At 46.4% G+C, this 72,089-nt stretch overlaps 3 protein-coding genes across 3 annotated transcripts in view; 2 read left to right on the top strand and 1 right to left on the bottom strand.

Annotated features, from left to right (window-relative positions):
• Positions 1-4,650: 4,650 nt before the first annotated feature.
• Positions 4,651-30,048, top strand: LOC122920894 (transmembrane protein 178B-like). The gene is made up of 4 exons (XM_044270700.1): positions 4,651-5,166; positions 23,043-23,156; positions 25,448-25,585; positions 28,921-30,048. Exons 1-4 carry the CDS (start codon positions 4,734-4,736, stop codon positions 29,163-29,165), a joined length of 930 nt encoding a protein of 309 aa, XP_044126635.1. The 5' UTR covers positions 4,651-4,733; the 3' UTR covers positions 29,166-30,048.
• Positions 30,049-46,080: 16,032 nt separating this feature from the next.
• On the bottom strand, positions 46,081-58,838 carry LOC122920887 (26S proteasome regulatory subunit 6A). The gene is made up of 12 exons (XM_044270689.1): positions 58,693-58,838; positions 57,926-58,009; positions 53,958-54,083; positions 53,766-53,870; positions 52,514-52,576; positions 50,308-50,445; positions 50,084-50,227; positions 49,856-50,004; positions 47,681-47,777; positions 47,424-47,569; positions 47,159-47,240; positions 46,081-46,291 (listed from the first exon to the last, which is right to left on the bottom strand). Exons 1-12 carry the CDS (start codon positions 58,717-58,719, stop codon positions 46,181-46,183), a joined length of 1,272 nt encoding a protein of 423 aa, XP_044126624.1. The 5' UTR covers positions 58,720-58,838; the 3' UTR covers positions 46,081-46,180.
• Positions 58,839-71,171: 12,333 nt separating this feature from the next.
• Positions 71,172-72,089, top strand: part of LOC122920052 (astacin-like metalloendopeptidase) — a gene marked incomplete at its 5' end in the record, with an annotated part of 35,112 nt that continues 34,194 nt past the window's right edge. The window contains 4 exon segments of the mRNA XM_044269263.1: positions 71,172-71,226; positions 71,305-71,358; positions 71,456-71,596; positions 71,846-71,963. Of these exon segments, the coding sequence (XP_044125198.1) occupies positions 71,172-71,226; positions 71,305-71,358; positions 71,456-71,596; positions 71,846-71,963 (368 nt within the window).

The following is a 72,089-nucleotide window of genomic DNA, read 5'->3' on the forward strand; positions in this document are numbered from 1 at the left end:
CGGGGTGTACAGTATTATATACAGATATAGTGTATGCCTGTATCAGGGTGTACACACAGTACAGTATTATATAGGGATATAGTGTATGCCTGTATCGGGGTGTACACACAGTACAGTATTGCATATGGATATAGTGTATGCCTGTATCAGGGTGTACACACAGTACAGTATTATATATATATATATATATATATATATATATATATATATGGTTTATGCCTGTATCGGGGTGTACACACAGTATTATATAGGGGTATAGTGTATGCCTGTATCGGGGTGTACACACAGTACAGTATTACATATGGATATAGTGTATGCCTGTATCAGGGTGTACACACAGTACAGTATTATATAGGGATATAGTGTATGCCTGTATCGGGGTGTACACACAGTACAGTATTACATATGGATATAGTGTATGCCTGTATCGGGGTGTACACACAGTACAGTATTATATATATATATATATATATGGTTTATGCCTGTATCGGGGTGTACACACAGTATTATATAGGGATATAGTATATGCCTGTATCGGGGTGTACACACAGTACAGTATTATATACAGATATAGTGTATGACTGTATCGGGGTGTACAGTATTATATACAGATATAGTGTATGCCTGTATCAGGGTGTACACACAGTACAGTATTATATAGGGATATAGTGTATGCCTGTATCGGGGTGTACACACAGTACAGTATTATATACGGATATAGTGTATGCCTGTATCGGGGTGTACACACAGTACTATATATGGATATAGTGTATGCCTGTATCGGGGTGTACACACAGTACAGTATTGCATATGGATATAGTGTATGCCTGTATCAGGGTGTACACACAGTACAGTATTATATACGGATATAGTGTATGCCTGTATCAGGGTGTACACACAGTACAGTATTATATAGGGATATAGTGTATGCCTGTATCGGGGTGTACACACAGTACAGTATTATATACGGATATAGTGTATGCCTGTATCAGGGTGTACACACAGTACAGTATTATATAGGGTTATAGTGTATGCCTGTATCGGGGTGTACAGTATTATATACGGATATAGTGTATGCCTGTATCGGGGTGTACACACAGTACAGTATTACATAGTGGTATAGTGTATGCCTGTATCGGGGTGTACACACAGTACAGTATTATATAGGGGTATAGTGTATGCCTGTATCGGGGTGTACAGTATTATATACAGATATAGTGCATGCCTGTATCGGGGTGTACACACAGTACAGTATTATATACGGATATAGGGTATGCCTGTATCGGTGTGTACACACAGTACAGTATTATATAGGGATATAGTGCATGCCTGTATCGAGGTGTACACACAGTACAGTATTATATACGGATATAGTGTATGCCTGTATCGGGGAGTACAAACAGTACAGTATTATATAGGGGTATAGTGTATGCCTGTATCGGGGTGTACACACAGTACAGTATTATATATGGATATAGTGTATGCCTGTATCGGGGAGTACACACAGTACAGTATTACATAGTGGTATAGTGCATGCCTGTATCGGGGTGTACAGTATTATATACAGATATAGTGCATGCCTGTATCGGGGTGTACACACAGTACAGTATTATATACGGATATAGGGTATGCCTGTATCGGGGAGTACACACAGTACAGTATTACATAGTGGTATAGTGCATGCCTGTATCGGGGTGTACAGTATTATATACGGATATAGTGTATGCCTGTATCGGGGTGTACACACAGTACAGTATTATATAGGGATATAGTGTATGCCTGTATCGGGGTGTACAGTGTTATATACGGATATAGTGTATGCCTGTATCAGGGTGTACACACAGTACAGTATTATATAGGGATATAGTGCATGCCTGTATCAGGGTGTACACACAGTACAGTATTATATACAGATATAGTGTATGACTGTATCGGGGTGTACACACAGTGCAGTATTATATATATATAGTATATGCCTGTATCGGGGTGTACACACAGTACAGTATTATATACGGATATAGTGTATGCCTGTATCGGGGTGTACACACAGTACAGTATTATATAGGGATATAGTGCATGCCTGTATCAGGGTGTACACACAGTACAGTATTATATACAGATATAGTGTATGACTGTATCGGGGTGTACACACAGTGCAGTATTATATATATATAGTATATGCCTGTATCGGGGTGTACACACAGTACAGTATTATATACGGATATAGTGTATGCCTGTATCGGGGTGTACACACAGTACAGTATTATATAGGGATATAGTGTATGCCTGTATCGGGGTCTACACACAATACAGTATTATATACGGATATAGTGTATGCCTGTATCGGGGTGTACACACAGTACAGTATTATATACGGATATAGTGCATGCCTGTATCGGGGTGTACACACAGTACAGTATTATATAGGGATATAGTATATGCCTGTATCGGGGTGTACACACGGTACAGTATTATATAGGGATATAGTGTATGCCTGTATCGGGGTGTGCACACGGTACAGCATTATATAGGGATATAGTGTATGCCTGTATCGGGGTGTACACACAGTACAGCATTATATACGGATATAGTGTATTCCTGTATCGGGGTGTACACACAGTACAGTATTATATAGGGATATAGTGTATGCCTGTATCAGGGTGTACACACAGTACAGTATTATATAGGGATATAGTGTATGCCTGTATCGGGGTGTACACACAGTACAGTATTATATAGGGATATAGTGTATGCCTGTATCGGGGTGTACACACAGTACAGTATTATATACGGATATAGTGTATGCCTGTATCGGGGTGTACACACAGTACAGTATTATATAGGGATATAGTGTATGCCTGTATCGGGGTGTACACACAGTACAGTATTATATACATAGTGTATGCCTGTATCGGAGTGTACACACAGTACAGTATTATATACGGATATAGTGTATGCCTGTATCGGGGTGTACACACAGTACAGTATTATATACGGATATAGTGTATGCCTGTATCGGAGTGTACACACAGTACAGTATTATATACGGATATAGTGTATGCCTGTATCGGGGTGTACACACAGTACAGTATTATATACAGATATAGTGTTTGCCTGTATCGGGGTGTACACACAGTACAGTATTATATAGGGATATAGTGTATGCCTGTATCGGGGTGTACAAACAGTACAGTATTATATAGGGATATAGTGTATGCCTGTATCGGGGTGTACACACAGTACAGTATTATATACGGATATAGGGTATGCCTGTATCGGGGTGTACACACAGTACAGTATTATATACGGATATAGGGTATGCCTGTATCGGAGTGTACACACAGTACAGCATTATATACGGATATAGTGTATGCCTGTATCGGGGTGTACACACAGTACAGTATTATATACGGATATAGTGTATGCCTGTATCGGGGTGTACACACAGTACAGTATTATATAGGGATATTGTGTATGCCTGTATCGGGGTGTACACACAGTACAGTATTATATACAGATATAGTGTATGCCTGTATCGGGGTGTACACACAGTACAGTATTATATACGGATATAGTGTATGCCTGTATCGGGGTGTACACACAGTACAGTATTATATAGGGATATTGTGTATGCCTGTATCGGGGTGTACACACAGTACAGTATTATATACGGATATAGTGCATGCCTGTATCGGGGTGTACACACAGTACAGTATTATATAGGGATATAGTGTATGCCTGTATCGGGGTGTACACACAGTACAGTATTACATATGGATATAGTGTATGCCTGTATCGGGGTGTACACACAGTACAGTATTATATACGGATATAGGGTATGCCTGTATCGGGGTGTACACACAGTACAGTATTATATACGGATATAGTGTATGCCTGTATCGGGGTGTACACACAGTACAGTATTATATACGGATATAGTGTATGCCTGTATCGGGGTGTACACACAGTACAGTATTACATAGTGGTATAGTGTATGCCTGTATCAGGGTGTACACACAGTGCAGTAATATATACGGATATAGGGTATGCCTGTATCGGGGTGTACAGTATTACATGTGGATATAGTGTATGCCTGTATCGGGGTGTACACACAGTACAGTATTATATACGGATATAGGGTATGCCTGTATCGGGGTGTACACACAGTACAGTATTATATACGGATATAGTGTATGCCTGTATCGGGGTGTACACACAGTACAGTAATATATACGGATATAGTGTATGCCTGTATCGGGGTGTACACACAGTACAGTATTACATGTGGATATAGTGTATGCCTGTATCGGGGTGTACACACAGTACAGTATTATATAGGGGTATAGTGTATGCCTGTATCGGGGTGTACACACAGTACAGTAATATATATGGATATAGTGTATGCCTGTATCGGGGTGTACACACAGTACAGTATTACATGTGGATATAGGGTATGCCTGTATCGGGGTGTACACACAGTACAGTATTATATACGGATATAGTGCATGCCTGTATCGGGGTGTACAGTATTATATAGGGATATAGTGCATGCCTGTATCGGGGTGTACAGTATTACATGTGGATATAGCTCATGCCTGTGTCGGGGCGGTGGTGTCAGGCTCCTCCCCCCGGCCTCCTCTCATCACTTCTCTCCCTCCATAGACTGAGCGGCCGCGGCGGAGGATCTGATGCTGGGGCCGGTGCCCGGGGTGTGATCCACCCCCGGTGACGCTATGAGGCTGCTGGCCGGTGCCGGTCTGTGCCTGGCCCTGTGCGCCCTGGCCCTGCTGGCGGTGGCTCTGTGCACCGATCACTGGTACGAGACTGACGCCCGCAGACACCGGGACCGCTGCAGGAAACCGGGCGGCAAACGGAACGACCCTGGCTACATGTACACCCCCGGGCAGCACCTGCCTCTCCGCGGAGGGGGGGCCTCCAAGAGCCGGGCGGCGCGCGCTGGAGGGGAGCTGCTGCTGCAGAGGGGGGTCCGGCTGATCTCCAGAGCCGGGGAGCTGGGTGCGCCCCTTCTGCCCCCCGACGCCCCCCGCCCTTACCTGGCCCTGGACTCCCACTGTACCCGCCGCTTCAACTCCACCGTCTCCGGTCTATGGAGGAAATGCCACCGGGAGGGGTTCGACAAGGACACGGAGGAGCTCATCCTGAAAGGTAGGTGCCCAGCCATCTCCGGGGCCCCTTTATTATTGGGGTGCATACTGGGCACGTGAAAATTGGGTGGGGGAAGGGCGGCTGGCTTCAGGTAGAACAACAGCACAACCATGGGGGCCCGGTGATTGCCCCAATTATTGATCCTGGTCACATGACCTTAAAGGGGTTCATTAGTTTAGGCATTTACCTGTGTCAGGTGACCGTATGGATGGGGGTCCGGCTCCTCTACAGTGCCCCCCATCCCATTCCCTCCCGAATATAGGGGTCCCCTGCACTCCAGGTAGAGTTGGAGCTTCACCTTTATACATAGGTGTAAGGAGCTCAAATACACAGTGACTTCAATGGAGCAAGGAGCGTCCCCCGATGACATGAAGTAAGGGGGTCCCCCGATGTGGTGAATGAGGGGGCCATGGCCACACGGTAGGACCCCCTAATTCCTAATGACGTACCCCATGGCTCACTGAAGTTAGTGGCAGTAATGTACCAGTCTGGGCGGAAGGGGCCCAGCATCTACCAAGTGCTAAGACCTATTTGGTAACAGGGGTGGGGGGCACACCTATGTGACTAAATAGCTTGACGCCTCCCTTTATCCAAAAGTGTGACCCCCGCCATTGATGAAATTGTGTGACCCCTCTCCTGATTTAGCATTGGGACCTCTTTATTGACCACATGGGGGGACCCCTCCGTTGACCTCATGGTGGGACCCCTTTTGATTAACTGATGGCTCCCCTTCATTGACTGCACGGTTAGGACCACTCTGCTGACCCAATAAGATTAACCCTTCACTGACTAAATAGCAGGACCCTTCTGCTGACTGAATGGCAGGACTCCACTGTTGATCACATGGTGGGTTTCCTTTATTGACCCTTTGGTGGGACCACCCAGTTGGCCATGGTGGGACCTCTTCATTGATTAATGGCAGGACTCCTCTTTGATTAAATGGTGGGACACCTTTATTGACCCATTTGCAGGACCACTCTGTTGACTGAATAGTAGGATTTTACGGCAGGACCCCTCTGTTAGCCAATTGGCGGGACCCCTCTTTGATTAATTGCGGGACCCCTCTCTTGATCACATGGTAAGACTTCTGTTCATATGGTGGGACCCCACTTGATTAAATGATGGATCCCCTTTATTGACCCATTGGCGGGAGCCCTCTGTTGACCACATGGCAAGACCCCTCAGTTAAACATATGGTGAGACCCCTTTATTGACCCTTTGGCAGGACCCCTCTGTTGACTGAATAGTAGAACCCCTCTTTGATTAAATATTGGGACCCCTCTGTTGACCGAATAGTGGGACCTGTGTATTTGCTGTACCAGGGACCCCTCTTTTTACCCAGTGCTGGAGCCACTTATTTGCCAGGGACTCCCTTCATGCCTTCCTTTAGTGGCGGGTTCCTTCTTTTACCAACGTGCCATAGTACCAGACCCCCACTAGCGTAATCTTCTGCCACATCCCCCTCCCCCCCCCCCCAGGTATCCCCACCTGAGGTCCCTATCAGTCCCATCTCTAGTGATGTCGGTGACTGTCGGTGAGATGCGCGGTCCTTTATCTGGTAACGTCCAGGTCTATGAGGGTGGTCTATTATGTCTGGGGGCCCCACAATATGCGTGGGGTCCATTAATCAGGTGGACGGATGACTTCATGTCCTACAAACTGATAATAAGCGGCCGGTGATGATAACGTGGATGTTGGGGGTGATCATAGGATAGGTTCTTCAGTGTATTCATTCCCGGTCTGCAACCTGTGGCTCTCTGGTGATTGTGGAACTACAAATACCAGCGTGCCCTGCCAGTGTTTGGCTGTCAGGGCATGCTGGGGATTGTAGTTCCTCAAGAGCATTGCTCTAGTAACACAGGTATAGACTATATAGGTCAGCAGCTGTTTCCCACTATATGATATGGACCCCCCCTTCGCTCCTCGCCCTCCGCGCTCTCACGCCAAGGAGGCGACATCCATTTCTCAGCCACTCAACGAGCAGATATTTTAGGAGACGGAACGATTCAGAGAAAGGAAACGAAACCTTCGAAAAACGGCAGCGACTACTACTCCCAGGTTATCCTTAAGGAGGTGACCGCTGTTCACACACCAGCGCCTCGCCGCCACACGCGAGATCAGTAAACAGCAGCCGCACCATAAATCCTGCCAGAAAAGGTAGGGGCAGGATCCCGGGGTCATACCTGCGCTATACCAGGTGGTGTTAAAGGGGTCCCTAGGATATAGATCAATAGGGCTTATACATGGAGTGCGTCTCCTCCTATAGAACCTGCAGGGGTGACATGCCGCCTCTGTAGGGCTGCTCAATGGGTAGGGTAAACTGTCAAACACAGGTGTAGCAGAGTTAAGTTTGTCCCGTGGTACAAATGCTCGTGATGTTACAAAGGGCTGTGGCCTCATGGATGGGGTAAAATATCAAACACAGGTGTAGCAGAGTTACGTTTGTCACGTGGAACAACTGCTTGTAATGTTCCATAGAGCTGCGGCTTCATGGATATAGGGTAAGCTATTGAATACAGGTGTAGTAGAGTTAAGTTTGTCACGTGGCACCAATGCTTGTGCTGTTACATAGGGCTGTGGCTTCATGGATGGGGTAAACTATGGAGCACACATGTAGCAGAGTTAGGTTTGTCACATGGCACCAATGCTTGTGCTGTTACATAGGGCTTTGGCTTCATGGATAAAATAAACTATCGAACATGGATAAGGTAAAACAGATGTAGCAGAGTTAAGTTTGTCACTTGGCAACAATGCTTGTGATGTGACATTGTGTCTCTTTTGGTGTTACTCTACACAAGGCTGTGGCTTCATGGATGGGGTAAACTATGGAGCACACATGTAGCAGAGTTAGGTTTGTCACATGGCACAAATCCTTGTGATGTGACACTGTGCCAGCGTGACCCAGGGCCGCAGCTTCGGGATAGTACACTTTTGATTAAAATCTGCTCTATAGGCGGCTCATGGTGCCATCGTGGGGCAACCGTTAACTTAACCCTTTGCTGCAGATCTGTGTGTTGTATCAGTGGTCGCCAAACTGTCTCCCGATCGGTGGAAAACTACAACTCCCAGCATGCTCTGACAGCATTACAGTGCTGCTCATAGCGATAGACTGTGGTGCTGTCCCTGGTGCTGAACGTGGAGTGCAGCCTGGCGGTATGAGCACAGCGCCCCTAGAGACCCGTCAGGGGTTATGTGCCTGACCGTAAATGAGCCGCACTTGTTAACCCCTCGCACCCCTCCTGTGATTCACACGTGCGTGCTATATTTATTCCTAGGGAAAATTGTACTCGGTGCTGTACAGTCACGCTCCCGCTCCTTACCGTTGTGCGAAAATGTATTGATTCGCACTTCAGTAATTGTGTAAAACGCAGTCTTAACTCTTTCACTGCCGGGGGGGGGGGGGAGAGAAGAAGCTATGGGAATCGTATCGGTTGTCGAATTTGTAAAGGGGGACTGCTGGGAGCTCCAAATCTGTAGTTGGACTCTATGGCAGGTCTTTTTTATTTCCCCGCAGCGCCTCCGCAGGTAAAAATGAAGCATTACGCGCTTTTCATTCAAACCAATGGGCTGTCCATGTAACGCATGGATCTGTCGGGTCCCCCAATGCAGAGTCGCGACGAGCGTCTACATCGTCGTTGCTTTTGTCTCATCGTTCCTCCCCCATGCTTTACACTGCAGCTCACCTAGTTTGGACTAGCTGCTGTATATTAGTTGACGGCTAAGTCGTTGCACAGCAGGGACATAATGATTATAAACCCCAAGCTGCAAGATACATATACCGAAGCAAATGAGCCTTAGCAAGAGGGGTGGGGGGGTTTGGTTGAGAGATCTGCATTCTGGTCTATAGAGGTGGGGGAGGGGGAGCAGATGCTGCATGCTCCTCTGCTGCACTTATCCTGTGGGAGAATAATACAGGCCGGCCGGGGGGGGGGGGGAATGCAGCAAATTGTCCGTGCTGGATGGAGCCCAGTGAAATAAAGAATACCGTCTGTATATGAGAGCCTACGGGGGACGGCAGCCATTGTATGAGGGGGATTTAAGTATTGATGACCTACCCTCCGATCAGTGGGGGTTCGACACCTGACGCCCCCCGCTGACCAGCTGTGTGAGGCTCTGCAGCCTTTTCATACTATACCAAGCACAGCGCCGCACTTTGTATAGTGGTCAGGCTTGGTATTGCAGCCCAGCCTAATTCACATAAATGGGGCTGATCTGCCCCAAAAGTCATGCGACTCATGAAGAGGCGCTGCGGTGGCGCCGACAGTCGGAACATAGGTCATTAATACTTTATATCGTGGAAACCCCTTTTCAGTAGCGTTTCGTGACGTATCCATTAAAACATAGCATAGGGGTGACGGATGCCACCGTTAGGATTCTGGTACAGCCTCTGTTTAATCTATATGTTTGGAGCTCTTCCCGGCGTATACAGTAAAAGGAGGCCAAAACCGCAATTTGAACATAGCCTTAGGCCCCTTTTCCGCACGGGCGCAATGCGTGACGTGAACACATAGCACCCGAACTGAATCCTGACCCATTCATTTCAATGGGTCTGTGTACAGGAGCGTTTTTTTTTTTCACGCACCAATTCTGAGTTGCGTGAAAATCGCAGCCTGTTCTGTATTCTGCGTTTATCACGCAGCCCTGGCCCCATAGAAGTGAATGGGGCTTCAGTGAAAAACGCATTGTATCCAGAAGCAACTGCGGGTGCAATGCATTTTTTAATGATGGTTGCTAAGAGATGTTGTTTGTGAACCTTCCGTTTTTTATCACTCGCGTGAAAAACGCATCAAAACGGACTGCACCCGCGCAGAAAAAAAACGGAACGCAATCGCAGACAAAGGGTCTATTCACACATCCATGTGTGTTTTGCGGATCCGCAAAACACGGACACCAGCAATGTGCGTTTTTGCGGACCGCACATTGCCAGTACGTAATAGAAAATGCCTAATCTTGTACGCAATTGCAGACAAAAATAGGACATGTTCTATTTTTTTTCGGGATCGGAATTGCCGATCCGGAAGTGCGGGTTCGCATTTCCGGATCTGGACAGCACATTGTGCGGCCCCATAGAAATGAATGGGTCCGCAATTCCGTTCTGCAAAATGCGGAACAGAATTGCGGACGCGTGAATGGACCCAAAACTGACTGAACTTGCTTGAGAAATGGTGCGAGTTTCACTGAACGCACCCTGAGCTAATCCATATCATTCGTGTGAAAGGGACTTTAAAATGCCACCAGGACCCGGACCCCCCGCGGTTCTACTGAATCAACCTAGATTACCATACACTCCTTCCTGTCATTTAAGTTGAGTAGAACCCAAGTGGGTCTTAGGCTTGCTGCCATAACACAGATGTGGGGGAAAGATAAGTGGCGTCCAGACACATCCGGCACCGATTATCCCCAAGGGGGTCTGAAAATGACTTGGAAGTTGTCCCAGGTAGGACTTTTACATGAAAGGGGCATTCCTCTCCCAGACATTGATGAAGTACACCTATCTCCAGAACTGGCCCCCAAAGTGACGGACAGCGCGCTGTGCATGCGCAGCACGCTCTAAATTCATAGCGGGAGTTCCAAAAACAGCCGAGCAAGTGTGCTCAGCCTTTTCAGAAGTCCCATAGCGGTGATTGGCGTGTGGGCGCGCTCCTTTTCACTTTGGGGGACCCCATTCTGGAGATAGGAGCGGATCCCAGAGGTCTCCTAGCGATATGTCATCAATGTTTGAGATAGGATAGCCCCTTTAAATTCCTGTTAAATCCATAAAAATAAAAAGAATCTATGAGCTGTAATACTGCGCTCAGCCTGCACACAGATGTGGCGCTGTTTTGAGAGAAAAAAGCCCCCCGTCGTCTTGTTTCTCCCTAAAAGCAGCTATGCTCGGACGGTGGCCTAATGTCCACTGTGTCTCTGACCATGAGCTCACATAACCCCATCACTCACACCGTCGAGGTTTCCCTTAATTTTACTGACTTGATATTCGCGTTCAGATGGACGCCGGATATTGAGGGCAGACACTATTCTTAGTGCAGCGCTGATCTGATGCAGCATTACATGTCCCCCGGGATTATCCACCATACATGTTTTATCCCATCTCAAAACCCAAATATTCAGGTGTGACTGCAGTTAAAGGGGTCCTCCACTGCCTAAGGCCTCATGCACACGACCGTTGTTTGGGTCCGCAGCCGAGCTGCCGTTTTGGCGGCTCGGATGCGGACCCATTCACTTAAATAGGGCCGCAAAAGATGCCCGTTCCGTAAATTGCGGAAGGCAACACGGGCGGCTTCCGTTTTTTGCGGATCCGCGGCTTGCGGACCGCAAAAAACGGCATGGCCGTGTGCATGAGGCCTAAAGGAACCACAAACCCTGAAATGAAGGCTAGAAGTAACAAGAAATATGGTCGCCCTCACCATTTGTCAGTCTTCAGCACTTTCTGAATGATCAGTCACTGAATATGTGTCCTGGTAAAACTTAAAGGGGTTGTCCAGGTCCTGAAAAAAAAAATTAGACATGGCCGACTCCGATTGTCTCGGTTCCTGTGGTGCATCTCCGTCAAAGTGTGACATTCCGATTCTCAGAACGTCGCTGCTACTAGCTAATCAGTGGCTTCAGCAGTGACGTGCGCAGGTACGGGATGTAAACACTGAAGCGAATGATTGGCCTACAGCGCGGAGTCGGAACCTCACACACAGGATCAAGGGATCCAGCAACCCACCTTAAAGGGGTTGTATCATCTTAGACACTGGTGGCGTATCGCAAGGATATGCCACCAATGTCAGATAGGTGTGGGACCCACGCCTATTTCCAGAACAGGAGCGGAAAGCAGCTGTGCATGTGCGGTCGCCCTCCATTCATGTCTATGGGACTATCGGAAATAGCCATGCACTAGCTCGGCTATCTTCGGGAGTCCTGTAAAAGTGAATGGAGCGGTGGTCGTGTTTGCGCAGTACAGTCTACATTCATTTCTATGAGACTTTCGAAAATAGCCAAGCGTGCTCGCTCGCTAGGCTGTTTTCAGAAGTCCCATAGAAATGAATGGTGTACACGCTCCTTCACTTTCGGGAGCCCTTTCTGGAAAAGGGTGCTGGGTCCCAGAGGTAGGACCTGCACCTATCCGACATTGGTGGGCTATCCTAGCGATATCCTTTCTCCACAACGTGCTCCCGAAAGTAAAGGAGAGTGCACTGCGCATGGGCAGCGTGCTCTCCATACATTTCTATTGGAGTTCCGAAAATAGCTGAGTGCGCGCGCTTGGATATTTTGAAAAGTCTCATGCAAATTAATGTAGAGTGTACTGCGCAAGCACGACCACCGCGCCATTCGCTTCCACAGGACTGCCGAAGATAGCCGAGCTAGTGCATGGCTATTTTTGACAGTCCCATAGAATTGAATGGAGGGCGGCCACGCATGTGCAGCTGCTTTCGGCTCATGTCGCAGGTCCTGTTCTGGAGATACGTGCGGGACCCACATCTATCTGCCATCCTAGCGATATGCCACCAGTGTCTCAGATGAGACAACCCTTTAATTGATGCAAACTTGCCTGCTGAAGAAAGTTTCCAATATTCGATGCGTGGATCGGTCACTCTTGAACCTGGTCACGTGACGCGCCTCTCTTCGGAAAATCCTGCGTCCATCAGGCCAAATACTTGGATTCCGGTCAGGGGCGTAGCTAAAGGCTCATGGGCCCTGGTGCAAGAGTTAGGCTTGGGCCCCCCTTCCCTCAGTGCTTTGTGTGTCTTCTTATGCAGCACAAGGGTCTTTGGGCCCCCTCAGGCTCCTGGGCCCGGTAGCGACTGCTACCTCTGCACCCCCTATAGCTACGCCCCTGATTCCGGTCTAGTCTATGGATGGGCACATTACTTCTGCAGCCTAGGACAGCGAAGGTGCTGTGGACATGACCAGAACTACTCATCTCCATAGCACATGTGCAAATTCCATCGTTTGTGCATGCGCCAGGGAGATGAACAGTTCTGCACATCCCCAGCACCTCCCCCATCCTGGGCTGTGGAAGTGACTATCCACGCAACTTCGACTTTGGCCCAGGGGTAGACATCAGATGTGGGATCCCTCACTAGGATGAAGGTACCAGGTCACCACCACTCCTTCAGCCACCCTATGTAGCTGTAGGGTGATCTGCCCCGTTGGGCACCACTTATTTTGTTGGACCCTTTTGCTATTTGCCCAGTGATGGCACTGGTGACTTTACCAGTAGAAAAGCTTTGGCTCTAAACTTTGATTTATGGGATACAGGTTACGGGGTAGACCCTGTCGGGGCCGACTGCTGTGTGAGGGATCGGGCAGGGTTGCATTAGGGTCCATAGAACCTGGATGGATGGTCAACCAGAGAACCTGGATGACTGCACCTTCATCACCATGCTGACAAGATGATGAGAGATCCCACGTCTTATGTCTACCCCGTGTGGATACCTACCCAGGACAGGTCCGCCTGCCAATACACATGGTCTGGTCCTACGTTTGTGACACCACAGTACAGTTGTAGGGAGTGGGACCATCAATTTGCCACCCCATATTGCCGTGATGGTGAAACTTTTAGAGACCAAGTGCCCAAACTGCAACCCAAAACCCACTTATTTATCGGAAAGTGTCAACACGACAATTTAACCTGAATACTACAGTCCAATATAGTATGTCTTCCATGTACTTTATCATTTAGCTATAATATCCCGCCTACACTCAGTGCGCCACCCGCGCCGTTCATAGCGCGCGCTGCGCTGATGAATGGCAGGAGAAGTCTAAGGCATATTGGTGCACCATAGACTTTTTCCAGGGAGCGGGTACCAACAGAGAGGGCTCTGAGTGCCACCTCTGGCACCCATGCCATAGGTTCGCCACCACTGCCATATTGGGTTATACCTGTGTTTATAGCATGTGCTTACTACTTAGCAGCCAGAGGCAATATTTTAGCTTTGAATCCTTCTACTTAGGCCTCACGCACACGGCCGCTGGGCTGCCGTATTGCGGCCCACAATCGGCGGGTCGGCAATCCACGGCCGCCGGCTGTGTGCACCCCGCATCAGGGATGCAGACCCATTCACTTGAATGGGTCCGCAATTCCGGAAATACAGAACTGAGTCACGGAACGGAACACCGGAAGCACTCCGTGGTGTTTCTTTCCGTTGTTCTGCACCGCAAAAAAATATGACGTCATATTTTTTGCGGTGCGGACTGACCACGGACCCATTCAAGTTGAATGGGTCCGGCCCGCTGCACGGATTTTGCCCGTGCATTGGGGACCCCAATTGCGGTCTCCAATGCACGGAACGGCATTTATAGTCATTAAAAGTTCAAGGGAGTTTGTCAGCGGTTTTGATCATGCTTAACTGCTGACAGCTCTAGATATGGGCTGAGGAGAGCAGTACATACGTTTTGTGCAACTTTTTTTATCAGGATTAGTGTGAATATGAAGTTGTTTCCTCCTAGGTTCTGCTCCTACATGTGCCCAGTATGGGTTGTCTCATCTTGCTGGTATATGCCACCAATGTCAGATTTTATCCCCAGAAAGTACCCCCAAAGTGAGCAGAGAGCGGCCGGACACACGCAGCTGCCCTTTATTCATTTCTATGGGACTGCCGAAAAAAAAATCCTCTCCAGCAGTCCCATAGAAGTGAATAGAGCGGTGACCAGTGCGCGATCCATTCGTTTCTATGGGACTTCTGAAAATATTTTCAAGACTCCCATAGAAATAAATAGAGAGCACTGCTGCGCATGGACAGTGCACTCTGCTTTACTTTCAGGGGCCCTGTTCTGGGGAAACATGACTGATCTCCTGGGATTTCTCAGTAATAGGACAAAATATAGGACCAAGGGAAAGGAGGAGATGAAGGGAGAATATATTTATTTATTTCTATTTAAGGGGAGGGACTGCCAGAGGAAGCAGGAGGAGCAAGGGTGCACAGAGTGGCTTGGGCCCGCCCTCAGTGCACCTAACTGCTCATTTGCATATGGATTAAAAGTACTGTTCTCCAGAATAAGGCAACAGATCACTAAGTGAAAGGTATCATTACCTGAGCTGAGTTAGCCCTACATGGCATTGTCTGGTTTAGCAGTGAATTTCCTGCGATAGACTCCCCTTTAAGAGCACCAGCTCTCTTGACATGCATGTTCTAGTAAATACATGCGTTTTCCGTGAAATAACAATTCTGTAACATCTGGAGAACTCTGCAGTTTTTTTTTTTGTTCCTCTGTTACTCCTTCTGGAAATGTATGAATAGATTGACAACTGGGTGTTACCGTTTCCCTTGTCAGTGGATGTGTCCCTAAACAGTCAGGCACTGTGAGCAGTGATTGGGTAAAGACATGACCCATTGGCAAGGGGTATGTCAGTTAAAGTCATACCTTTAACCCCCTTCCTGACATCCGCAGTACATGTACAGCAGATGTCGGCTTTTTAAAGGCAGCTTTGGGGCAATTTTTTATGATCGCATTTTACTCATTTTGGGCTAGAATTCGTTTTTTTCAATTGGTCTTTATTAAAAAATGTTCAGTTGTTTCTGAGAAACAGAAGTTAAACATCAGTCAGTTTGCAAGCAGTCACTGTGTAGCTCTTATCTCTGATCTCCTGACCTTATAAACACTTATTTACTCCACATTCTTATCAATTTGATAAGAAGTAAGCTATTTTGAGTATTTAGGAGGTCAGGGGATCAGAGATAAGAGCAACACATGAGCCGTCAGATGACAGGATTTAAAGAAAACAGACTGTGACAGCTTTGTCTGATTTTTCACCCTTGTATCTCAGAAACGGCTGAACATTTTTAATAAAGACCAATTGCAATGATTTTCAGCCCAAAATAAGTAAAAAGCAATCTTAAACAAAAATGCCTCCGAAGGTGTACATAGCCTTTAAACATGGCGCCTGTTCAGGACGCCACAGCCGGTGGGCACCTTGCTGTTTTGCTAAGTAGTCGGCGTGCAGGCGGGTGGCCTGGTGTAAACACTCAAGAGGGTGTAGCACTTTTACAGGTGCTGCGACCCCTTCCAATAGCTGAACAGAAGGTCCGATTCAGATACCCTGCAGTCTGATAATTCATGGCCTGTCCGGCACATAGGACATCAGTGTCCTGAACCCAGAATACCCCTTTAACCCTTGTTAGACTTTACTAATCAAGACATAGTCATTGTTTAAGAGGAAATTCCTCATTGTGTTCAGCGAAGCAATCAAATATATCCCGGCAGAAATCTCCCGCTCATAAGCGGAGCCTTTAATCCTTCCTAATCCACTACGGTAAGCGCTATCCTTTTACCCGGGATGCAGGATGACGATAGTTTGTAAGGACGCCAAATTCTCTGTCTCGCCCCCTGGCATCTCTTTCTACCGACTATTAGAGAAGGGCTTATAATTAAGGATATAAACCAATATCTTCTTACACACGGAGAACAGGTAATAGCTACTTATAGCAACACCTGGCGTGCAGGTCAGTGACATCTGTTGTCCCCAATTATCAGCCATTCCATTCGGGTGAGAAGCTTGTAGTGTTTTTTAGTGGATTCACTGACAGTTTGGGTGGAATCAGAGTCCTGGAGTTTTAGACAGTATTAGGTGGAATCAGAGTCATGGAGTCAGAGAAGGTTTGGATGGAATCAGAGTCATGGAGATGGAGACAGTTTGGGTGGAATTAGAGTTGTGGAGTTTTGGATGGAATCAGAGTCATGGAATCAGAGTCACGGAGTCAGAGACATTTTGGGTGGGAATCAGAGTCATGGAGTCAGAGAAAATTTGGATGGAATCAGCGTCATGGAGTCGGAGACAGTTTGGGTGGAATCAGCGTCATGGAGTCGGAGACAGTTTGTGGGGAATCAGCGTCATGGAGTCGGAGACAGTTTGGGTGGAATCAGCGTTGTGGAGTCAGAGACAGTTTGGGTGGAATCAGAAGCATGGAGTAATGGAGTCGGAGACAGTTTTGGGTGGAATCAGAGTAATGGAGTCGGAGACAGTTTTGGGTGGAATCAGAGTAATGGAGTCGGAGACAGTTTTGGGTGGAATCAGAGTGATGGAGTCGGAGACCGTTTGGTTGAAAGCATTGGGTTGGCGACAGTATTGGGTGGGATGAGAGTTATGAAGTCACTTTTGGGTAGAGTAGGTAGAAATATACTGACTTCAACCCCGTCTTTAAAATATAAATTGTAAATGTTAATACTATACTATATATGTTATGTGCCTTCAAGCTGAGACCCCTATTTATCACAAAACAGTTATGACCAGCCGGCCTGTGGAGTCAGAGTCAGTTTTGGGTATTTGAGCTTGGAGCATAGAAAAATAGAGGCATCAGAATTTGGACATTTGGCTTACCAACTCTGTGTGTGAACTTCACCTTAGGGGTGAATGTGTAGTGGAAAGTCAGATGACCTTCTTAAACATGGGATCCTCCATCTGCTCCAGTCATTTGTGTGGACTGTTTTTCCAGTGAACCCCACCTGTTTCGCAATGTGACATCTTGGGCCACCTGGCCTTTGTGTAAGAGCATCTGTGTGAGAATAGAGGAGGGAATACACCAGAGAGGATTCCCGACCCTGATCTTCACACCTGTCTCTGTGTCATAAGGGTTAATGCTACTTGTTAAGGGTTTCTTGACAATTAGAAGATCACAGAGTCTCCTCCTGTTAGGACCTCCAGCGATGAGCTGTAATCTGTCACAATATCTAACAGTAGGTGTTCAGTTTCCCTGCAGCACCACCACAGGGGAAATGAAGCAATACATGCCGTCCATTCATATCAATGCAATGTCTGTGTAACGCAGGACAGGACGGGTCCTCCAGAGCGAGAGATGCTCTTTGTAACGGATCTCCACCTCACCATGAGATGAAGATCCTGCACAGAGGACGCCCTCTATTAATCAAAAATTCGCTTCATTTTCATTATTTGAATCTACATAAAAAATAACAATTTCTCAAACGAATAGAACATGTGCTGTGTAATATAATCATTGCTAAAAAAAATTAAAAAGTGTTCCCAAAGGGGTGATCTGCTGCGGACGATGGGGATTGTGCTACATACATGTAATGACTGGCCCATCTACAGTCAAGTATATTTATTCCGGGGCTTGACAAATCAAGGGGGGGGGGGGGGGGGAGGAAGCCACTGATCTAAAATTTTCTATTACTGGACCACAGATCATTCTGCACCCCCTATAGCTACCCCCTTGGACAGAGCCACCCGCTAGGGTGGTGTGATTCACATATAACATAGACATTTTTTAAAGGGGTTCTACCATGACTAATGTAAAAAATGAAGTTGAGACATCATATAGTACATGACAATCTCTTTCTAACAAAGCTAGAACCAGTCCTGGACCTCACATGGCTCCAGAGATCTTCCCGTTCATTATATCAAGCTAGCAGCTCAAGGAGGCGTGTCTCAGCTCTCCCTATCACAGCTCAGGAGGCGTGTCTCAGCTCTCCCTATCACAGCTCAGGAGGCGTGTCTCAGCGCTCCCTATCACAGCTCAGGAGGCGTGTCTCAGCGCTCCCTATCACAGCTCAGGAGGCGTGTCTCAGCGCTCCCTATCACAGCTCAGGAGGCGTGTCTCAGCGCTCCCTATCACAGCTCAGGAGGCGTGTCTCAGCTCTCCCTATCACAGCTCAGGAGGCGTGTCTCAGCTCTCCCCATCACAGCTCAGGAGGCGTGTCTCAGCTCTCCCCATCACAGCTCAGGGGGCGTGTCTCAGCTCTCCCCATCACAGCTCAGGGGGCGTGTCTCAGCTCTCCCCATCACAGCTCAGGGGGCGTGTCTCAGCTCTCCCCATCACAGCTCAGGGGGCGTGTCTCAGCTCTCCCCATCACAGCTCAGGGGGCGTGTCTCAGCTCTCCCCATCACAGCTCAGGGGGCGTGTCTCAGCTCTCCCCATCACAGCTCAGGAGGCGTGTCTCAGCTCTCCCTATCACAGCTCAGGAGGCGTGTCTCAGCTCTCCCTATCACAGCTCAGGAGGCAATTGAAGGATTAAACTGAGCATGTGCGGCCATCTCAGTGAGCCAGTCAAAGAAATTAGAAAAACCAACAAACAGCAGGTGGCGCTATACAGATACATTGAATTACTCACTATCTATATGAAAATTTTAATTACATGCAATTATAAAAGTATTTAGATGCAGGTGCTGGTTTGAAAACTGTAGAATATATTTTGTGGGGCAACCCCTTTAAGGGCCTAATGACTACAACGATTTAACACTGATCCTGCAATCAGTGTGGGGTATTCCATATACCCCACAACAAGCACGCAACTCTGCGGGTTTACCGTCTAGTTTTTCACACCGCCTCCAACTCTATTAATGATAGAAAGCTATATAATCTCGGAGACATCAGCTGTACTGCGGATAATCATGTGAGGTATACCATTCACTAATTTGCTGCGTACTTCTCCTTTAAGATGGCACGAAATCGGCTAATGAGCCCTGGACATGTCTCGAGCGTAATGCTTTTTTTTTCTTTTGCGGGCTCATTAAATATTGAAATGCTTGTTATAGGATGAAGTCAGCAAGTTAGATGTTGAGATTTCAGGTAAGTATTTCCTATAGGTGGGTCATTTAATTAAGATGGCATCAGTGTTTCCAGGGCACCGGATGAATTGCTATTTCAAGTGATTCATACGATGCATTAGTGATCACGGGCACACATCGAGCTGAGGTTGGCGGCCGTCCAGGCAGCGCTGGGTTACATCTCTTTAGATGAGGAAATGTTCCTGATTTAAGATACAGTACTTATGAATGAGGACGTCATGTCAGACATTTAAAGGGCCGGTAGACCCGTAAACTATGTGCAGTAACATGCTCTTTGTTCGAAAGTCAGTATGTCATCAAGGTAGATCTTTAAATTAGAGCATCTGTTAGGCTACTTTCACACTTGCGTTCGGAGCGGATCCGTCTGGTATCTGTGCAGACGGATCCGCTCCTATAATGCAAACGATGGTATCCGTTCAGAACGGAACCATTTGCATTATATTTCAGAAAAAAGTCTAAGTGTAATTTGTATTCAGACGGATCCGTCCAGACTTTACATTGAAAGTTAATGGGGGGGCGGATCCGTTAGAAAATTGCACCATATTGTGTCAACTTCAAACGGATCCGCCCCCATTGACTTCCATTGTAACTCTGGACGGATCCGTTTGCCTCCGCACGGCTGAGCGGAGCGGAGGCTGAACGCTGCCAGACTGATGCATTCTGAGCGGATCTGCATCCACTCAGAATGCATTAGGGCTGGACGGATCCGTTCGTGAGAGCCTTTAAACGGAACTCACAAGCGGAGCCCCGAACGCTAGTGTGAAAGTAGCCTTAGATGTTGTTGGGTTCAATCACGACAATTGAAAAACCTGCATACCCCATAGTCCTGATTATGGTTGCCGTTAATAGAGACTATGGGGACTGTACCCCTATTAAGTTTGCCTTTAATAGGGGTACGGTCCTCATAATCCTGATCACTGTTGCTTCTAATAGGGGTACAGTCCTCATAGTCTTGATCAAGGTTGCCTCTAATAGGTCCTCCTAATCCTGATCAAAGTTGCCTTTAATAGGAGTATGGTACCCAGAGTCCTGAGTAAGGTTGCCTCTAATAGGGGTACAGTCCCCATAGTCCTGAGCAAGGTTGTCTCTAATAGGGGTACAGTCTCCATAGTCCTTGCCTCTTATAGGGTTATGGTCCCCATAGTCCTGATCAAAGTTGCCTTTAGTAGGTGTACGGTCCCCCTAGTCGTCCTGATCAAAGTTGCCTTTAGTAGGGGTACGGTCCCCCTAGTCCTGATCGAGGTTACTTCTAATAGGGGTACAGTCCCCATAGTCCCGATCAAGGTTGTCTCTAATAGGGAAACGGTCCCCACAGTCTTGATCAAGGTTGCCTCTAATAGGGATAGTTTCTGAGTCACAGTTTTTAAACTGGCTTGACGAATGTAGAACATATTTACCCGGTTAGATATGGGCCCCCAGGCTAAGGAGACCCTGGCATCTGCCCTGGTTGTCTGAGTTGATATCACTGTGGGTAAGCTGCGTCCAGTTAATCATTTCCCTCTAGCGGCCACTGCAGGGCAGATGTGGTATTGCATGTTGGCCATTGATGTGAATGGCTGAGCCCGGGATTGCCAGAATGAGAGCCATTAGTCTGGACCAAATTATGAGATTCGTATGCCCTATTAGGGGTGATGTTCATGGTGAAATAATCCCTTTAAGGCTAAAACTACGACATGTCCGACATTTATTCCGGCAGCCTCTCGCCGTGCCTCGCCGGGAACTCTTCCCCCGCCCCTTTTATAGTCAATGGGGACGAAGCAGCAGTCCGGGGGCACAGGTTCACTAGCGGCAGGACGGATCCGACAGGCTGTTCACCTGACGGAACAGCCTGCCGGAGGTCCGTGCCGCTAGTGTGAAAGTAGCCTAAGATACAGAAAACAATACTTAAAAAGTTTTCCAGGATTAAAAAAACATAGCCACGCCTGTCCACAGGTTATGTCGGGTGTTGCAGTTCTATTGTAGTGAATGGGGCTGAGCTGTAATACCACACGCAGACCGTGGACAGGTGCGACGCTGCTTTTAGAAGGAAGCAGGCACGTTTTTTTTAAGAACGGTATGCAGGAATGTTCGATTCATATTGAGAGCCCACCAGGCATAGTGAGGACGCCAGAGATACTTTTGCTGTGAACATGTCTGTAATTTGGTTGATGAATGCAAATGGAGGATGGAGTCTGATCTCCTTCTGGCTGTGGTCCAGACCTGCCTGCCATGGACTGGATGCATTAAGATTGTTCTGGCTCCGGTCCTGCTTTAGGCTTCTGAAGTAGTGCGCGACTTCGGCGCACAGGATATCTGATAAATGTATAATTACAGGGGAGTCTGACCTCTGGGACCCCCAAAGATCAGGAGAACTGGTGTCCACTGTGTGAATGGAGCAGTAGCGCACATGCATGACCATTGCTCCATTCACTTTCCATGGCATTGCCGTCCACAGGGCTCATTTGGTTCTGACCCATGCGTTCTGTTCTTTGATTCACACAAGGGTATTGGAGACCAACGGCGAGGGTCCCATCAGTCAGGATCATAAAGGTAGATAGGTCATTAATGTTGCTTGTGGGTCAACCATTTTTTTTGTGCACATGTGTCGCTCAAGCCTTCACCCAAACGTTTTGCAGCTGGGAAAAAGTTTCCAGAATGCTGCCACATAAGATCTAGAAAATAATCCAAAATGGAATCATGGGAGATCCAAGATCTGGAACAGGGATCAGCAACCTCCAGCTCCCAGAATGCTTCATTCACTTCTGTGGGAGTTAGAAGAACAGCCAAGCATGTTTGCATGCTGGGAGTTGTAGTTTCACAACAGCTGGAGTGCCGACGGTTGCTGATCTCTGATCTAGAACTTGCTTGTGGCTATGAAGGTAGAACACCCTCTAACCCCATTAGACTCCACATGGACTGTATGGGTTTGCATCTGTGTAGCTCTGGCTCCAACTTAAAATCTATGCTTGGCCTGCACCTAACCACCGAAGATGGCCCCCTGCACCATGTATCACGAGGTCCCCCTTGGTGGAGTATAGGCAAATAATGACATCATTGTACATTCAGCATGCTCTATCATTACTCCATACATTACCTGTTCATTGCCTCCTGGGTCTGGTGTAATTATGAGCTCCCAATACTATTTAGGTGACAATGAGGGATCTCCATAGGGACGTCAGGATCCCACATCCTTCATCACCATAAGGAATAATTACAATTACAGACACCCTCAAGGTTCCTGTTCAGTACCGTGTAGCATGATATAAGATGTATGTACACCGGGGTCACATTACATACATATATATATATATATATATATATACTGTACATACATGTGCTGCATGAGACGTTATATCTTCTCACCCTGGTCACATATGTTCTTTTGCAGAAGTCGTTCAGCGCTGCACTCCAGTCAGATATCACTACACATCCTCCTCGCTGCCATCAAACCTGCCAATCAATGTCACCAAGACCATCCGTCAAGACGAGTGGCATGCTCTGCGTAAGTACCCCATGCCTTCACGCCCAGGCCACGTATCCATTTCCTATACTAGCATTGCACAACCCTTTAAGGGCTCTTTCACACAAGCGGATTCCGTGCGTGGAGTCCGCTGCGTGAAAGAGTGCCAAGCCGCGCTCTGGACAGCAGAGACATGATAGATAATGCTCCATGTCTCTCTGTGATCTTTTTACTACAAAATCACAGAGAGATCAATCATGTTAACGCTCCGTGTCTCTGCTGTCCAGAGCGCGGCTTGGCACTCTTTCACGCAGCGGACTCCACGCACGGTATCCGCTCGTGTGAAAGAGCCCTAACTGTTACTCCAGTCACAATTTGGGCAACCAGGCAGGCTAGACACATAGGGGGTCATTTGCTAAGACCGGCTTTTTACACCTGTCTTAGATTCCCCGCTGCTCTGCTGTAAGAGTCGCCTAATTCATGATGAGGCATGCGCCTTGTCAAAATTAGGCGAAACTACAGCAGCCGTGCCCCTGGCTGGAGTAGTTTTCTGTCCAACTGCCGAACACGGCATAAAACAGGCTGTGCCACTTTAAAATTGTCACACAGCCGGTCCAAAAAAAAAGGGCGAATATTTTTACGCCTAAAATAGTTGCAAGCCGGAGCCTTGTCATAAATTAGGCGCTTTCTCTTCCAGCTCAGGGGAGAGACAAAGACTAACGTAAAAAGCTTGTCTTTGTAAATGACCGCGAATATGTTGCTGGGGCCTGTTAAAAAAATCCCAAGAGCTGAACAACAGTGACTGTAAGGCCTCATGCACACGACCGTAGTTTTGGTCCGCATCCGAGCCGCAGTATTTGCGGCTTGGATGCGGACCCATTCACTTCAATGTAACAAGAAAAACAGTCCAGCTTCACTGAAGATACTTGAGGCTTTATTTAAATCCCGTGCAGATAAAAACCAACATACAGCAATGCAGAAAATCGACCGGTTTCGGATCACTACAAGTACGGATCCTTAGTCATGATGTACATCATGACTAAGGATCCGTACTTGTAGTGATCCGAAACCGGTCGATTGGACCGTTTTTCTTGTTATTTTGGAACTTACTGTGCGCCAAGGTTCAGAGCGAGGTCCGGGCTCCTGGTTCCCTGTGGATGAGCGCGACATTTTCAAGTGTTTTCCATTCACTTCAATGGGGCCGCAAAAGATGCGAACAGCACTCTGTGTTCTGTCCGCATCCGTTGCTTCGTTCCGTGGTCCACAAAAAAATATAACCTGTCCTATTCTTGTCCGTTTTACAGACAAGAATAGGCAGTTATATTAATGGCTGTTTGCGTCGTTCCGCAAATTGCGGAACGCACATGGACGCCATCTGTGTTTTGCAGATCCGCAATTTGCGGACCGCAAAACACACAACGGTTGTGTGCATGAGGCCTAAAACTGTGAAAAATGACTGACAGATGTTTTAACAGATTTCTGTTGGCTGCCATGTGCCAAGTCATGCATGTTTGCCACACAATGAGGCCTCTTGCACACGAACGTTGTGCATCTGTTCCGTGAGCCATCCACACGGCAAAAAAATAGAACAAGTTTTCATTTTGTGCGGTGCGGAGGCACGGACAAAAACACCACAGAAGCACTCCGTAGTGCTTCATTGGGGTTCCGATCCGTGCTTCTGTTCCGCATCTCCGTGATTAAGGACCAAAACTTTTGCGTGCAAGAGGCCTAAGGCCTCATGCAGAAGATGCATATTACAGATTTTCCACCTGGATATTCATGCGGAAAATCCACAGCGTGAGGGTGCATGCTCACCACTGTGTGAAAGCCGTTCCCGTGTTGGGGATCCGCTAGACGTGGGCACCAGCCATGTACACCCAACATCGCGGTGTGGACCGGTTGACTTCAGTAGGTCCGCAAAACGTGGCGAAACATAGGACATGTTCTATCTTTTGTGGCACTGAGGCACAGACCCAGAAGGGCTTCCATGTGCTTCCGGGTCTGTGCCTTAGCACCGGAAAAGACACCTGGATACGGGGTGCACACGGGCAGCGCCCTGTGTTTAGTAGAACCATGGCTTGCGGTCCACAGCACAGGCATGGCCGTCCTACAGTCGTGTGAATGCACCCCAACACGTACATTAGGTTTTCAGAATCTCATATACACGGTGTGGAAATTGACCTGCAGTCGTCAGAAGTTTCAGTGCAGACTTTTCAATGCATCAAAATCCACAAGTAACACATGCGTATTTGGGACAGAAACGCAGTGAAAATCGTAAAAACTTTACTGCCCTGTGCATGTTTTCTAAATGATCTTCTGTTTCCCTCCCCCAGATCTGCGGCGGATGACAGCTGGCTTCATAGGGATGGCGGTCTCCATCATCCTGTTCGGATGGCTCGTCGGCGTGTTGGGTTGCTGCAAGGAGCATGACCTGATGCAGTATGTGGCAGGGCTGCTGTTTCTCATGGGAGGTGAGAGGACTGTTCACTCCACTTCAGGTCATGGAGTAAAGCTAATTATCAGCTATTGACTTGTCTCCTCACAAAGAGATCATAGATTGATGATCAGCTCCTCCAGCTGAGGACACAGGGATGGGGGGGAGGGGCGCTCTGTATTCATTTTTAAGAGGTCTTATGGGACCCTTCACAAATTATGTTGTCACACGGGGCGCAGTCTGATTGATTATGTCTGCCCATACATTAAATGTATTCTGTGGTAGAAGTGAAAGGGAGTCTTCCTCTAAAACAAAAAGATGTCATTTATATCAAGTTCAGGAAAAGCCGGATGATATCCAATGGGGGAGATTTATCAAAACTGGTGCAAAGGAAAACTGGCTTGGTTGTCTATAGCAACCAATCAGATTCATCCTTTCATTTTCCAAAGGAGCTTGGAAAAATGAAAGGTGGAATCTGATTGGTTGCCAGTTTTCCTTTACACCAGTTTTGATAAATCTTCCCCAATATGTCTGCCACCCAGCTGTCTCAGATGAAAATTCTGCTGTCCCCCTGCTTTCATATAGCTATACCTAAGCATATTTAAGCAGAATTGCGTTATGGTCCGTGGTAACGGAATCCATAACACAATTCACCTTTTACCAGCAAACGAAGAGTGAACGAATTTCATAACCTGAAATTCGCTCATCTCTAGTGACAATCTCTGTAAGAGCTGCAATAACGGCCATATTGGACAACAGTGTCTAAAAGGAAAACTGTATGTGTGGCCCATAGCAACCAATCACAGTGCAGCTTTCATTTCTTCTAGTGCTCTTTGAAAATGAAAGCTGCGCTGTGATTGGTGGCTCTCTTTTAGTCATTTTTTCTATAAATCGTATTGGATAGGCCCCTAGTATCCTATGGGCACGATGTTACTGATCTGTACAGCACAGATCCATAATACAGCCATGTGTATAGTGCCTTATGTAGGGTGTGTTCACATGTTGTTTTTTTCTGGTGTTTTTATGCACCTTTGGCTTTTTTAGTTATTTATTTCCTTATTTTTTTTTTTTTTGCTATAAAACTGCCAGTTCAAGGTCTAAAATGTTGTTGCACAGGCGATTGGGAATGGTAAAAGGGAATGGCAGCGGCCGGGAAATCGGCCTGGCAAATTTAGGCCTCATGCACACGACCATAGGCGGCCCGTGTTTATATTGCTACCCGCAAACAACGGGTCCACAATATACAGGCACTGGTCATATGCGCACCGTATCACAGATGCGAACCCATTCACTTGAATGGGTCCGCAAACCGGGAGATATAGTGCACTGCAAAACGGAGGCACGGATCAAAAGCCCCTGGAAGCACTACGGAGCGCTTCCGTGGGTTTTCTGTCCGTGCCTCTGCACCACAAAAAAAGTAGTACATGCACTACTTTTTTGCAGTGCGGATCGTCGGATGTGGATCGCAGACCCCATTCAAGTGAATGGCACCGCGTCAGCAGATGGTGGGCACGCAGTTGACGCCCGTCTATTGTGGGCTGCAATTAGCGTGTGCATAAGGCCTTACTAATATTTATGATGCAAAACAGGCATAAAACTTTGAAAACTGCTTCATTTAGGGGCGGGCGACATTTTCACTCCAGGTGCGCGGACTGATGGAGGTGCACCTGATTTATGATGGCCAGTTGCCGTGTTCGCCCGTGAACACATGCGGGCTGCCATCTTAAGCCTTTACCTGTGCCTGCGCTGCGAGCCGGTCTGAAACAAATGTGGTCACCGGGAGCAGGCAGTTCCGAGAACAGCCGCCGGGGGCCTTTATCGTGCTGTTCTCGGAACTGCCTGCTCCCGTTGACCGCATTTATTTCAGACCGGCTCGCGGCGCAGGCACAGGTAAGGGCTTACCTGTGCATCGCCGGACTTGTGAGTTAAGATGGCAGCCCGCATGTGTTCGTGGGCGAACACGGCGAACTGGCCATCACTGATGATGACGCCTGCACAGGGGCTAACAAAGACTGGGGTAAAAAGCTGGAAGTTGATAAATGACCCCCACAAAAGGTAACCCAAAAAACTGCAGATGGTTATTTGGGAGTTTTTTTACTGGTAAAAAATGCCAATGCAAATTTGTGTATGTGAGGACCCTAGGGGTGTCCTGGCATTTTTCATGTCCCAGTTTTTCCTGACATTTCTTTCCCGTGTGTGTTTTGTTTATTTTTATTTTTAGTGGAAAATTGCAGCGGCTATATAGTATGTCTGCTCAAAGCCAAAAAGGAAATTATGAAAAGCACTGCAAACAGAGCAGGGTTTTTTTGTGGTGTTTTTTCACTTCTGATGCGTTTTTTTGGGGCCATGACATATTTTCTAAAAGCAGCATGTTCTAGATATGGGATTGCAGCCGTTTTCTGCTAAACATATTAGGGAAAAAAATGTCTGAATTTGAAGTCAGTTTTGGTACCGAATGCCTGAAAACAATGCCATTGCTTCAACATGCTGCAAAATTTGCGTAAGTGCCTTCAGTATTGAGATCTTCTAGTAGATCAACAATGATCTACTCCTGTAGTATCGTGAATTCTAAGATTTGGGAAAAAATTGACTTAACGTGACTTAGGTACGTAAAACTTTACTAGACTATGTTAAAAGATATATACAGTATATAAAGATAAGAGTAAAGTAAGTAACACTCACCAAAGCTGTGAACAAATGAGCGAGCTCCCCATCGACCAGTTCCCCACATGGCACCCAGCCGATGCCCATGTGATACAAAGAGAGGTGATGGTAGCAAGACACATCTTACCCTGATGATGCCCTCAATAATGCTAAGCTCTTTGTTACATATCTAAATGTTTTCTAGCCTCCGGGCCCCTCTTAAAAGTCTTCAATGTGCAGTACAAATGCAGTGATGGCCAGTTCGCCGTGTTCGCCCACGAACACATGCAGGCTGCCATCTTAACTCACAAGTCCGGCGATGCACAGGTAAGCCCTTACCTGTGCCTGCGCCGCGAGCCGGTCTGAAACAAATGCGGTCACCGGGAGCAGGCAGTTCCGAGAACAGCCCGATGAAGGCCCCCGGCGGCTGTGACCTGCTCCCGGTGACCACATTTGTTTCAGACCGGCTCGCGGCGCAGGCACAGGTAAGGGCTTACCTGTGCCTCGCCGGACTTGTGAGTTAAGATGGCAGCCTGCATGTGTTCGCGGGCGAACTGGCCATCACTGTACACATGTACTTCATACTCAGGAACGTGGCCGGGTATCAGGCACGATTAACCAATTACACTGCAAGGAATTAAAGCAGAATAAACCACTAAAATACCTCCTGATTTTGGACTTTTTATCTAATAAATCTAATTGCGTCTTGATCTCTTTTGTTTCTTTTAGGAACATGCTGTATCATCTCCCTCTGCACCTGTGTAGCCGGCATCAATTTTGACCTGTCTCGGTATCCACGCTCTGTGTACGGTTTACCAGAAGACATCAGCCATGGGTATGGCTGGTCAATGTTCTGTGCCTGGGGCGGGCTGGGACTCACCCTTCTCTCCGGATTCCTCTGCACTTTGGCTCCATCACTCAGTGCTTCCCAGTCTGCCGTCCAAAAACCGCGGCAAGAGAACGGGGCAGTGTGACCTGTGGACTGGAGCAGATAGGAACAACCTCTTCGAAGAGAGAAAAAATAAAAAAATAAAAAAGAACATGCCACCAGACTGAGGCGCTCGTATCCTGCTAAGGAAGTTGTTCTGTTCAACTTGTGTGTCCGACCGTGTTGATTGCTTGTGAAAATTACAGAAGTTCGAACTTCGTGTTAACTAAAGGGTATTATGGGAAACGGAGTGGATGGGGACAGGTTACATGGCCAGAAGGGAATAATGGGCTCTCTCTACTGGGAAACACCACGGATGAAGTTCAACCATTGGAAACGTCTAATCTGGAATAGACATTATTGGCAGGAGACGTGGAATCCAAGAATCCAATCCCAGCCTTCTGGAGAAGACATTTTCCTCTTTGTACAGAGACATTCATCAGTTTGGTGCAGCTAAATGACCATTGCCTATGGGTTCAGTGTTTGAGAATTTTGTATACACACCTATATAGAAATATAACGACAGGTAGCAGATTTTTACATGTTTTAATACAGTCCACAAAACCGCCTTACACGTCCGCAATTGGCTCTGCAAACAAAAAATTCAAATTTTTCCGCTTGCGTCCTGAGTTTAGTGCCTTGGCACATAACCACCCGCCCTGGGACAGGGATACATTAGAAAACATACAGACCTCCTGCCGTGCCTTTCGAGTAGGTCTCTTGAGCCTACAGCAAACTCAGGCTCCATCCGAGAAGCTTTTGGGAATAAGGTGAAAGAAATATTAGGAAACCATTACAAGAACAAAGCGCTCTGACGATCACGTCACCCGATCAGAGGCTCCAGGGGATGAGATGGACGGCTAGCCTGGTGTGTGTTGGGAGTCAGGTTAAGGTGGGAGGAGGGAACATGTGGTCATAGACCGCTTCTTAAGGTGATGTAATAATGTACATGTAGTCCCATCACAAATTATGAAGAAAAAAAAAAAGCACATGATAAAACGGTTCATTGTATTTCTCTTTTATTTTTTAACCTAATTTATTGAATAAATAGATTTAAAATGCTATTTGAGTTTTTTATCCGCACACGAAAACCTTGTGGATACTGTATTTTGTATTACTTTCTCATAGCAAAGATAAAAATGAGGAGCTTTTTCTGGAGCCACTTGACACCATGGACAGAAGGTCTTGGGGTATGGCCACACGGTCAGGTTTCCTGACGCAGTTTTGGAAGCCGAAACCAGGAGTGAATAAAAAAAAAACTTGATGTCTTATCTTTCCTTTATATTTTCTCTCCTTCTATGATCCTCTCTTGATTTTGTCTTCCACAACGGCATGCAGAAACCTGACCGTGTGGCCGTACCCGTGGTGTCCCTGTCCTAGTTATTTTCTACATCATTACTTTCAGACATTGCGATGTAGGTTTTCATCACCCATTTAGTAGGGAACAAGACAAACCTGGAATTGGCCTCCCTCTTTCCAGGAGTCATATATTAGCTGCATGGGCTGCCTCTATGGTACATGCATCCTTGGATTCATGGACTCCCAGAGGAGATAACCTGAAGATGCTGGACCCCAATGCAAAATCTTTAGTGGCCCACCACCCACCATGTTCCATCTAAAGGGGTTGTCTTATCTCAGAGAATGGGGGCATATCACTAGGATATAGGTATAGGTCTTAAAGGGTGCAGGTCCCAGCGGACCCACACCTATATTGGGAACTGAGCACCACAAGGACTCTGGTCCGGCCACCACCAAGAGCTCTCCCCATAAAAGTGAATGGGAGTGCAGCACTCATGACCGGCCACCAGTCCCATTCACTTCTATGGGCCCGAAGGAAATAGCTGAGCCAGCGCTCGGATGTTTTCGGTGGCCCCATAAAAAATTAATGGAGGGCGGCTGTGCATGCGCAGCGTGCCCTCCACCACTTTTGGGGCTCCGTTCTTGACAAAGGTGCGGGTCCCAGCGGTGGAACCCACACTCAAAGACAGTGGCATATCCTAGCAATGTGCCCCCAACGAGACAACCCCTTTAAGATACTGGTGTCTACTTAAATCGCTGAGGGGCCTTTGGGCCCACTCTAGTTCCAAGGACCAGATGCAACTACTACATTTGCGACCGCTATAGCTAGCCCCTGAATATGATAGTAGTGAACTGATTAGAGATGAGCGAATTTCATGTTATGAAATTCGTTCAGTCTTCGTTTGGTGGTAAAAGCAGAATTGCGTTATGGATTCCGTTACCACGGACCATAACGCAATTCTATGACGGAATGCCTTTAGAGGCATTCCGTTATTCATTCCGTCATAATAGAAATCTATGGCCTGCATAACGGATCCGTCCCGTTATGCAGGAGAGGACTCCCCTGCACAACGGAAACGGGATGGATTCGTTTCGCAGCCCATAGACTTCTATTATGACGGAATGCCTCTAAAGGCATTCCGTCGTAGAATTGTGTTACGCTGGGTTCAGACCTGAGCGTTCTGAAACGAGCGCTCTGTATGCGCGATTGTACGGGCGTTTACAATCGCGCATACAGAGACTGGCGTTCACACATTGTCGCGCGTTCCCAAATTTCTATGTGCGGGAACGCGCGACAAACGCCCAAAAAAAAGCTCAAGCACTTGTTTGAGCGTCAGGCGTTTTACAGCGCAATCGTACGCGCTGTAAAACGCCCAGGTGAGAACCATTCCCATAGGGAATCATTGGTTCTTGCCTGTTGTGCGTTTTACAGCGCGTAGGAACGCGCTGTAAAACGCTCAGGTGTGAACCCAGCCTTATGGTCCATGGTAACGGAATCCATAACGCAATTCTGCTTCTACCACCAAACGAAGCGTGAACGAATTTCAAAATATGAAATTCGCTCATCTCTAGTACTGGTGATAGAAAGAACTGGATACAGTCATTATATCCAGTAACTGTCTCTTGGTAGTCACCCTCTGTTGTTGTTTTTTTTTTAAAGGGGTTGTCAAGGATTAGAAAAAGATGTCTGCTTTCTCCCCAAAACAGCACCACTCCTGTGCAGAGGTTGTGCCTGGTACTGAAGTTTAGTTCAGTGCACAATCTGTGGACAGATGTGGAGCTGGTTTTTTTTTTTTTGGGGGGGGGGGGGGGGGGGGGCGGGACAGCTATATTTTTGGCCTTATACAACCCCATTAAAGGCTATGAGCACCTTGGATGATTTATTTTTTCCTATTGCATTGTATTTATTTTTAGGCTAAAACTCATTTGTTCAATTGGTCTTCACTTTCAGCGTATCTACAGACTATTGCTCTTTGCCTGAATCCGTCAGAGAGCTGCTCTGATGGCTCCATCTGTAGCCCTTGTCTATACTTTCCTGACAGCTCAGAAACACTCATTATAGCTACCCCTTCTCATCAGTTTGACAGGAATTTCACTATAATGAGCGTTTATGAGGTGTCAGGAGGTCAGAGATGAGGCTTCACATAGCCGTCAGGGCAGCTCTCTGACGGATTCACTGTAAAGCAGAGAGGACTCTTCTGCAGATGCCCTGAAAGTGAAGGCTGTAAAACAAAAACTTGATTTTTTTTTTTAATACAGACCAATTGAATACATGATTTTTAGCCCAAAATGAGAAAAATGCAATGGTAAAAAAAAAAGTGCACCTGAAGGTGCTCATAGCCTTTAACTAACTCACCGTTTCCTCTAAGTGTATAATTAATTAAACGTGACGCTTTCCCCTTGAACTTAATTAAAGCTTAGACATCGAGAGGAGATTTTATTACTTACAAAGTTTTCTCGGGCCCCAGCTGGCGAGGTCCCAGGGGGATAATTTAGAGACTGAATCGTGAAATGATGCTGCAGACTTTCTGCTGGGGTGTAAACAGCAGGTGGGCGACTCACCCACCGATACACAGCTCATCAGTTTATAGCAGAGCGCATTGTACCGTGGGTGAAATGCCAGCTCCTCCGCGTGTGGGCGTCTGTTCCAACTCTAAATTGGTGTTGATGAATGACCATTAATGAACACAATTCCATTTATAGACCCCCGTGATACAGAAGCTGCGGCACCCTTTACTGGCTGTACACCGTTGTATGGCCTACACAGCATGCAACACAGGTTTGCAGTATGCAGCTCAACTTGTTTTTTTAAAGGGTGCCTGTTGCCTACACAAAGCGGAGGCTTCCGTCTGTATCCATGAGAATGCAGCGTACATAATTACGGTAACCAGTACCTATTCAGAGTACTGCGGGATACGGGACTTCCAGCTAGGGGGTACAGAGTTTTCTGCCTTTGCCACATCGCCCTTAGGCCTCATGCACACGACAGTATTTTTTTGCGGCCCGCAAAAAGGGGTTCCGTGATCCGTGTCCGTTTTTGTTTCCGTCTGTCTTCCTTTATTTTTGGAGGATCTCCAGACATGAAGGAAAGTAAAAAAAAATCTAAGTCAAGTTTGCCATGCAAATGATAGGGAAAAAAACGGACGCGCGGACGCGGATGACAATCTTGTGTGCCTCCGTGTTTTTTCACAGACCTATTGACTTGAATGGGTCCGCGAGCCGTTGTCCGTGAAAAAAATAGGACAGGTCATATTTTTTTCACGGACTGGAAACACGGATCACGGACGCGGATGAAAAATCACGGAAAACTGAACAACAGACACGGGACACAACAACGGTTGTGTGCATGAGGCCTTAAAGGGGTATGTCTCATGTATTTCGTTGTGGTGCCAATAATTAGATGTAAGAATGTAGAAGGAAATAATGTGTTTCTCATATTTTTGTTTTATTGTAAATATTTATTATTTTATTGTCCAAAATTTCCTTGAGAGCAGCCATATTGGAGTCACACCCTTCCTTTATTGTTTGTATAGACCAGGCATGCTCAACCTGCGGCCCTCCAGCTGTGTTAAAACTACAACTCCCACAATGCCCTGCTGTAGGCTAATAGCTGTAGGCTGTTCGGGCATGCTGGGAGTTGTAGTTTTGCAACAGCCGGAGGGCCGCAGGTTGAGCATCCCTGGTATAGACAGTACGGCGGGATGTGTCTGCTTTATGGCAGCTGCAATAAATGGGAGTCAGTTGGCAGAGAAATGTTACATATTATCACAGTCTTCAGGAAGTATTAGAGTAAAGCAGCCCCCCTGAAAAGAGCGGAGTGGTTGGTCGCACCTGCGCATGGCCGCTCCATTCATTTCTATGGGAGCTCCGGAGATAGGGGAGCACTGAACTTGGCTATCTCCGGAGCTCCCATAGAAATGAATGGAGCAGCTGCTTGCATTCCCAACCAGCTTCTCCGTTCATTTCAGGGGGGCTGCAGGGGGTACGGGACCCCCGTTCTTATGATCTGTCAGGGTCCCAGCGGTAGGACCCCCACTGATCTAACTTAATCTAATCAGAATACCCCTTTGAAGGGTTTAAGTAACGGCCATGACACGGCCATTTTTAGCACCAATGAAAGTCTATGGGGCTGTTCACATGGTCGTTTTCTTTTTTTAACAGCCAGTGAAAAGCGTCTGTCAAAAAATAGGACCTGTCCTAACGGACCCCAATGAAATCAATGGGACCGTTTAAAACGGCCGCTTAGACAGAAGTGCATCCGTCTAACGGCTGTTAAAAATGCGGTCTTTTAGGGGTTAAAAAAATAAAAATACTCACCTAATCTACTTGCATGTGCAGAGGCAGTCACTCCTCTCCATTGAAAAGGAGATGCGCTCAGTGTGATGACGTCACCATGCTGGGAGTGCGCGTTGACGGCATCAAGCTGAGCCCAGGTCCTTTTCAATGAAGAGAGGAGCGACAGAGATTTTTATTTTTAGCTAAAACAAAAAATGTAATCTGGGGGCCACTATGGGGGGGGGGGGGCGCATTATTGCTGCTGGGGGTCATTATGGGGAACATTATGTGTACTGAGGGCACTGCAGGGGGTTGGGATCTTTATACAGCAAAAAAGCCAATGAAATTCATCCGCTTTTCATGGCCATTTTTAACAGCCATAAAAAACGGATGCAAAACGGCCATTAAAAATGGATAGACGGACAGAAAATGGATGGACAAATGGTTGAAAAACGTCCATGAAAAACTGACAGTGTCCGTTTTTAACGGACTTGTATCCTAAAATGTGGTCACCGGGCTCATTACAGCTCAGTTCAGGTCTATGAGATGACGGTCACCATTCAGGTCAGCGATGCAGAGATGTGCAGGCTCCAGACACAGAAGAACACCAGGGTCCCATTGCTCCACCTGATGACCACCAGTGGTTGTTGTTAGGTGGTTTATCCCGACAACAAGACTATCAGGACTCATCCGCTCACCTCAAAGCAGGAATTGCATCGTGCTGACAATGGAGATGCTATATCCTTCGTTGCATTATTTATCTGATTCCCTTAGGTGGAGGCCCTATTAAAAGGGGTTATTCCATGATTTATGTAAAAAATGTAAATCAGACATCATATAGGACATGACAACCATATAGGTTCATGACAAGCTAGAACCAGCCCTGTACCTCACATGGATCCAGAGATCTCCACATTCATTGCGGGGGGGGGGGGGGGGGGGGGGGGGCTTTTCTGTTGCAGCTCTCTCCCTATCACAGCTCAGAGATGTGTCTTTTCAGCTGCAGCTCCCTCCCTTTAAGGGCTTATGCATACATACGTATTTTCTTTCCGTGTCCGTTACGTTTTATTTGCGGACCGTAGGCAAAACCATTCACTTAATAGGTCTGCAAAAAAAAACAGAAGTTACTCCGTGTGCATTTCGTTTCCGTATTTCCGCTTTGCAAAAAATAGAACGTCCTATTATTGTCCGCATTACGGATAAGGATAGTACAGTTCTATGAAGGGCTAACTGTTCTGTTCCGCAAAATACAGAATGCACGCGGATGTCATCCGTATTTTTCGGTCAGCGAAATACATACGGTCGTGTGCATGAGCCCTAACTGTCGTAGAATCTAACAGAAGATACAGCTGTTGGCAGTTGAAAAATAGAACTGAGCATGTGCGACCACCTCAGTAAGGGGGAAAGAGAAATAAGGAAAATAACAGATGCAGGTGGCGCTACAAAAATACATTTTACTCAATAACTCATTGGCTATACTAAATTTTTAAATACATTCAATTACAAAACTGCTCAGATTCAGGTGGTGGTTTGAAAATTGTAGAATATTTTTGTGGGACAACCCCTTCAAGCGTTGACGGACGCTCTATATGTCACGCTATATGTCTTGCTATTAGCTACCACATAAGAATAGATATCATATTCTGCATACGTCACAGTGCAATCCAAAATATGGTTATGCCTTACCTAGGCTCCACAACAGTGTAGACATTTACCACGTGGCTGTATGAAGCGGCCGTCTGCTATTAGGGAAATGCAGGCACATAGAATAAGACACGTCCTCATTAATCATTATCACCCCCCGCTGATGCATTCAATATCTCAGCCAATGGGAATTTTTTGCAGCAGCTCCAGGTGTCGCTCCGGGGCTGAGGGGCCCGATGGGGTATATTGAGGAGATTGGAACATTTACAGATTTGCTTTTAGCTACAGGGGGCGTCACCATTTCATCTGACATTGACAACTTGTCACTTCATAAGAAATAAAAATGTGCACTCAGGGAAGGCAGGGATCAACTGTAATAAGCCACGAGTCAGAAAGGGACAGGAGCCGCGCAATGTGTCAGGTGCGGATCTATAACCGTATATTTTACAGAAATCAAATAAAAATAGGTCGTATTTGACTGCTCCTTTCTACGGTAGGTAATAATGTTAATTTACAGCAAATTGGCTATTTGGAAAACAGGCACTTTTTTTTAGTTTGTAGATTTATGAATTTATGCCTAAAGCAAATAAAGGTGGCACATAACTCATAAGCGCTTATTAACCCCCGAGTTACTCAGGTAATTTTACCCTTAGAGGGGTTGTCCCATCACAGACAATTGGGGCATATCGCTAGGGACCTCTGGCACCCCCCCCCCCCCCCCCCCCGCTCCTATTCATTTCTATGGGTCTGACGGAAATAGCCAGTGCTCGGCTATTTTCGATGGCCCGATAGAAATGAACGGAGGGTGGCTCCGCATGCACACTGCGCCCACCACCACCTTTCCCCGCTCCGTTCTCAGTGTAGGTGCCGGTCCCACCTATCAGAGTTTTCTCATCTCAGACAATGGGGGCATATTGCTAGGATATGCCCCCATTGTCTTACAGGGACGTGACCCGCACCTGCATCGAGAACGGAGCCCGGCAAAGTGGTGGCTGGAAGACTCCGATTCGGCCACCGCTCCCATTTACTTCTATGGGCCCGTCGTAAATAGCTGAACCAGCACTCGGCTATTGAACGGAGGGGCACTTTCGGGGCTCTAGTCTCGATATACCGGTAGGTGGGACCCGCACCTATAAGACAATGGGGGAATATCCTAGCAACATTCGCCCATTGCCTGAGATGAGATAAACCCTTTAAAAGAGGTATTCTCATCTCAGACATTGATGCCATATTGCTAGGATATGCCGTCAATGTCAGAGAGGTGGGACCTGCACCTATCTTCAGAACAGGGACCCTATAGTGAAGGAGAGCACGCCGCACATGTGCAATGTGCTCTCCATTCACTGCTATGGGTGTTCTGAAAATAACTGAGCGAGTTTTTATTTTGGGAAGTCCCATAGCTGTGAATGCTGGGTGCACTGCGCTTGCATGGCCATCTCTCCATTTACTGCTATGGGAAATAGCCGCGGTAGCGCTTGGCTATTTTCTGAACCCCCACAAGCAGTTAATGGAGGGTGGCTGTGCGTGCGCAGCTGCTTTCTGTCAATTCGGGGAGCCTATTCTAGGGATAGGAGCGGGTTCCAGAGGTGGGACCCCCATTTGTCTGACAGTGATAGCATATCCTAGCGCTATGCCATCAGTGTCCGAGACAGGAATATCCCTTCAAACACCAGTATATTTTTCTCCCTCTGCATTTCAGTTCTCAACTTTTTTTTTTTTCTTCAGTGTAGCCAATGGGGGGGGGGGGGGGGGGGGGGGTTTGTTTGTTTTTTGTGGGACCATTGAATATTGCATACAATCTATTAGGAAGCGGGAAAACAAAATAAAAAATTGGAATTGGAAAAGATGCAATTACACCATTGGTTTATGGCAGGGATGCTCAACCTGTGGCCCTCCAGCGGTTGTAAAACTACAACTCCCACCATGCCCTTCTGTAGGCTGATAGCTGTAGGCTGTCCAGGAATGATGGGAGTTGTAGTTTTGCCACAGCTGGAGGGCTGCAGGTTGAGCATGCCTGGTTTATGGGTTCAGTTTTTCCATTTGTCGGATGTTATTTATCACTTTTTTCATAGTTTTTCTATACTTCAAAAACAAAACATTTTTTTCTCTACATTTTTAACATTTATTTTAGTCCCCCCCCCCCCCCCAGACGTCCGCATGTGTTTTGCGGATCCGATCCATGTATCCGTGGATCCGTAAAAATCATACGGACGTCTGAACGGAACCTGACAGGGGGGTGATCAATGACAGGGGGTGATCAGGGAGTGTATATGGGTGATCACCCCCCTGTCATTGATCACCCCCCTGTCAGGCTCCATTCAGACGTCCGTATGATTTTTACGGATCCATGGATACATGGATCGGATCCGCAAAACACATGCGGACGTCTGAATGGAGCCTTACAGGGGGGTGATCAATGACAGGCGGGTGATCAATGACAGGCGGGTGATCACCCATATACACTCCCTGATCACCCCCCTGTCATTGATCACCCCCCTGTAAGGCTCCATTCAGACGTCCGCATGTGTTTTGCGGATCCGATCCATGTATCCATGGATCCGTAAAAATCATACGGACATCTGAATGGAGCCTTACAGGGGGGGTGATCAGTGACAGGGGGGTGATCATCCTGATCACCCCGTCATTGATCACTCCCCTGTAAGGCTCCATTCAGACGTCCGCATGTGTTTTGCGGATCCGATCCATGTATCCATGGATCCGTAAAAATCATACGGACGTCTGAATGGAGCCTTACAGGGGGGGTGATCAGTGACAGGGGGGGTGATCACCCTGATCACCCCCTGTCATTGATCACCCCCCTGTAAGGCTCCATTCAGACATCCGCATGTGTTTTGCGGATCCGATCCATGGATCCGTAAAAATCATACGGACGTCTGAATGGAGCCTTACAGGGGGGTGATCAATGACAGGGGGGTGATCCGGGAGTCTATATGGGTGATCACCCCCCTGTCATTGATCACCCCCCTGTAAGGCTCCATTCAGACGTCCGCATGTGTTTTGCGGATCCGATCCATGGATCCGTAAAAATCATACGGACGTCTGAATGGAGCCTTACAGGGGGGTGATCAGGGAGTGTATATGGGTGATCACCCCCCTGTCATTGATCACCCCCCTGTCATTGATCACCCCCTGTAAGGCTCCATTCAGACATTTTTTTGGCACAAGTTAGCGGAAATTTTTTGTTTGTTTTTGTTTTTTCTTACTAAGTCTCATATTCCACTAACTTGTGTCAAAAAATAAAATCTCACATGAACTCACCATACCCCTCACGGAATCCAAATGCGTAAACATTTTTAGACATTTATATTCCAGACTTCTTCTCACGCTTTAGGGCCCCTAAAAAGCCAGGGCAGTATAAATACCCCACATGTGACCCCATTTCGGAAAGAAGACACCCCAAGGTATTCCGTGAGGGGCATATTGAGTCCATGAAAGATTGAAATTTTTGTCCTAAGTTAGCGGAAAGTGAGACTTTCTGAGAAAAAAACAAAAAAACAAATCAATATCCGCTAACTTATGCAAAAAAAAATTTTTTTTCTATGAACTCGCCATGCCCCTCACGGAATACCTTGGGGTGTCTTCTTTCCAAAATGGGGTCACATGTGGGGTATTTATACTGCCCTGGCTTTTTAGGGGCCAGACAGCGTGAGAAGAAGTCTGGGATCCAAATGTCTAAAAATGCCCTCCTAAAAGGAATTTGGGCACCTTTGCGCATCTAGGCTGCAAAAAAGTGTCACACATCTGGTATCGCCGTACTCAGGAGAAGTTGGGGAATGTGTTTTAGGGTGTCATTTTACATATACCCATGCTGGGTGAGAAAAATATCTTGGTCAAATGCCAACTTTGTATAAAAAAAAATGGGAAAAGTTGTCTTTTGCCGAGATATTTCTCTCACCCAGCATGGTTATATGTGAAATGACACCCCAAAACACATTCCCCAACTTCTCCTGAGTACGGCGATACCAGATGTGTGACACTTTTTTGCAGCCAAGGTGGGCAAAGGGGTACATATTCCAAAGTGCACCTTTCGGATTTCGCAGGCCATTTTTTACACATTTTGATTGCAAAGTTCTTCTCACACATATGGGCCCCTAAATTGCCAGGGCAGTATAACTACGCCACAAGTGACCCCATTTTGGAAAGAAGACACCCCAAGGTATTCCGTGAGGGGCACGGCGAGTTCCTAGAATTTTTTATTTTTTGTCACAAGTTAGCGGAAAATGATGATTTTTCTTTTTTTTTCTTTTTTCCTTACAAAGTCTCATATTCCACTAACTTGCGACAAAAAATAAAAAATTCTAGGAACTCGCCGTGCCCCTCACGGAATACCTTGGGGTGTCTTCTTTCCAAAATGGGGTCACTTGTGGCGTAGTTATACTGCCCTGGCAATTTAGGGGCCCAAATGTGTGAGAAGTACTTTGCAATCAAAATCTGTAAAAAATGGCCTGCGAAATCCGAAAGGTGCACTTTGGAATATGTACCCCTTTGCCCACCTTGGCTGCAAAAAAGTGTCACACATGTGGTATCGCCGTACTCAGGAGAAGTTGGGGAATGTGTTTTGGGGTGTCATTTTACATATACCCATGCTGGGTGAGAAAAATATCTTGGTCAAATGCCAACTTTGTATAAACAAATTGGAAAAGTTGTCTTTTGCCAAGATATTTCTCTCACCCAGCATGGGTATATGTAAAATGACACCCCAAAACACATTCCCCAACTTCTCCTGAGTACGGCGATACCAGATGTGTCACACTTTTTTGCTGCCAAGGTGGGCAAAGGGGCACATATTCCAAAGTGCACCTTTCGGATTTCACCAGCCATTTTTTACAGATTTTGATTGCAAAGTTCTTCTCACACATTTGGGCCCCTAAATTGCCAGGGCAGTATAACTACGCCACAAGTGACCCCATTTTGAAAGAAGACACCCCAAGGTATTCCGTGAGGGGCATGGCGAGTTCCTAGAATTTTTTATTTTTTGTCGCAAGTTAGTGGAATATGAGACTTTGTAAGAAAAAAATAAAAATAAAACATAATCATCATTTTCCGCTAACTTGTGACAAAAAATAAAATGTTCTATGAACTCACTATGCCCATCAGCGAATACCTTAGGGTGTCTACTTTCCGAAATGGGGGTCATTTGTGGGGTTTTTCTACTGTCTGGGCATTGTAGAACCTCAGGAAACATGACAGGTGCTCAGAAAGTCAGAGCTGCTTCAAAAAGCGGAAATTCACATTTTTGTACCATAGTTTGTAAACGCTATAACTTTTACCCAAACCATTTTTTTTTTGCCCAAACATTTTTTTTTTATCAAAGACATGTAGAACAATAAATTTAGCGAAAATTATATATGGATGTCGTTTTTTTTGCAAAATTTTACAGCTGAAAGTGAAAAATGTCATTTTTTTGCAAAAAAATCGTTACATTTCGATTAATAACAAAAAAAGTAAAAATGTCAGCAGCAATAAAATACCACCAAATGAAAGCTCTATTAGTGAGAAGAAAAAGAGGTAAAATTCATTTGGGTGGTAAGTTGAATGACCGAGCGATAAACGGTGAAAGTAGTGTAGTGCAGAAGTGTAAAAAGTGCTCTGGTCATGAAGGGGGTTTCAGCTAGCGGGGCTGAAGTGGTTAAACATGTCTGCCATTGCATGGTTTACAATTGCAGTCTATGGGAGAATCACTATGGGGGATTATTTAATAAACAGAAATACACCTAGATTACACGTATTTCTGGTGCAGATTGCAGCGCAAAAGGTTCTTTGCGCCACAGTGTGCAACTTTTCCCCGCTCACGCCAGGTCTAAAAAAGTGGACATGGTGTGGGTGGGGAAGGGGACGCCCATCTCTTTTACCATTTTCTAGGCCGGTTTTAGGATCCACCGCCACTTCTAAATGTAAGACTGCTTCCTAGCAAAGTGTACAGTGTGTAATCCCATATATTTTGCTGGTACTGTAATAAGCTGCTATTTTTACGCACCGGAAACAGCGCAGAAAAACTATACGTATTCCACAACGTGTGCAGGTGGCCTTAAGGGCAGGCCATTTGGTCACTGGGAGCACAGCCCTCCCTGTAAATGACCACTCAGATGCCTTGGTCACAATTAAGGAGTCAAGAGCGGGACTGGCCGGCGTAACTCTTCCAAGGAGCTGCTTCTCCCCATAACTCAGACTTATGTCGGAACGCTCATAATATACATCTCATCATTGTGAAGGTGCCACCATCCTGGATAACAGGTTGGTGGCAGTTTGGGGACCTAAATCCTGATTACAGGTTCCCTTTGATGCAGCCGAACAGAGATGCTAGACACAGTCCATGGACGAGAGTAGTGTCATTTCTAGAATAAAGCTGCCTTATATTATGCAAACTTACAGAGAACCGGGATTTCTGCGGCCCTATCTGAGAGTGGAAGAGAAGCTGAGCTCTGTGACTTATAGGTGTATATCATTTGGAGCAAGATTGTGTAGTAAAAGCAGATTAAAGGGAACCTGTCACCGGGATTTTGTGTATAGAGGACATGAGTTGCTAGATGGCCGCTAGCACATCCGCAATACCCAGTCCCCATAGCTCTGTGTGCTTTTGTGTAAAAAAAAAAAAAACTATTTGATACATATGCAAATTAACCTGAGATGAGACCTGTATGTGAGAGGAGTCAGGGACAGGACTCATCTCATGTTAATTTGCATATGTATCAAATCCGTTTTTTTACACAATAAAAGCACACAGAGCTTTGGGGACTAGGTATTGCAGATGTGCTAGCGGCCATCTAGCAACCCATGTCCTCAGCTCTATACACAAAATCCCGGTGACAGGTTCCCTTCAAATCCCGAAAGGACTCCTAGGAAAAAACACAGTCCCAAATAACCACTCATAGGAGTAGTCTTCTGTGTACGTACTGATACAGGGAGAGCTGTCAATCATCCTGTGTGGGAGGGGTCATGACTCTCACTGTCCCTCCTAGGAGTCCTGTCAGGTTTTGACTTGGGAATCCTGCTCCAAATTATATTAAAAATATATTAATTAAATATTTGATATTATATATAATACCCTCCCTCATGTCCTGCTAGGGCGGCAGACATCACCCCACAAGTTTGATTTATGCAACCTCTAGTTTTTATTTAAACCCCTTTCCATTTTACTGCTGTCTATTGTGAAGAGGTTCATTTTTGATGCTTTCAGATTACTTTTCCCCCTATATATGGCATGCTATCTAGACATTTCAGGTAGATACGTTGGCACTGGAAACGCTCAGAGATTATTAATGGGTCGCACTCCAGCTGTCGGGCTGCAGAACAAGAAAACGAGTCTTGTAATCCATGATAAATCCAAGAAAATGACAACTGGCATTACACAGCCAGGTAGAAAGTAATAAGACACGTGTGCCCGCCGGGTGCATGCGAGTTCAGTGTATTCAGATCAGCACAATGCTATTTGCTTTAGACAAAAAGTTGGAGAAATAGACAAATTACTCCGACGTCCTTTTCATAGGAAAAAGCTCTAAATAGACAACATGACCTTTTACATCCTGCCAAATCTCCTGTCCATCCAGCTGTACTCGCTCGGTATGAAGGCTGACATTTCTAAGATGTTCTCCGACATGAAACGCATTTCTTAGCTTTGTTTTCTCTCTGCCTATTCTTATCTGCAGAACTACAGGACCTTATTCACACAGGGAAGTTTTGTTTTTGTTTTTTCAATTTTATTAAAACAAAAAGGAACTAAGTTATGGGCACACTGCACCTTTTGGGTAAAATGGGTTCCCAGTATAGGAGGAAAGTCAGACGACTATCACATGAGATTTTATGGCAAAAAGGCTCCATGGAGGTTCTAGAAAAAACAGTATAGTATAACAGTGGTGCCAAAGTATGTATTGTGTGTAAAAAAAATAAAAAATTAGGGGGGAGAAAAAAGTATAACAAAAAGCATGACTTGTGCTGCATTTGCCATGCAGAGGCAAGAGGACATGGGACAAGAACATTAGAAAATTTGTGAAAAATGTCACTCGGAGCATGCTGCGATTTAAAAAAAAAAATATATAAAATACCAGTAAGTATCAAAAAATGTGACTACAAAAAAAAGCATCCTTGTACTTCATTTAAATAATTCCCACAGACTTTCATTTACAAATAAAACTGCACTGCTGGGTTCACGCCGCTTTTGGGGTGGCAGGGTCAACATTTCGTGTGTGCAGTGGGAAATTCTCCCAGATAACATCGTCCTGATCAGAGAACTAGATGAGCAAAATTATTTGTATGAAACTATCTGTTCTTTTAAAGCCTCATGCAGTGGTCCGAGGAACACGATCCGTGAGATACCAGACTGGAATTGCAGGAGCGCATGGCGTCATAGCAACCAATGACGCCATGCGCTCCTGCAATTCCAGTCCGGTATCTCACGGACTGTGTTCCTCAGACGTTTGCATGAGGCTTAACAGAGTTCTTGAGCATAGAAGGGCTGTCCCTGTTGCTCAAGAGGCTCCCCCGTGCTCCTTCACCAACAGCGCCAGGCATCTCGCGCCTGCGCTGCTGCTGCTCCACGTAGCGGCGCAACAGCAGAGGCACCTTAGGACTCTGTAAAGGGCACAACCTTTTTAGATTTCACATATGTGCACACCTTAACAAGTGCTGACTATAGAACAATTTCAACAAAAGTCAGAAAATCATTGCATTAAGAGTTTATGCAAGTTCCTTCAAAATCGGTGAAAAGGCAATCGACCATGTTTCGTCCCTTGACCCTTTGTTGTCTGCAGTTATAAACCTATGAAGCAAATCGGTCAGCACCTACAGCATTTGTGCTTTGTACGTTTTTTCACTACATCTAAGTAAAAAAGGCACCTTCTAAATCGGCACCTTTGGCATGCTGATGGAAAGGGGGACACTCGAATCATTTAACATATGATCAACTGGACACATTACAGCCAATCTTTAACTCATTTCTATGGGCAGTTTAAGTTGTTGCACTTATGGACGTGACACACGGATGGCAGTGCGCCCTCATGTGGCAACAATATATAGGCCCCTTGCTCTCCAATAGCTTCAAATTAGATTTCCCCACCAAATCGCTAAAATAAGGGACAGAAGCGTGATAAATGATGGGCACCCTTTTAAGGGTTATCCACATCTTATAAAGTGATGGCATACTGCTAGGAGTGTGGCCTCTGGGACCCTCGCTGATCCTGAGAATAAAGGGGCCGCGGGGCGGGTTTATTGTTGTGGTGCTTTTGGCCACCCATCTGTGCAGAGAACTGCAGCGGGCACCATTCACTCGAATGGGGTATTGCTGCAGTTCCCTGCTCAGCAAATGACTGAAAAGGGGGAGAACATTAGATCAGCCTGTGGCCCCTTCATTCTCAGGATAAGTAGGGGGGGGGGGGGGGGCAGAAGTCAGACCTCACTGATAATAAAGTAATGGCATATCCTATCAATTTATAAGATAGGAAAACCCTTTCGAGAAATGTGGAGAACCAGGTTGCCTGGGTCATGACATGCCTATAAGTCACCGCGTGTGTAAAAGACGACCCCTGCAAAGCAATCACCCAGGGAATCAGTCTGGTGATATTGATAAAACTCACCACAGAAAACCAACCCAATTTTGGGTGTTCAGCACTGGATTAGAAGATGCTTTCATGGTACTATCAAAAGTGAGGAAGTAATGGTAGGAAGACATAAATCAGAACAAGAGCAACCACTTGGTGTGACGCACAGACGTGCACGAGGACGGGTTGTAGATTTAAAGAGATCTGGTTTATTCCTTCCTGTAACACAAAGTAAACAGTCCTGACACAACAGTGGGACTCGCCACTGATTTCCCCATGTTGGGGGAGTCTACGCGTAGTACTGCAAATTGGCCTTTTTCTTAGCTTGGACTTCCAAGATGCCTTCCATGTAATCTTCATGCGTCAGCTCAGTGGCACCTCTGCGCAGAGCAATCATACCCTACAATATGAAGGAAACAAACATGTCAGGTAAAAGTACAGAAGTTACAGTTTCATCCTGCAGACTAGACCTGAGCCAGTCAGTCCATTATCACTTTAAATGGTCCTGGAAAATGCTGCTAATATCACTGACAGATGTGTATGTAAAAATTTCTGGAGGTTTTCAGAAAAAGAGATAAAGTAATGATAAAAAGGGGGAAGCATTTTCTCAGACTTCTTGTCCGTGATCCTATTAAATTAACGGGGTTGTCCCATTACAATAACGTATCCCCTGTCCACAGGAGAGAGGATAATTGTTTGATCGGTAGGGGGTACGACTGGTGGGGCCCCCTTGTCAATCACAAGAACAAGGGCCCAAGCTCCCCAGTTTGAATGGCACAGTGAAAACGCATGCATGCTGCCGTTCCAGTCAACTCTATGGAGCTGCCAGAGAAAGCCGAACACTCGTACTCCGCTATCTCTGGGACCCCATGGAGCGGAATGGCGTGGTGGACACACATGGGATTTCCTTCAAACAGGAGACCACAGCTCCAGTTCTTGTGGCCAGTAGGGCCCCAGTGGTCGGACCCCTAACGATCCAGTGGATAGGGGACAAGTTATTATAATGGGACAACCCCTTTGAGGTCCCTTTCACACGCTTTTTTTTTATTCTTGTAAAATCCCCAGCATTCGAGCTTTATGACACGTGCTCCATTTAAAAAATAATTTTGTTTTTTTTAAAAGGTGTTTTATATTTCACTATAGACTTTCTTGTAACACCTGTCCATAGTATTTTTGGGCAACAAAAAATGCCAGGAAAAAACAGGACTTTTTTTTATTTTAACGAGACCAATATATGTCCCTCATCTGCCCAGCAAATGTTACTCACCGCCTCCACACACACAGCTTTACATTGTGCCCCGTTGAAGTCATCAGTACAGCGCGCAAGCTCCTCATAATTGACATCAGGGCTGCAGGAGAAGTACAAAGTTTTAATTAGATTATGAAGTTAAAAAATCATTAAACCTATTTCCTGAATGTATGGACCACAGCGCCACCACAGCGCCATCCCAAAAAATTACACAGGGTAAACCCCTTCAAATAATACTTCAACCACTACTGTTCTTTACAACCTCTGAATCATTAATACTCGCCTAACGTTCATCTTGCGGGAATGAATTTGCATGATTCTGGCGCGGGCCTCTTCATTAGGCATTGGGAATTCAATTTTCCTGTCGAGACGCCCCGAACGGAGGAGCGCAGGATCCAAGATGTCGACGCGGTTTGTAGCAGCAATTACCTGGACAGGAATATATGGAACAGTTAAAAACCCCGTAGACATAAGTCTGGCTGTAGAGACCTGAACGATAAAAAAAAGAAAGGTAAAAAGATACAAGAGGTGGATCTGTACCTTAACTTGGGTGTTGGGTTGAAAACCATCCAACTGATTTAGAAGCTCCAACATAGTTCTCTGCACTTCTCGGTCTCCAGCCTTCTCACTGTCAAACCTACGACACAAAGGGTCAAAAAAATTACAATAAAGGGGTACTCCGATTAGGTGAAATTATCCCTATCCACAGCGGCCGGTCGGGCATGCACACAGCTGCTCCATTCATCTCTTTGGGAGTTCTGGAGATACAGTTATCATCTATCCTGTGAATAGGGGATAACTTTACATAAGCAGAATACCTCTTTAAGGCCTCATGCACACAATTGTATTTTTTATCCATGCATTTGTTGTGGACAGCATATTGACATATTCACTCTATGGGGCCATGCACACATCCAAAATATTTACAGATTCGTGTAGCCGTTCAGCAAATTATAGATTATGACATATTCTTAAAGGGAACCTGTCACCGGGATTTGGTGTATAGAGCTGAGGACATGGGTTGCTAGATGGCCGCTAGCACATCCGCAATACCCAGTCCCCATAGCTCTGTGTGCTTTTATTGTGTAAAAAAAAAACGATTTGATACATATGCAAATTAACCTGAGATGAGTCCTGTATGTGAGATGAGTCAGGGACAGGACTCATCTCAGGTTAATTTGCATATGTATCAAATCGGTTTTTTTACACAATAAAAGCACACAGAGCTATGGGGACTGGGTATTGCGGATGTGCTAGCGGCCATCTAGCAACCCATGGCCTCAGCTCTATACACAAAATCCCGGTGACAGGTTCCCTTTAACCATATTTCAGACAAGAACAGTCCTTTCTATTGATGCACAGGTAAGGTATCCTTACTTAGTTATTTTTGTGAACAGAAATATGGACACTGCTGTGTGCATGATGCCTAACACCTATGTTTTGTAATGTGTTAGGTACAGTGTTGACGGAGTGGCCAAGCAGAGTATATGAGCAGACGCATGGCACAGAATGCTGATTTTATGTAGGGCATCACACTACCTTTTGGCGACTGAACCCAACCATTTAAATCACCTTTTCCTTCAGGGTTCGGTATGACTCGCAAAAACAAGGAAGGAGCTCGGGAGGAGGAACTGAGAGCGGAGGGCCCTTCTAGGCCTCCACAGTCCTCAGCACGGACAAATGCAGACAAAGCTGCTTAGGTCGCTGCCAAGCTGATGCCATTTATTAGAGAAGCTAGCCAAGAAACGGGAGGATCAGTGATGAATGAAGATTGAGGTGTTACAGGAGATCCTGAGGAGGACCGGATGCTGAACCCCGCTTATCCTAAAACCAAGATAGCCGCCGAAGCCATGGAACAGAGCCCTCTGCAAGATGGTGGAGCTGGTGAGCCATTATCCCTTCCTGTGGGGACTGATCTTACTTCTAACGCCTCAATCCTATATAATCTTACACTGAAAGATGTGTTTGCAGTGGTAAACCAGTGCAATTCTGCTCCTTGCTCTTTGAAATGCTTATGGGGAGTCTCAAACAAGATGTCAGTATCATCAGACATCTTACAAAAGGTCTCTGAGCGCATGACTGAGGTAGAGGGGAGAGTGAGCACCTTAGAGGACTTTGTTCCCCCCTATGAAAAGTTATAGAGTTGACACATTTGTGACAGATAAACAGGGTCCATTCACAGCAGTCCTAGTCTATATCCCCTACTAGGTCATATGGGCGTCAGAGCCTCCTGGACCACCCCCATGGTTGGGGGAGATGGCTCCACAAATCAACATGTCCTGGATGCACTACCTCTTGTTCATGTTTTCTCTGTGCCTGCATTGCTGAGAAAAATTATGTTTTAATATATGCAAATGAACCTCTAGGAGCAACGGGGGCGTTGCCGTTACTCTAAGAGGCTCTGCTCCTTCTGCAAGGGCAGTGCCCTCTCTGAAATTGCTGCGCTCCCTTCACTTTGATTGAAAGAGCCAGGTATTATGATGTTTTCACGGCCTGGCCCTGTCAATGAAAGTGCAGAGGGCGCGGCAGTTGCAGATAGAGCCGAGCCTCTAGGTGTAATGGCAACGCCCCCGTTGCTCTAAGAGGCTCATTTTTAGCAGCAATGCGGACACATATGAACATTGGACCAACACAGATGCCTTCAGCTGCCAAGTGCACATGTAACAGGTCAGACAGTGTCATAGGTGCAAAACACTGCTAAATGGTAATACTAACCTTTTTGTTCCAATGGCATCCAGCTCATCAATAAAAATGATAGACGGAGCTTTCTCCTTGGCCAGGGCAAAGGCGTCTCGGACAAGCTTGGCTCCATCTCCGATAAACATTTGAACTAACTGAGGACCAGCGAGTTTCAAGAAAGTGGCCTGAAAGAAGACAACAAATGTCAATGACTACCTGCTTCCATCATCGGGTTTCTCCTGATCATGTTCAGTCACTACCTACCTTAGTCTGTGCGGCACATGCTCTCGCTAGGAGGGTCTTTCCTGTCCCAGGGGGCCCATACATGAGCACACCTTTAGGGGGCTGGATTCCCAAGTTCTCAAACTTCTCCTTGTGGTTCATGGGTAGAACGATGGCCTCTACCAGCTATGTTAGAAATGTTTAATGATCAGTATGGTGTACGCCTAACCAGAAGCATCAGTACAGAGAAGCACTTGGACCCTCACCTCTTGAATCTGCTTATCTAGACCGCCAATATCACTGTATTGCTCAGTCGGCCTTTCATCCACCTCCATAGCCTTAACTCGCGAGTCATATTCTGTTGGCAATGTCTCCAGGATGAGATAGGAATCCTTATTCACCCCCTGAAAGGATATTAAAAAAATAAAATAAAAATAATATAATAATAATAAAATAAATAAAAATGTTGTGGCTGAACAGTACTTTCACACTAGCGGTAAAGTTTTCCGGTACTGAGTTCCGTCATAGGGGCCAATGCATTCTGAAGGGAAAACATTATATTCAGTATGCATCAGGAGGTCTTCCATTCTGTCCCTTTTACAGTATTTGCTCCGGCCAAAATTCCAGAACACTTGCCGGAATGCCGGATCCGGTTTTCCGGTCTGCGCAGACCTTTAAAAATGTGAAAAAAATAAATACCGGATCCGTTTTTCTGGGTGACACCGGAGAGACGGATCCGGTATTTCAATGCATTTGTCAGACGGATCCGCAAGGTACCCGTTTGCATACGGATATCCGGATCCGGCAGGCAGTTCCTGCTGTAGCCAGTTATCACATAGTCAGATATAGGATGGTGAGAAAGGGGAGAATGACATTTTTTCATGGTATCCAAGCAGAGGAGGAAATCAAAGGAGAAATTGTTGCAGTTTTGCTTATTTTCTATGTTTCCTGTTCCTTCAAGGCCTAGTATGGGTCCACAATTCCTTTTATAGACGCATGTGGCTAATTTGATAAAGGGATTGGGGCCGAAGCAATAAAAATTTCTATCCATAATGATAAATGAAGATATTAAAACCATCTCACTACAATCTGGTGAACTGCGTTACTCAACAAATACGTATTTCGCAGAAGACTTTCTCCTCAAGATAATGCAAAGAGGTATCGCCCAAGAAAGAGAACCATCTCGCCAGCGCCACCTATTGACAGTGGCTCCCTACGAGTCAAGTTTGGACTTTTCAACAAGCCTTGGGGTTTGACAAGGGAATATACCCAAGCCAGATATCTATCTGAAGACAGCTGTTTAGGAGTGCGTTTTGGGGAGATACCTCTTTGCATATTCGTTTCCCATGAAGCATTGCCAATAAGTCTCCATACCATGGAGCACTTCCAGTGAGTCTCCACACCAGACTCTCTCTCTCTTTAAGGAGATTCAGCACCTTGCCTAATCCTCAAGATAATAAAAGGCCTTAGAGTGATATTAACCCTTAGGATACCGGAGGTTTTTTCGTCTTCATTTTTCTTCCCCATAACTTTTTTATTTTTCCGTTCACATAGCTGTATGAGGGCGTATTTTTTGTGGGACAAATTGCACTTTCTAATGCCACCATTTAATATGGTGATGTCACCGGCACTGATGGGCGGGCTTTAGCGATTCCCTAGCCAGTAAAACGGCTAGGGCAGCGCTAAAGCACGCCCATCAGAGCCGGTGATGTCACCGAACACACTGCCGGATGGAAGCCTCCGCCCGGCAGTGTGTTATTGTAAACAAAAGAGCGCGTGCCCTGCGTGATCTAGCACAGGGCAAGGGAGCGCATCAGAGCATGAGATGCTCCGATTCTAACATCAGGGGGGCTGCCTGGGTGAAAATATGGGTATGTCCGGGTTCAGAGCTGAACCCGGAAAACCCTTTCATTGTTCAGAATTGCTAATTTCTTATGTTGGCCTGCCACCTGCTGGCCAAACTAAGAATTGCAGCTTCAATGGGTCTCTTCAGCCAGACCCAGGGCATTGAAATCAATTACTGGCATCCTCATTGGCCGCAGAGGATGCCGGTAAGAAGCCTGGAAGAGTGAGCTTCCGGGTTTTTCACCCTTTAGATGCTGTGATCTCACTTGATCACGGCATCTAAACACTTTAATGACCGCGGTCGGCATTATTGGCGGTCACGGTTATTAGCTGCGGGTCTCTGCTGTTTGAAACAGAAGAGACCCGCCAGCCATTGCGCCCGCTGCATGCGTGAGCGGGCGCCATGTTTGCACTTCGCTCCAGCGCCGTACATGTACAGCGCTGGTAGCGAAGGGGTTAAAGGTGTGCAATATTTACCTTCAAGTTCATTCAGCTTTACTACATACTATAACATATAAGCCTCGAATACTGCCTTCAATTACATAGACTCTTGTCATGTGGAATTCCCAGTGAGGATTCACTACACATTTACACTTGTCATCCCATTAACAGAAATACTGGACTTACCACAAGATCTCCAGGTTTTAGCTTTTCGGCATCAACCAAACCAATCACTGGCAAGAAGTATGTCTGATGAAAGCGAGAAAAACAGGGTGAAGATCACATTCAGACCTGCTGAACTAAACTACATCTAACCCCACACAGATGTAGTGGTAACGAGCTTGTTACTGGCACCATACGCTGTTCCATCCGGCATCTATGGTTTTTCATAAGACGTCAGGTAACACTAGGAGTTATTGCAACTCAGCAATTTATAGTGGGGCGCTTAAGAAACAGATGACCGCCTGCTTCATCTCCACATGGTTGTACTGTGTTAGGCCTCATGCTAACGACCGGATGCAATCTGCGGATCCACAAAATACGGATACCGGCCGTGTGCACAAATGTTCCGAATAGACCCGCCTATACTTGTCCACAAAATGGAAAAGAATAGGACATGGTTCTATAATTTACGGAACGGCTACTTGGATGTGGACAGTCACAGCACACAGACGACATCCGTTTGCTGTCCGCATTTTTTAGGCTTTTAAACATTTTTACAAGCTTTTGCTGTTCATTTTTTTTCAGACCTAACATCTACCAGTGGCGTTTTTTTGGGATCCACAACAAAACATGGTGGTAAAAAAATAAATTTAAAAAATGCAGTGTGAAACCAGCCTAAAGGGGAACTCCTACAACACTATGTAATGGTACATATGCCATAACGTACTGATCTGCAGGGGCCCACCTGCCGGGACTCCCACCACTCAAAGTGAAGAAGTAGCAGTGCTGGGTTAAGCAGTGCTGGGTTAACATGTGCTAGCGGCCATCTATCAGCCCATGCCCTCAGCTCTATACACAAAATCCCGGTGACAGGTTCCCTTTAAGGATTACGTGCAGAAAATAATGTACAATAATACAGTAGCAGGAAAATGTATGAGATTAGACCAATCTCAGGTACACTTTGCTTATTTTTTTTCTCCTGTTCAGATTTTTAAGTCTAAAGAATGTTAATTGTCACGTTCTTTTTGGGCAGATTTCACCCTTTTCAATGGAAGGGTGAGACCTGCGGAAAATCTGCAATAATGTATTGCGGTTATGGGTGCAGTGTTTGTGTGAAATTCAGTGAAGTAGCCAAATCGACTGTTTTATAACTTCGCTCATCACTAATTATTGGTGTTGGTCTTGATAAATATGGCAGTAATTGTTCCCAATGCAATTGCTAACCGCACCACAAATACACAGATCTGTGGGGGGCGTCTGCACTGTACGTCATTACCTGTCGGGTAGAGGTTTTTATTACTGCACACTTTCCCTTTCTCTGTGAATCAAGATCAATGTTGGCGCCATCTTCCTCCTGGTCATTAGGATCAACATCCAGCAGCTGAGAAGACAAGAATGATCAGATTTACAGATAACCAGTACACTATAGCAGACTGAACTGGGATTACTGGGTCAGAGCACATCGCACCTCAATGACATTGGACACCAGATAAGGAAGTGTCTTGTTCACTTTGATTTTCTCACTGTTTTCTTTGATTTTGTCTTTCATGGCTTGTAACTCGTGTGTCACACGCAGGACTTCGCTCTTCATGATCTGAAACAACCAGTCAAACACATGGATGTTATTATCCCGCCACACTCCGTTATACTTTTCTTATTATTACTAATCCCTTCTGCTAACCACTATGTGACCACTGCATCCTGGTCATTGTGTGGAGCTACACGTGGAGGGCCTGGGAGCCCTCCACACTGTACTACACAATACAGAGTATCAGGGCAGCAGTTTGTATATGCCACATGTACCGTACATATATACACTCACTGACAAAGAAAGTAGGAGTTGTTGGAATGGAATGAAGCTTTCTTTGTGTATGTAATAAATCATATCTAAGTGATTACAATATTATAATGAAAGAATAGGATTATTGGGGAAGACTGTACAGTGGAAAGGGGTTCTAGGAATCTGTTGGCCGCCTCTAGCCGGTATACACCACACGTACCATAGATATATACTCCACACGTACCATACCTATATATATTACACTCTGTATACTCCACACGTACCATACCTATATATCACACTGTATACTCCACACGTACCATACCTATATATCACACTGTATACTCCACACGTACCATACCTATATATCACACTGTATACTCCACACGTACCATACCTATATATCACACTGTATACTCCACACGTACCATACCTATATATCACACTGTATACTCCACACGTACCATACCTATATATCACACTGTATACTCCACACGTACCATACCTATATATCACACTGTATACTCCACACGTACCATACCTATATATCACACTGTATACTCCACACGTACCATACCTATATATCACACTGTATACTCCACACGTACCATACCTATATATCACACTGTATACTCCACACGTACCATACCTATATATCACACTGTATACTCCACACGTACCATACCCATATATCACACTGTATACTCCACACGTACCATACCCATATATCACACTGTATACTCCACACGTACCATACCCATATATTACACTGTATACTCCACACGTACCATACCCATATATTACACTGTATACACCACACGTACCATACCTATATATCACACTGTATACTCCACACGTACCATACCTATATATTACACTGTATACTCCACACGTACCATACCTATATATCACACTGTATACTCCACACGTACCATACCCATATATTACACTGTATACACCACACGTACCATACCTATATATCACACTGTATACACCACACGTACCATACCTATTAATTACACCGTATACTCCACACGTACCATACCTATATATCACACCGTATACTCCACACGTACCATACCTATTAATTACACCGTATACTCCACACGTACCATACCTATTAATTACACCGTATACTCCACACGTACCATACCTATATATCACACTGTATACTCCACACGTACCATACCTATATATCACACTGTATACTCCACACGTACCATACCTATATATCACACCGTATACTCCACACGTACCATACCTATTAATTACACCGTATACTCCACACGTACCATACCTATATATCACACTGTATACTCCACACGTACCATACCTATATATTACACTGTATACTCCACACGTACCATACCTATATATCACACTGTATACTCCACACGTACCATACCTATATATCACACTGTATACTCCACACGTACCATACCTATATATTACACTGTATACTCCACACGTACCATACCTATATATTACACTGTATACTCCACACGTACCATACCTATATATTACACTGTATACTCCACACGTACCATACCTATATATTACACTGTATACTCCACACGTACCATACCTATATATTACACTGTATACTCCACACGTACCATACCTATATATCACACTGTATACTCCACACGTACCATACCTATATATCACACTGTATACACCACACGTACCATACCTATATATCACACTGTATACTCCACACGTACCATACCTATATATCATGGGGTAGCGCCATCCTGGTTGGTACAGCACACTGTCATCATTAGGTGGGTCTCTGCCTTTTATTCTTATTGGCATTAGGTAAAGTTGACCTCTTATACCTGGTGATCACTGTGAATTTACTCTAGTCTATGCACTTAAGCATATGTTTGTGGTTTTTAATATCTTAGCCATGTAGTCAACGTTTTTGAGACTCATCCTGTATATTGTTTATATGCATAATTTATTGTATATTTAAATGTTCGGTAATTACATTACATTTGGATACGCTTGTTACCCCTTTTTACACGTGTGCAGCGCCAGGATGGCGTTTTTTTCTGTCACTCATTTTTAACGGCTTATTATATATATTTTAATCACGTTACAATAAAAATTACATCTGTTTTATAACGGTACTGTGTGAGCTCCATTTTCTGTTTACTTGTTATACTCGGGAGCTGGTACCGAGTCATTTGTACAGGTGGCCCATGGTTTTGTTGGGTGGGCACTTACCCCCACTCTCACCATTGGGTCATCTTTGGTCTTTTTTCTATATACTACACTCTGTCTACGCCACACGTACCATACCCATATACTACACTCTGTCTACGCCACACGTACCATACCCATATACTACACTCTGTCTACGCCACACGTACCATACCCATATACTACACTCTGTCTACGCCACACGTACCATACCCATATACTACACTCTGTCTACGCCACACGTACCATACCCATATACTACACTCTGTCTACGCCACACGTACCATACCCATATACTACACTCTGTCTACGCCACACGTACCATACCCATATACTACACTCTGTCTACGCCACACGTACCATACCCATATACTACACTCTGTCTACGCCACACGTACCATACCCATATACTACACTCTGTCTACGCCACACGTACCATACCCATATACTACACTCTGTCTACGCCACACGTACCATACCCATATACTACACTCTGTCTACGCCACACGTACCATACCCATATACTACACTCTGTCTACGCCACACGTACCATACCCATATACTACACTCTGTCTACGCCACACGTACCATACCCATATACTACACTCTGTCTACGCCACACGTACCATACCCATATACTACACTCTGTCTACGCCACACGTACCATACCCATATACTACACTCTGTCTACGCCACACGTACCATACCCATATACTACACTCTGTCTACGCCACACGTACCATACCCATATACTACACTCTGTCTACGCCACACGTACCATACCCATATACTACACTCTGTCTACGCCACACGTACCATACCCATATACTACACTCTGTCTACGCCACACGTACCATACCCATATACTACACTCTGTCTACGCCACACGTACCATACCCATATACTACACTCTGTCTACGCCACACGTACCATACCCATATACTACACTCTGTCTACGCCACACGTACCATACCCATATACTACACTCTGTCTACGCCACACGTACCATACCCATATACTACACTCTGTCTACGCCACACGTACCATACCCATATACTACACTCTGTCTACGCCACACGTACCATACCCATATACTACACTCTGTCTACGCCACACGTACCATACCCATATACTACACTCTGTCTACGCCACACGTACCATACCCATATACTACACTCTGTCTACGCCACACGTACCATACCCATATACTACACTCTGTCTACGCCACACGTACCATACCCATATACTACACTCTGTCTACGCCACACGTACCATACCCATATACTACACTCTGTCTACGCCACACGTACCATACCCATATACTACACTCTGTCTACGCCACACGTACCATACCCATATACTACACTCTGTCTACGCCACACGTACCATACCCATATACTACACTGTATATTCCACACATATATATTACGGTACACAGGAGCAGGACTCACCTTGATCTCGCTGTCCAGGAGTCGGGTCCTCTGGATAATCTCTTCTGTTGACATCTTGAGGACTTCTTGTCCCACCCCATCCTGCTGCAATGTTACAGACAGAGTTAAACCAGCACAGCCGTATCCCCTACCGAAGGCATTTAGCTTCTACAAAGGCCCGAGGAGGCATGTCATGCAATATAATGAGGGAAATCAGTTTGCTGATGCTCATATTCCTTGTTTCAATCTCCCATAATTTCTAATATATCTGCTTGCTGTGGGTAAATGGAAACATACTGGCTTACACCTACAGGTGCAGGGATCGTTACAGTGAACCTGAACACCCAGTACCCTCACCTGCAGTACTGTTAGATGAGCAGGACATCATCGTCATCATCCTTTTGCAATGTTTCAATTCACTGACAGCAAGCAGAGATCTACAATCCCTTTATAGCGAGACAACGTCTTATGAGAGGAAATCTGACTGATTAGGAGATTGGGGGTTGTTGTTATACCCACAGCATCCTCTCCAAACAAAATACTGGAAAATCCCTTGAAACCCCATAGGCAGCCTGAGACCAATCACTAACTGAAGAACTACAAGTCCCAGCATGACCTGTCAATCCATGCTGCTGTGTCTAGAGCAGTATGACTGCTGGCTGCCCAGGACTAGCACACACTGGTCTGATGGCTGCCCCCTCTGAGGACCCGCTACTGCACTCCTGACCTGGACCGAAGGTTACGGCAGCCATGGCGGCTCTTCTCTGTCCTCTATCCTCCCCTCTTACCTCGGTTTCATCCCATACAGACGCCATGTTTACTTCCTTTCACAGGCCGGGTGAGTTCGCACTATCACCGCCGGAAGTGGAGGGACAGACAGCGCCGAGCACCCGACTTCCGGTGCAGCTTGCAACATCCTCCCCGCCGCACTGTAGTAGTGAGAGGCGCCGGAAGTCACGTGACCGGGAAGAAACTTGCTGACTGTTATCTATGGTGTCGCCATTTTGGATAATGGCAAAGGGACCAGGTGATGAGAGGACATGAATGTAGCTTCAGTGGTGTGAATAATGGCACTTGGTCAGCTAGGGCAACAACTTGGAGCCAGCCAGAGTGAAAGCAGAGGACTCCCAGAAGCATTGACTCCATATGTGATTGCAGAGACTCTTAGGGAAATATTGGTAGTCTAATGGGCCGGTAAAAATGTCAGTGCCCCCCAGAATTAATAAGCCCCATTAGTGCCCCCATTAGCTCCCCCCAGTAATATTAATGCCCCCATTAGTGCCCCCCAGTAATAGTAATTCCCCCATTAGCTCCCCCAGTAATATTAATGCCCCCCATTAGTGCCCCCCAGTAATAGTAATGCCCCCATTAGTGCCCCCCTAGTAATATTAATGCCCCCATTAGTGCCCCCCAGTAATAGTAGTGCCCTCCAGTAATAGTAATGCCCCCAGAATTAATACTACCCCGATTAACGCTCCCCAGAATTAATAATGCCCCGATTAGTGCCCCCAGTAATTAATAATGTCGCCATTAGCGCCCCCAGTAATAGTAATGCCCCCATTAGTGCCTCCAGAATTAATAATGCCCCCATTAGCTCCCCCCAGTAATATTAATGCCCCCATTAGTGCCCCCCAGTAATAGTAGTGCCCTCCAGTAATAGTAATGCCCCCAGAATTAATGCCACCATTTGCCCACCCAGTAAGAGTAGTGCTCCCCAGTAATATTAATGCCCCCATTAGTGCCCCCCAGTAATAGTAATGCCCCTATTAGTGCCTCCAGAATTAATAATGCTCCCATTAGTGCCCCCTAATAATATTAATGTCCTAATTAGTGCCCCCCGGAATTAATAATGTCCCTATTAATGCCCTAATTAGTGCCCCAGTAATAGTAATGCCCTCATTAGTGCCCCTCAGAATTACTAATTCCCCCATTAGTGCCCCCTTCTCTACTCTGTGCAACAAAAAAGTAGAACTCACCTGATCCATTTGATGGCGCCGCTGTGAACGCTCGCTGCTCACTGGAAGCTCAGGACCTGCGAGATGTCATCACGCTGGAGCACAGGTCCTGTCCTAAGCTCCCTGTGAGCAGCGAGTGTTCACAGCGGCGCCATCAAATGGATTTGGTCAGTTCATTCATTTATTTATTTATTTTTCTTAACTTAGGGGGCGGGGGGAGTTATTAAAGGCTGTACTGATGAGCACTCCACAATGGAAGCGCTCATTAGTAAAAATCCTTATAGGAAAATACCAGCAATTAATATTGCCAGTAGAAAAAAATCACTGGCATCGGCACTAAATTACCAGCTTGGCCAGTAAGATTCCGGCCGGGTGGAAACCCGTGTCACCCATGAGAAGTGTGACCCGGTGACATGACGCATGGGTGACGTCTCCGCTGCTGCCAGTCACTGGTTGTGGCCACGTGACCCGCATCAAATCTGATATTGATCTGGGGGAGGCCCATAACCTGCGGGGGGGGGGGGGGGGGGGTGATGGAGCTGAAACGCAGCAACATGCGTCTGGCCACACTGGGGAGGAGGTCTACAGAAAAGGTCCCCATGAGTGAACAACCCCTTTAAATCCAACGGTGTAATATTCTGTAGGTTCCCCTTACGCTGCTGAAACAAATATGATGCGTGGACTCCAAAAGACCCTTTGAAAGTCTCCTGTGGTCTCTAGCACCAAAGAGTTATGAGGTGGGGCCTCCATGGATTCGTAACCTTACGGAATACGTGTGTTTTTTCAGTGCGGGTTCCCATGGAGAAAAGTACAGAGATAGTACAGTATCAGCAAAGTGTATGAGATTACAAAAATCTCGCTTTGTGCATTGTTTCCGCGCAAAATTGACCTGTCGTGTGGATTTCCAAATCCGCAGCATATCAATTATGTTTGAGGTTTTAGCTGCAGATTTCACCCTTTTCAATGGAGAGGGGAGATCTGCACCAAATTCCGCTATTAGAAATGGTAGATTTTGGTGCGGATATATGCTGCATAAATCCACACGGAAATTCGTGCAGATCTTATGTGCGTTCACCCGCACCTGTGTGCAGGTGGCCTTATACGCAGATCCTTATGCTTGCCCTTGTTTCCTGCTTCCAACAGACCAATAGAGATGTCCCGAACTATTCGCCGGCTAATAGTTCCCGGCGAACATCGCCCGCCGCGGCGAACGCGAACAAGCTAAGAATGCGATGTTCGGTCCGCCCCCTATTCGTCATCATTGTGTAAACTTTGACCCTGTACCTCACAGTCAGCAGACACATTCCAGCCAATCAGCAGCAGACCCTCCCTCCCAGACCCTCCCACCTCCTGGACAGCATCCATTTTAGATTCATTCGGAAGCTGCATTCTCAGTGAGAGGAGGGACAGTGCTGCTGCTGCTGATTTAATAGGGAAATCGATAGCTAGGGCAGTGTATTCAGTGTCCACTACAGTCCTGAAAGACTCATCTGATCTCTGCTGTAAGGACAGCACCCCAAAAAGCCCTTTTTAGGGCTAGAACATCAGTCTGCTTTTTTTTTTTCTGTGTAATCTAATTGCAGTTGCCTGCCTGCCAGCGTGTGTGTCAGGCTCACAGCGTATACTGTGCCCACTTGCCCAGTGCCACCACTCATATCTGGTGTCACACTAGCTTGCATTTGAAAAAAACAAAACATTTTTTTACTGTAATATAATAGCAGTCAGTTGCTGGCACGCGCGTGTGTTTCATGCCCTGCAAGTGCATAGTGTCACCAGCACAACTCATATCTGGTGTCACATTCGATTAGATTTAAAGAAAAAAACAATTTTGACTGTGAATAAATAGCAGTCAGTTGCACACACGTGTTTGTGTGTTTAAGGCCCAGCTGCAAGTCCATAGTGTCACTTCAGCGCAACTCATATCTGGTGTCACAGTAGCTTGCACGCATAGTACAACTTAACTAATCTAAAAAAAATGACAGGCAGAAGCAGGCCACCCCGCAGGGGCTGTCGTGGTCGTGGTGCTGTGATTCCCTTTGGCCCTAGAATAATGCCCAGTGTTCAGAGGCCACCGACCCTGAACTGGACATAGTTGACTGGCTAACACAGGACACCCGATCTTCTACAGCTTCCGCTCGGAACCTTGACGCACCATCCTCCTCCAGCTCAGCTTCGGGCACCTCTCAAGTTACCACTCGCCCGCCTGCCGCCACCACCAACACTAGCACCACAGCCGCTTCACTTGATCTGTCAGAGGAGTTATTTACACATCAGTTGGCAGAAATGAGTGATGCGCAACCATTATTGCCAGAGGATGTAGATAAGGCCTCATGCACACGACCGTTGTGTGCATCCGTGGCCGTTGTGACGTTTTCCGTTTTTTTTCGCGGACCCATTGACTTTCAATGGGTCCGTGGAAAAATCGGAAAATGCACCGTTTTGCAGCCGAGGCCGTGATCCGTGTATCCTATCCTATTTTTTTGACGGACAACGGTTCACGGACCCATTCAAGTCAATGGGTCCGTGAAAGAACACGGATGCACACAAGATTGGCATCCGTGTCCGTGATCCGTGGCCGTAGGTTGCTTTCATACAGACGGATCCGAAGATCCGTCTGCATAAAAGCTTTTTCTGATCTAAGTTTTCACGAAGTGAAAACTCATTTCCGACAGTATATTCTAACACAGAAGCGTTCCCATGGTGATGGGGACGCTTCTAGTTAGAATACACTGCAAACTTTGTACAAGACTGCCCCCTGCTGCCTGGCAGCACCCGATCTCTTACAGGGGGATATGATAGCACAATTAACCCCTTCAGGTGTGGCACCTAAAGGGGTTAATTGTACTATCATATTCCCCTGTAAGAGATCAGGGGGCAGACCCCCCCCTCCCCAGTTTGAATATCGTTGGTGGCACAGTGTGCCCCCACCATCGCCCCCCCTCCCTCCCTCTATTGTATTAAATCGTTGGTGGCACAGTGTGCCAACCACCATCGGCCCCCCTCCCTCCCTCTATTGTATTAAATTGTTGGTGGCACAGTGTGCCAACCACCATCGCCCCCCCCCTCCCTCTATAGCAGTAACATTGGTGGCAGTGTGCGGTCTCCCATTCCCCCCCCCCCCCCCATCATTGGTGGCAGCGGAGTTCCGATCGGAGTCCCAGTTTAATCGCTGGGGCTCCGATCGGTAACCATGGCAACCAGGAAGCTACTGCAGCCCTGGTTGCCATGGTTACTTAGCAATAGTACAACAGTAAAAGATTCATAGTTACCTGCTTGCTGCTGCGATGTCTGTGAACGGCCGGGAGCTCCTCCTACTGGTAAGTGACAGTTCTTTAGCAATGCGCCGCACAGACCTTTCACTTACCAGTAGGAGGAGCTCCCGGCCGGACACAGACATCGCAGCAGCAAGCAGGTAAGTATGAATCTTCTACTGTTGTACTCCGCTGCCACCAATGATGGGATGGGGGGGGGGGGAATGGGAGACCGCACACTGCCACCAATGTTACTGCTATAGAGGGAGGGGGGGGGGGCGATGGTGGTTGGCACACTGTGCCACCAACGATTTAATACAATAGAGGGAGGGAGGGGGGCCGATGGTGGTTGGCACACTGTGCCACCAACGATTTAATACAATAGAGGGAGGGAGGGGGGGCGATGGTGGGCGCACACTGTGCCACCAACGATTTCTAACATTAGAGGGAGGAATGGGGGGCGCACACTGTGCCACCAACAATATTCAAACTGGGGAGGGGGGGGGGCTGCCCCCTGCTGCCTGGCAGCCCTGATCTCTTACAGGGGAATATGATAGTACAATTAACCCCTTTAGGTGCCGCACCTGACGGGGTTACTTGTGCTATCATATCCCCCTGTAAGAGATCGGGTGCTGCCAGGCAGCAGGGGGCAGTCTTGTACAAAGTTTGTAGTGTATTCTAACCTGAAGCGTCCCCATCACCATGGGAACGCCTCTGTATTAGAATATACTGTCGGATCTGAGGTTCACGAAGTAGCTCATATCCGACAGTATATTCTAACATAGAGGCGTTCCCATGGTGATGGGGACGCTTCAAGTTAAAATATACCATCGGATTGGAGAAAACTCCAATCCGATGGTATAAAAGAACTCCAGACTTTACATTGAAAGTCAATGGGGACGGATCCGTTTGAAATGGCACCATATTGTGTCAACATCAAACGGATCCGTCCCCATTGACTTGCATTGTAATTCAGGACGGATCCGTTTGGCTCCGCACGGCCAGGCGGACACCAAAACGACTTTTTTTTTCATGTCCGTGGATCCTCCAAAAATCAAGGAAGACCCACGGACGAAAAAACGATCACGGACCCCGTTTTTGCGGACCGTGAAAAAAACGGTCGTGTGCATGAGGCCTCACAGGGATATGTCTCAGTCAGGCAGCATTACACACATGGACGTACAGTGTGATGATGATGTTGTACCCGCTGTTGCTTCCTTTGCTGAGGTGTCAGATACAAGTGAATCGGTTGATGATGACGATGTGTCCGTGGATGTCACGTGGGTGCCTGCTCGAAGAGAAGAACAGGTGGAAAGTTCTGATGGGGAGACAGAGAGGAGGAGGAGACGAGTTGGAAGCAGGGGGAGGTCGTCGCAAGGAGCTAGTGGCACAGTCAGACAGCATGCATCGGCACCCAGGGTCAGCCAGACAGCACGCCAATCAACGCATGCTGTTGCCACCACCAGAATGCCGTCATTGCAGAGCTCAGCAGTGTGGCATTTTTTTTTGTGTGTCTGCCTCTGACAACAGCGATGCCATTTGCAACCTGTGCCAAAAGAAACTGAGTCGTGGGAAGTCCAACACACACCTAGGTACAACTGCTTTGCGAAGGCACATGATCGCACATCACAAACACCTATGGGATCAACACATGAGTACAAGCAGCACACAAACTCAAAGCCACCATCCTCCTCCTGGTCCAGCATCTTCAGCCACGTCAACCACTGCTGTCCTCCTTGCCCCCTCTCAACCATCCGCCACTCCGTCTCTCGCCTTGAGCAGTTCCTGCTCATCTGCCCACAGTCAGGTGTCTGTCAAGGACATGTTTGAGCGTAAGAAGCCAATGTCACAAAGTCACCCCCTTGCCCGGCGTCTGACAGCTGGCTTGTCTGAACTCTTAGCCCGCCAGCTTTTACCATACAAGCTGGTGGAGTCTGAGGCCTTCAAAAAATTTGTAGCTATTGGGACACCGCAGTGGAAGGTACCCGGCCGAAATTTCTTTGCACAAAAGGCAATCCCCAACCTGTACTCGATTGTGCAAAAGGAAGTCATGGCATGTCTGGCACACAGTGTTGGGGCAAGGGTCCATCTGACCACTGATACCTGGTCTGCAAAGCACGGTCAGGGCAGGTATATCACCTACACTGCGCATTGGGTAAACCTGCTGATGGCTGCCAAGCATGGAATGCGTGGCTCTGCAGAGGAGTTGGTGACACCGCCACGACTTGCAGGCAGGCCTGCTGCCACCTCCTCTACTCCTCCTACTCCATTCTCTTCCATAACCTCCTCGGCTGAGTCCTCTTCTGCTGCTGCCAGATGCTCCACATCAACGGCAGCTCCCCAGGGACTATTCCACATCCCAGATACGACAGTGTCACGCCGTCTTGGGGTTGACTTGCCTGAAAAAAGGGAGTCACACCGGACCAGCACTCCTGTCCGCCCTGAACGCACAGGTGGATCAGTGGCTGACTCCGCACCAATTGGAGATCTGCAAAGTTGTGTGTGACAACGGAAGCAATTTGCATGGCACATGTGTGTAATCTGATCGTACAACGCTTTCTGCATAAGTACCCAGGCTTACAGGACGTCCTCAAGCAGGCCAGGAAGGTGTGTGGCCATTTCAGGCGTTCCTACACGGCCATGGCGCACTTTTCAGATATCCAGCGGCGAAACAACATGCCAGTGAGGCGCTTGATTTGCGACAGCCCGACACGTTGGAATTCAACACTCCTAATGTTCGACCTCCTGCTCCAACAAGAAAAAGCCATCAACGAGTATTTGTATGACTGGGGTGCTAGGACAGCCTCTGCGGAGCTGGGAATTTTTTTGCCATGTTACTGGACGCGCATGCGCAATGCCTGTAGGCTCATGCGTCCTTTTGAGGAGGTGACAAACCTAGTCAGTCGCACCGAAGGCACCATCACCGACATCATCCCATTTGTTTTCTTCCTGGAGCGTGCCCTGCGAAGAGTGCTGGATCAGGCCGTAGATGAGCGTGAAGAGGAAGAGTTGTGGTCACCATCACCACCAGAAACAGCCTTATCAGCATCGCTTGCTGGACCTGCGGCAATGCTGGAAGAGGACTGTGAGGAAGTGGAGTCAGAGGAGGAATGTGGCTTTGAGGAGGAGGAGGAAGACCAACCACAACAGGCATCCCAGGGTGCTCGTTGTCACCTATCTGGTACCCGTGGTGTTGTACGTGGCTGGGGGGAAGAACATACCTTCAGTGAGATCACTGAGGACGAGGAACGGGACATGAGTAGCTCGGCATCCAACCTTGTGCAAATGGGGTCTTTCATGCTGTCGTGCCTGTTGAGGGACCCTCGTATAAAAAGGCTGAAGGAGAACGACCTGTACTGGGTGGCCACACTACTAGACCCCCGGTATAAGCAGAAAGTGCCTGAAATGTTACCGGAAGTCGGAAAGGATGCAGCAGTTCCAAAATAAATTAAAAAGTATGCTTTACACAGCGTATAAGGGTGATGTCACAGCACAACGGGAATCTAACAGGGGAAGAGGTGAAAGTAATCCTCCTCCTCCCACGACCACCCGGCAAGGACAGGACGCTTTACAGACGTGTTGTTGATGGAGGACATGCAGAGCTTTTTAAGTCCTACGCATCGCCACAGCCCTTCGGGGTCCACCCTCAGAGAACGACTCGACCGACAGGTAGCAGACTACCTCGCCTTAACTTCAGATATTGACACTCTGAGGAGCGATGAACCCCTTGACTACTGGGTGTGCAGGCTTGACCTGTGGCCTGAGCTATCCCAATTTGCGATAGAACTTCTGGCCTGCCCCGCTTCAAGTGTCCTGTCAGAAAGGATCTTCAGTGCAGCAGGAGGTATTGTCACTGAGAAGAGAAGTCGCCTAGGTCAAAAAAGTCTAGATTACCTCACCTTTATTAAGATGAATGAGGGATGGATCCCGAAGGGTCTGACAGTGGGTGATACATTCGACTAAAAAAGGCCTGATGAGATGAGCTGCCTTGGGCTAAAAATGGTCCACACGCTGCTGTATTTTATCTCTGAATGCCGGATGACTTGCGTGACTTATCCGCCACCAACTAGGGTTCAAGATGCAATGTTTTAGGGCACTTTCTGCCTGGGAAACATCAATTTTTATGGCCTCTGCTACAGCACTGTGGCTTCAATTTTTCTGGCCTCTGGTGCTGCACTGTGGCTTCAAAAACCAAACAAAAAAAAAAGGCACATACATGTGTCAATTCCCCTTCGTGATCGTTACCTTGTTGTGGTGAAGGGGCTTGCGTATAACAATAAAGCGACCACCTCTATGAGTGTGTTGGCAATGGCAATGTTGGCACACCCCAGATGATAAGGTCGTTGCTTCATTGTGAACAGACCAAAAGCGATCGGCTGAATAATTTTGCATAGAAAAAACATTAATTTTCTTTGTGATCATCTAAGGTGATCATTAAAGCCTACTAGGCCAACAATGGGCCCACACTGCAGAATCATTGTTTTCTGGGTCACTTAACTGTCACTGAACTACCTCAGCACGACCATAGGCTTTGAAAAACGCCCATCGCCTGCTATCTCCCAAACGTGCGCACGAGCACAGTCATCACTACACCGAGATTGACGCAAAGAGGTATCAAATTTATGTCAACTATTGACAACTCTTTGCTGTTGTCTAAAATCTATTCCATACACGTCCCCTGATAGGGGACGTCACAGGGATTAAACTGATAGGAATAGTACTACTTAACACACCGTATAATAACGCAGAGAGAGGCAACGCAGAGAGAGGAGTCTGAAGAAGAGGAGTCAGAGGAGGAAGGTGGCTTTGAGGAGGTGGAAGACCAAACACAGCAGGCGTCCCAGGGGGCTTGTTGTCACCTTTCGTGGACCCTTGGTGTTGTACGTGGCTGGGTGGAGGAAGAGACCTTCAATGATATCAGTGAGGACAAGGAACGGGACATGGCTAGCTTGGTATCCAACCTTGTGCAAATGGGGAGTTTGCGGTTGGGCAAATGGACTGTTTGCGGTGCATTAAACAGGGAGTTTGGTCTGTCATAGTTTGGTCTGTCACTATGAAGCGGGCGTAACCGTTACATACCTGATCGATACAACATCATACCTGATGTTTTAAAGCACGTTATTCCAAACAATTTAGGAATGTTAGGTGATTTATGCCCTTTATGGATTAAAACCAGACTCTGCGTCAACTACGTAATTTTCCATGGGAGTTTTGCCATGGATCCCCCTCTGGCATGCCACAGTCCAGGTGTTAGTCCCCTTGAAACAACCTTTCCATCACTATTGTGGCCAGAAAGAGTCCCTGTGGGTTTTAAAATTCGCCTGCTTATTGAAGTCTATGGCTGTTCTCCCGTTCGCGAACATTTGCGGAAATTCGCGTTCATGAACGGAAAATTTTATGTTCGCTACATCTCTACAGACCAACTTTAAGAACTGACTGTTCACTTGCTACCTTATTTATCTCACCCCTTCACAGGTGCTATGGTCAGGAGAATTTGAAGGGGTTGTCCATTGAGGACAAAATATCTCAAGTTTCTCAGAATGAGTTAAAAAGAAATAAAGTGATATTTGCCTCAACGATTTGCCTGTTCCAATGCTTACGGGGTACCTACTGGTCTGACGCCCCGTCTTGGCACAGGAAATGCCATTTCAGCCAACCACTTTGTGATGTGAATCGCCACTATGGCCAGTCATTGGGTGAGCAAGTATTTCCTGTGTGTTGGCAAGTCACAGTAAAAAGACAGCGCTGCTCGAATTGTCCAGTAGGCATCCGGATTATAATGAAGTCAGGTACAGAATTCCGATATAGACGAACATTGGATGAACCAGCAGAAATCCCTTCTACTTCCGATTTGGTCCATCTGTAGGGACTAAAAGGAGGTGCAGATAGTGAAGAACCACCAATAAAGGTAGGATAAATAATTTGTTGTACTCACAAAGGTTAAAAGATAATAGGCATATCAAAAACCATCGGGAGCAAGATGTAGAGACCAGTGTAAGGGTTGTAACGAGAGCGGCAGAGGATCGGTGACAGTGAGTATCCCTTTAATAAATGCCGAGCCTGTGAGAACTTGTCCATCCAGACATCCCCTTTAAGGGATAAAGCCAGGCAACTTCATAAATTTGTTGCAGTGCACTTAAAATACTCCTCTGAGTTACTAGGTCAATTTGATGAGTGATGAGGGAAAGGGCTCCAAACTAAATTCTGTATGGGTTGCTCTGTGGCCTAAGCAGACAAAAACAAATGGGTTTGGGTGTTCTGATTTCCAGGAGTCACACGCCTTGGAAAATGGTACCAGTAAAGCTGGCCTGATTCAGAGATTAGTAAAAAGGTTACATCTGGACCAATGTCATGCTATAAAGCAGGCTTATATGAGATGATGAAGGGCATCGTCCCCTAGACCTTGTGGTCAGGAGTATCACGCCTGCAGCAGAGGAACGAGGCTGAGCTGGCGTGAGAGACCAAACCAGCGTAACTCTTCATGGTAGTTAGCTAGCAGTGGAGGTAAGTGTTGCTTATCTATTGGCACACCACCTCAGGGCCTAACCTAAAGAGAAGCAGCAGAGAAGGGTAGGCGAAGCAGGGAGAGTGACCTTGCACTTTTTAGCTTCCATACCCTGTAGCAGAACCTAAACATCTCTAACCTATCCAATTACAGGTGGTCAAGATGGGCAGCATTGCCTGCATTATCAGGCGGTGAGCAGGTAAGGACCCAGCTCTGGGAGTGCAACGCCACGACGAGGCTATGCTCTCCCTTTTGCTGCGTGTCAATGTCCGATCCATAAAAGGTGGCGCAAGCCGCAAAATGTCATGCCATGCAATGTGTGCTGTCTTTCTTCAGGAGGGGAGCCCCTTGGGTCTAACAGGTGCACTCCTTATGAAAACACAAGAAGATAAAAGGATCTCTATGTAAAACCGAGTTATTACACCCTCCACCTATCATCGTGTTCCATATCAGTGCTCTCCCTGTCATCATCCCACACCTTCTCCCTCCCTGCTCCTGCTGTATAAAGACAGGGAACTGTTCTCTTCCCATTTCACCCCTCGACCACAATGCCGCCCTCTCTTCTGCTTTTCATAAGCACCATCATAGGCTTGTGTGCAGGGAACCCCCAGCAGGTCAGTACGATGCCGATATTACCCTCTATTATACAGTCATATTTTCCATTTTTTTTTTCAAATTTCTAGGTTCATCCTCACATATTGGGGGTCATTTGCAAATACTGTCTCTTTCTGCCATCCCCCCGTCCCCCCTTGCTCTGCCAGAAGATTAGGGGCATCTACGGCAGTCTGTGTGCCTAGAGTAAAAACGGCTCCACTCCCTGAGTCGAGTAGTTTTTTGCCAACATTTACGCCCAGACTTAATGTTAGTAAATTTGCCGGGCCAATGTCCCGGCCCTGCCCCTCCGCACCCCAATCACTCCCAAGTGGTAAGGACGGTGTAAAAATGTCTCTGCAACAATATATTGTGGCCCAGGGGTTTAAAAAGTGGCAAAAATGAGTCTTTTGACTATTTTTATGACAAAAATTTGCGTAAAAAAGTTTTTTAAATGACCTCCACGGAGTCCTTGGTAATGGGTCTGTTTTGTGATGTATCGTTAGATTGCAAGCTCTTGTGTCTTCCTACGTGCTGTTTCTACTGTGTCGGTAGCTGCTCTTGTTTTTTCCAATTATTTTGTAATTTTTTAAAATATTTTTCCCTGGATACTGTATAAATATTAATTATTAGAGTGTAAGCTCTTAGGCGCTTTCTTCTATGGTAATTTATTGTTGATTTACCCTTTTTACTTTGTGCTCAGCTTCTTGTGAAGGGAACCATCTCATGATGGTTGGACTGCAACCCTCAGTAGTATCATTGAGTCCATATTGTGATAATATTTGGCACAGAATGGCACCATTATTTCAGCAATACGTGGCAATATTATGTTGAAATTGCATGGTAGTATTATTTACTGTAGTGTATGGCAGCATTATGTGGCACAGGATGGCGGTATTATGTGTCTACTATATTATGTGAGGCTGAATCATTTCACACGAAAATCTTCCTTTATATTTTAATTTCTTTATTTTTTCCAGTTTTTATTTCAGAATCTGCAGTTGAGATCCGGTGGGTCAGGTCAGTCATACCTTGTGAGTTCCTGGGGGCTTTCAGCATTAACATTTACTAACCGTCAGCCATGTTTCCTTTGAACAGATCGTACACATCCCGATAATGACATTTTCACCGATATTTTATCTTCAAACCAAGGTATGTAACGTACAGCAGACTATCCATGCCAATATCCATGGGGGTATTTACCGTGGAGGCAGTGTTCAGTGCCATGTCTAACTTCTTCTCCATCCAGGCAGCTCCCGCTTTATGTTACAAGGAGACGTTGCTGTGAGAAGGAACAGGAATGCCGTGATCTGTAGAGGAAAGTCTTGTCTCTGGTCAAAATCAGCCGAAGGTTGGGTCCGCGTGCCGTACACCCTATCTAACAACTACAGTACGTACCTCTCTTATACCTATGACTAGTGTTGAGCGAACGTGTGTTTTAAGTTCGGCGTCTAAAGTTCTGGTTATCGAAGAATCGCGTTATGGATTCCGCTACCACGGACCATAACGGAATTTAGAATCCATAACGCGATTCTTCGATGACGCCGAACTTAAAACACACGTTCGCTCAACACTACCTATGACGTACAAGGCTATATGTGAATGTTCTGCATAAGTTATAGCCATGTGTGGGTTGCAGCCTCGGAGGAGAAGACGCTTATCCAAGCTGCCATGGAGGAGGTGGCGGTTCTAACTTGTGTACGCTTCATCCCACGTCATGGAGAGCCCAGTTATTTGAGGATCCGACCCTATGATGGGTGAGTGCCTTGCTTGGCTATGGACACTGGCATCTAAAAGGTGTGAACGTAAGAGATTTTTTATCTAAAGTTTTTTTTTTTTTTACAAAAATCTGATTAATAAATGCAGCTAGAAATGGCAAATGA

The sequence above is a fragment of the Bufo gargarizans genome, chromosome 10, assembly GCF_014858855.1.
Source record: "Bufo gargarizans isolate SCDJY-AF-19 chromosome 10, ASM1485885v1, whole genome shotgun sequence".
Lineage (NCBI taxonomy): Eukaryota > Metazoa > Chordata > Amphibia > Anura > Bufonidae > Bufo > Bufo gargarizans.

Coding starts and splice junctions, on each gene's coding strand:
- LOC122920894 (XM_044270700.1), top strand. CDS start 4,734: ATGAGGCTGCTGGCCGGTGCCGGTCTGTGCCTGGCCCTGTGCGCCCTG. Junction 5,167..23,042: donor GGAGGAGCTCATCCTGAAAG/GTAGGTGCCCAG, acceptor GTTCTTTTGCAG/AAGTCGTTCAGCGCTGCACT. Junction 23,157..25,447: donor AGACGAGTGGCATGCTCTGC/GTAAGTACCCCA, acceptor TCCCTCCCCCAG/ATCTGCGGCGGATGACAGCT.
- LOC122920887 (XM_044270689.1), bottom strand. CDS start 58,719: ATGGCGTCTGTATGGGATGAAACCGAG. Junction 58,010..58,692: donor CTGTATGGGATGAAACCGAG/GTAAGAGGGGAG, acceptor GTAACATTGCAG/CAGGATGGGGTGGGACAAGA. Junction 50,228..50,307: donor TAGATAAGCAGATTCAAGAG/GTGAGGGTCCAA, acceptor TTTCTAACATAG/CTGGTAGAGGCCATCGTTCT.